Source organism: Pithys albifrons, chromosome 2 (assembly GCF_047495875.1).
Source record: "Pithys albifrons albifrons isolate INPA30051 chromosome 2, PitAlb_v1, whole genome shotgun sequence".
Taxonomy (NCBI): Eukaryota; Metazoa; Chordata; class Aves; order Passeriformes; family Thamnophilidae; genus Pithys; species Pithys albifrons.
The window spans coordinates 63,376,704-63,448,568 of NC_092459.1; the positions used below are offsets into that span (position 1 = coordinate 63,376,704).

General features: G+C 39.9%; 1 protein-coding gene across 2 annotated transcripts; it reads left to right on the plus strand.

Annotated features, from left to right (window-relative positions):
• Positions 1 to 1,375: 1,375 nt before the first annotated feature.
• On the plus strand, positions 1,376 to 59,904 carry CNKSR3 (CNKSR family member 3). Of its 2 annotated transcripts, none has more exons than XM_071549281.1 (13): positions 1,376 to 1,569; positions 30,662 to 30,825; positions 38,281 to 38,483; positions 39,783 to 39,870; positions 43,013 to 43,054; positions 44,918 to 45,037; positions 46,695 to 46,754; positions 49,369 to 49,437; positions 50,167 to 50,400; positions 52,016 to 52,140; positions 54,589 to 54,797; positions 55,274 to 55,363; positions 56,837 to 59,904. In XM_071549281.1, the coding sequence occupies exons 1-13, from the start codon at positions 1,518 to 1,520 to the stop codon at positions 57,133 to 57,135; spliced, it is 1,755 nt and encodes a 584-aa protein (XP_071405382.1). In that variant the 5' UTR covers positions 1,376 to 1,517; the 3' UTR covers positions 57,136 to 59,904. The 2 variants fall into 2 exon arrangements, with proteins under 2 accessions (XP_071405382.1, XP_071405383.1); XM_071549282.1 differs by having other exon boundaries at positions 1,377 to 1,569; positions 50,167 to 50,313.
• Positions 59,905 to 71,865: the final 11,961 nt, after the last annotated feature.

Below are 71,865 nucleotides of genomic sequence, written 5' to 3' on the forward strand. Positions count from 1 at the left end.
GCCTCTTTGATGCGGGGAGAGCTGCTGTTTTGTTGTTCTTTAAGAATGAAGGCACACGATTCAATGGGGAATCAGGAAACTTTTGGTTGTTGCGCCAATATTAAAGCTGAGAGGAACTGCATTTTAATCTTTCAAATAGGCAGAGAGGTTAAATGACAGGCTTAATATTCCACAAACTAAAAAGCAAATAAATAAATAAGCCAGAACAAGCTAACCATATAATGAACTAAAAATACACCTTCAACCACCATGTAACAAAAACAATAAATAACTTGTTATTTTCCAGGTATACACGCAAAGAGACTATTTTCTTAAATTACCGATTCTAAACTAAAACTCTTACTGACTCCGTGCAGGGCTCTGCAGCAGTGCGTGTCAGAAGGCAGCTGTTTGTGGCGTGGTGGGAAAGCTGGGCACTGCACAGCTGGGCACTGCACAGCCCCGCACAGAACTGACAGCCCCTGTCCCAAAGAGCTTACATTTCAAGTACATGACTAGGGATAACAGATGAATAGAGATGGGAGATGTTGAAAGCAGTGAGATCCTGAACAGTCTGAAATCCCAACTGCTTATTTGGTCTCTGATATTGCCAAGTTAAAAATTCACAGTCTTACTGTCACAGCAGAGTTTACTCTGCTCTTTTCCATTGAGGAAGAAGAGCAGTGAGACCTTCGTGCATGTTACAAAAAGGCTTCAGGCTGGAATTTGCTGCTGAACCAGATAGTATTGTGATAGACACAATAGAAACTGGTTTCTCCACATCTCCTTGCTGCTTTGTTAAAGTGGTTGTAGGCTCAGTTACGTGCTCAGTTGTACAGAACGGTGGAGGGCGGTGTGCTGGGCACACAGTTGTAGAAGTCAGACCTCTGACCTCTGAGCAGAGGCTGGCACTCGGCAGAGGTACATGGGCTTTGGGAGGCAGCCCGGACACAAGCGACGTATCCCCTTGAGGAAAGCGAGCCTGAGATACAGCTGATGGTTTAATGCAGCTCCCAAGCAAGAGCAGCAAGACAGAAGTAGTCTCTTAGGGTGAAACGGCCTCCACACCCAAGGGCGCTTTTAAGAGAGGGAATCAGAGAGAAAAGCACCGAACGCCAACACTGGGACGAGTGCGGCTAAAGGCAGCCTGCAGTGGCAGCTAGAAGCGCCACAGGGCTGTGACTCACACAGAGCCACCAGCGACGCGGGGCAAAACGCCCGGCGCGGCCGCGGGGCGGGATGCCGGGTGACTCCCGGACCACCGCCTCTCCGCACCCGTTGGAGCGGGAACCCCAGGAAGTTTCACTTCGGCACTTTCCCAAGCACCAGGCCGGCCCGGGCCAGGCGGGACGCGGCCCCTGGGGGCGGAGCGGCAGCGGGGCGGGCCCGGCCGTGGCGGCGGGAGGAGCCGGACCGGGGAGGGGGCGGCCCGGAGCGGCGCTGCTGGGATGGGAGCCTGAGAGGGGGCGAGTGCGCGGCCGGAGCAGCGTGGCTGCGGTTCTGTTGCGGGGGCTGTTGCTGGAGGGGCTGAGCCCGCCATGGAGCCGGTGACCAGGTGGAGCCCGAAGCAAGTGGTGGACTGGACTAAGGGTAAGAGGGCGCCACCCGTGCTGGGGTGGCGCCGGGGGAACTTTGCGACTGCGGGCTCGGCGTGCCCGCGGTGCGCTCCTGGAGGGGCGAGTGGGGTTGGGCCGGCTTCTTCGCGCCCTCCTGCCCTGGGTCCGTACCCGTCCGTGCGCTTGTGCGTGCTTCGCCTTGTGGATTTGTTGGTTTTTTGTTTGTTTTTCTTTTCTTTTTTTTTTTTTTGACGTGGAGAAAGAGGAGGATGAGCTTTGCAGTGAGGATGGCTGGCTCGGGGTGCGTGCCGTGGGGTCCCTGCTCGTGGCTCGGCCCCCTCCTCCCGTGGCCGCGCTGGCCAGCTTGCCTGCGCGGGGAGGGGGTAGCTGTGCTCCTTCGGGCAGGTAGGGTCGTGAATTTGGAGGGGTGTCCAGGTCGCAAAAGCCCCACGTAAATCAGCTTCTCAACTTCTCAAGCAAAACCCGTTCATAGTTCGAAAAATCTTCAGGTTTGTAAGTTAAGCAAAAAGTTTATAAACTAGCTCAAGTAAGCAGGAGTTCTTAATCCTGGCCAACGGTGATGGGATGAACGCGCTGGGCTCCCGCTCGGAGGGTCAAATAGCGGCCCCTTCGTCCGTCTGTCCGTCCATCCATCCCTCCCACTCCTCATTCTCTTGTGTACGCTTGTGTCTCTCCCTCCCCCGCCTACTAAAGCTTCTTCCTCCGCTTCGAGGTTTGTCCAGAGTGTTGACATAGCCGGGAAAGCCTCGGCGGGACCGCCGTGTGCAGCCTGCCCGCCCTGCGCCCCAGCCCCTGCGGCTCTGGGGGTCGGAGGCAGCGGGGCCAGGGATGTTCGCTCCTGCCGGGGGCATTTCGGCAGCGCGGGGTGTTATCGGTCTCTCTGTGAAGGCAGATTAAACCTCGCGTTGACAACTCTGGTTGGACCTTGCGGGTGCTTTCCGAATGCCGAGTGTCGCTGTCGCAATTCCCGCTCCACAGGGAATGAATCAAAAGGGGAATAGAGCTAGGCGTTAGATGAGGGATTTATGCCTTCTGAAGTGTATGCTTCTTTTTCTTGTAGGACTACGTTTTAGCCTGATCCTCTTTTGTTACATAAAGTATTTTCACAGGCTTTGCTGGAGTTGATGAGAAGTTAGGAATGTTTTCAGGGGTGAAAGTTTGCCTGGATTAGAAGCGGCATTACTTACAGCAGCCATTACTGCTCTGTGTCAGGACCATAATGCTGATTGGAGTGCGAGCCTGTGGTCAGCACTTGGCAGGAGTGCGGCTCAAAACTGAGGCAAATTTGGAAAGCAGACACATGTCTTCAGACAGCGAGAGATGGATACTCCCAGCCCTCCTGAGCGTGAACATGTGCGTGAAGGAGCCGGTGCCAGTGAGGGACGGTCCAAGCAGCCTTTGTGAGGAGGGAATTCCACACAAACGTGCTGTGAAGTTATGCGTTAACATATAAATAGCTTTCAGAGAAAGATCTTTTTTTTCCATGCTTCGTATTGGTTTAAACAGGAGTGCATTGTTCCAATGAAATAAGCCTTTTGCTCTGGCATGTGCAATATTTATATAAAGCTTTTCCCTCATTGTTTTTTTTCTCTTGGGTGCTGAAAGTTGGTTAGCTTGCCAGATTAAAGAGTAAACCTACTAATCACTTTAAGAGCCTTTCTTATGCTTAAGCATGCTTGGATTCCTTTCTTGCATAATTAATTTTACGCGCAGGTTCCTTGAACAGGTAACTCTTTAGTTGGACCCTCAATTAGAGTTATGCAGAATAATTTGAGGGCTGGCTGTAGTTGGGAGGTGGGTCTTCTGACTAATGCAAACAGGTGTCCTTTGAAATGTAAAGGAATAAATTAAAGACTAGTGGTGACTTTTGTTTGTGCTGTTGTTTTTCAGTTTCTAGGTAAGCTTTCACCCTCTTTGGTGCACAGAGTCATTTTATGGCCCTCCCTACATGACAAGACTGTAATAAAGAAATGAGATGTGGAAAATCTTTCTTTATGGTTATACTTTCATCTCTGCACATTGAAATAGCCACTTTAATAGCTAGCTAACAGCCTTATTAGCACAATGTTTCATAGTTTATTTTTAATCTGAAATAGCTTTTTACTGTGTAGTTCACAACCACTGGATTTCATGTTTGACCAAGACCAATGTTCTGTATTTTGCCTTATGAGTATTACACTTAATTCTCAAGGTTAGCTTTATAAAACAAGTGATTGAAGGGGAGCTTATGCCATTTGCTTTCTTGCACATGTCTTCTCTGGAGAGTGATACCGTGATCTTCACTAAACTGGCCAAACTTTAGGATAAAGTATTTGGCTGGTGTTATCTGCTGCAGGTAGTTAGTACCATGTAGATATATTCTAGGAGCATGACATAAATAACTATGATGGGAGATGCCAGCTCTCAGTGGGGAGATTGGTTTTGCAGATAACAAATCTTGCTTATCATACAACAATAAAAAATATCTTGGGTAAACGTAGAGAGTTGCAAAAATAAGTGGTCCCATTTAATCCATTTTAATGTTCAATGTGAAACTGAAAATATTTGTTCAGACCCTGTTTTTTCCCTGCCTTCCAAGTCTTTTTACAATCGAACTTCGATAAATTCTTTTTTAAATAACTTTTCCAAACCAGGAGAAGTATGGAAACTTCCCTCTGCTCATGAAACAAGCCCCTATAAGCAAAATCTTAAAGTAGGCTGTATGACCAATTCTGTGCAGCTTATTTGCTTTTGGTCAACTTACTTTTTTTTTTAAAGTTGTTTTTAACTAACTTTTTTATAAACAAGGTAACTCTTATTCTGAAAAGTTTTACTCTGTGATTTTGAGCTGTTCACTTCCAGGTAAATACTGTAAGTAACATTTATCTAAAATTTAAAATAAAACCCATCAAGAACTAATAAGCTGAACATAAATATTTTTAGGTATTTTTAGTCAGGTTTTAAATAAAAAGTGTTCTGTTCACTGTTATCAACAAAAGCTGATACAAAATGAAGTTGCTTGTCTTCTCTTGCTAACTCAGACTAGAATGCTGCTATTTTTTGTGAACAAGGGTATTTTTTCTGGCACAGTGCACTGTGCTGTCACTAGCAGGCTATCTAACTAATAAGAGCTGGTCTAGTTAAACTGAAGCTGCAGAGGAAGAGTTGTGCTTTTATTGCTAGTACTTTTCTGGTTACATGAAGCATTTATCAAGCTTTGACCAAGGATTTGACAACTTTTTAGCTACAGCATCAATGTTTGAAAACTGTGTCTGGTATTTTATTTTTTTATAAGCACCACCCAGTTTCTGTCTGGAAGAAGTGATGGTTCTCTCATAGTGTGACAAATTCAGATAGTGTTTAGGGGTCATATTCAAGCTTGAAAAGGTACATATTTGGCTAGGATGCACAAGTGGATTTACTTGTGGCTGAGTTTATGCTCTGAACAATGTCTGCAGTTTCCCTGACTATGCTGAGATGATGTGTTTGGGTTTTTGTTTTGTTGTTTTTTTTTTTTTTGAGTTGATCCTTGTTGTGGTATAAACTAACATCTGGATGGTGTTGCAGTTGACCTGTGGTCTTGCTTCTGTGCAGTCTAAGATGCTTGGGGGCTCAAAGTCCTCACCTGTGTCTTGCAGCACTCTCTTGTGTGCGCCCAAGCCTGATTTCCTCCAGAGCTCCTCAAGAGGAATTCCTGGAGTTATTCAGGTTGTTGTTGGGCAGGTGAGTAGCCATGGAGGCTGTAGCGCATCCACAGTACACTGCACGAAAGCAAGTTAATTCTACTGGGATAGGAACAATTTGAAGGAGACAGTGTGATCTCATGATGTGGAGAAACTTTTTCAGGTCTGAGTCCTCTGGCTACTGCAAACCCCTCAGCTAAGGTCATTCCTCAAAAGATGGGAGGAAGGGAAAGCTGCAGTTGGCATAGAGCTCCTGTGTGAGAAATGTCACTGTCTTATTAGGGAGCATCGCTGTGCCTCCTCTTTGTTTGCTCTAGCCTGATCTGTCTCTTCCCCCTACCCCCAGGCCTCACATACTTATGTGAGCTGTGACTTCAAGCCAACTTTTACACGGTAAAAACAGTTTGACGTGCTTGTGGTTAGAAGCCTCTGTTGTTGTGAGGCTCCATTACAGTCTGGCCTTTGTCGCTGTAGCTGTAGACTGGGCTGGCTGGGGATCACGCGTCTGCTTTGGCTGCTTATTGTGCTCCAGGTTCAGTTATTCCCTTTCTTAGTAGTTCACAGACATTACTTATTCCTGCATCTGTTATGTCATGAAATACTCAGATTTCCATTCCTGGTAAAGCCTTTGGACAACTACATTTATAGGTATGCCTGGGAGAAGAGGGAGAAATATACTAATTTATTAATAGCAATTAATCGTGAGGTCCTGGTGTTCTTTTTTTAGAGCTATCTTGCTTACTCAGAGAGATTTTAGCAAGGTCAGTCATGTTAACTGTGTATGCTGGGAGCTGCATAGAAACAATTAGGGGTGATGGTTAGCACTGGAGTTACTTTCTAGCCTACTTTTTCTTTTTAGACACTCTCAAATTAATTCTGTTGGATTCAAATTATTTGGGCAAATCTAACACTAAGAAACCCCTGGTTATTTTTTAAGACAGTATTTCGCTTTCAGTAAGGAACAGCAGGGAGAGTTGCCCATAAATGGAGCAACAGAAGAATCTTTCATCTATTTACTTGGCTACTTAAAAAATACTCTATGTGAGTATTTGTTAAATAGAACAGAAAATGGTAATAAACAGTTGCTCTGCCGATCTGAGCTGAAATTCTGAATCTAGCTGGTCCATAATGTTCTACTAACAAAAGGTGAATATACTACATACATCTATTTATGTTTATTTGTGGGCTGAAACAAAGTAAAAACTTGCACAACAAGTTTGTACTACTGCAGTCTTAAAAATATTCATGCATTGTTAAGATCAGTGAATACATATGAAAAAGTAAATCAAAGTTGGCCTCTGTGTTCATGTGTTTAGATCACGTTTTTGTGTTTTTTTGCTGTGTTGCACTTTCTTGAACTGCTTGTGGGTTGTGATTTTTTTTCCCCTCCCTTGATCTTTCCATGTTCACATTCAACTCTGTTTATTTGCCATTAAGTTGCTGTTCAAACTAGTTTAACCAAACACCAAAAGTCTAAAAGTTGAATGCTGTCAGCATAATGTCTGGAAAAGCAATATTTTAAATGTTAAAATCACAATGGGCACTAGTGGAAAATTGACTGCAACTTTTATCAGAATCTCACTATATTCTTCTATATAAATTTTAGGTATGCAAGGTTTATTTAGGTTGTACCTAAATATAGGTAGCAGTGTTCAGAGCAGAGATGCTTGCTCAGGATTAACCAGCAAAAGCTGTAAGGTGGTATGCTCATGAAGAGAAATTTCTTCTAACTGCTTAGTTAAAGGTGCAGAGTTTGGACAGTGGGTAGGTTGCTTTTTTCCTTCTTTCTCTAAAACTTTTCCTTGAGGGACAGGAAGTAACTTATATTTGCTTTTGGAGATTACTATAGGAAAAGACTAATTTTTGATGAAATATTGTGTGTATTGTTCCAGATTTTCAGAATTCTTGTTATGTGTGCATTCATTGCACTTCTGCCTGGGACCCTGTGTTTTCAGCATGTCAATCTTGAGAAAGAATCATGCCTCTCCCTGTTTTATGCTGTTTGGCACACTGCAGGAGCTAGGGGAAGATAAAGCACAGGGCACTGGATAAAAAGTATGTTGAAATTTGTCAGGATGCTTTCTTCTCTTAAGTAAAAGACCCAAACAAAATGCTGTTACCCAACACACAATACTGAGTGAATTGCAGTTATGAGTGATGCGTGCATATAGCCTGTTATCAAGTATTCAAAAGTATGTGGATTTTTTGGGGTGGTGTTTGTTTGTTCCTTTTGATTTCTTCAATCTCAGTTTCTGGATTGCCTGCTTTAAATCATGGAGCTCTTTGTAGGGATGTCAAACAGATGATGACTATTGAAAGTTAAGGAATTGCAGAAGAGGTAGCAAGAGTGCTCATTTTTCGGTTTGCTGTATCATCTTAGAAGATTTTCACTGATAGGGAAGCTTCACATAGAAGGCATGTTAATGAATAAGTCTAAACAGTGCCTCTGTGAATTAAGTGGAAAAAGTAGATTACCATTGTATTTTTTTTCCATAGAAGTGATGATAGTGGTTTGAATTTGTACCTTTTATTTTCCTAATGGTGTCACAGAGTCAGGTCTTGCCTTCCTTAGAGGGATGGTGTTTCTACAGTGTCTCCTTGCTCTGTCTTCCACCCCAAAAGGAGAAGTTAGCGGGGTACTGATGATTGCAAGGCACAGTTGCGAACAGGAAAAGAGGACAGGAGTTAATTGAACTGGTGCCTCTATAGCAACTTCTCGTGTATTTATGGTAGATCTTCAGCACTCAGCTGCTTGTGGTCATGGGATTGCTCAAGATTTTTGTGTGTTTCTTCACAGGGCAGCAGTAAGATATAGGAGATTAAAATAAATGCTGTTTGACTGTTTGTGGATCTCTGACTGATGTTAGGTGTGGTATTGTAGTCCTTTTGTCATTTGGGCTCTCATTACCAGATTGAGATGACTTTGGAGTCTATCATTCAGATCCTTGGCCATGCTTCCTCTGCATGAGGAAATTGCCTGTGGGTTTCCATATGCCTGCCTCCGTCTTTTCAGAGTACAAGCAATAACATTTCACAGCTTGGGGAATTTGTAGGGGGTACACTGAATCAGCCTGATCTATTTCACTGGCTTTAAATATTCATTATCTATTAAAATAGATATTTATTATATTATGAAAGGTAGCTATTTTTCATCAAACATCTCACACACTTGACAAAACCAAGCATCTGTGTTTGATTTGGTGAAATCAGATCACTGACCTGGAACTTTGGTCCACAGTCATGCATTCAGCATTTGGTTAAATTCTGTTATAATACTGCATCGGTATTGTGTCGAAGCAGTTTATAATATGTACTTCTCTGATATACCCTTTTATATGAAGAATGTTCTTTGTCACTGTAATGACAATCTTTTTTCTGGTCTGTTTCTTGTAGTTAGGTGTAGGTAAGCAAAGTGTATGCTGTGCTACTGCAGTCAAAGCTCTCTGGCATAAACGTGATCTTATCTTGCTCTTTGATCAAAGCGAAGAACTTAATTGGTGCTCATTAAGGGCTAAGGCTTCTGCTAAAGCAAGTGTTGGTACATGCTCCTGGGCTAATCATCCTGATGTCTCTGTCTTGTGTGTGCAAGATGAATGTTGCTTAGGTTGCCATCCTTTCATCATTATCTTAATTTCACTGTCTTGTTCATTTGAAATGAACATTGTTGGGTGAGCGCTTTATGAAAAGGTCTGCAATATGCCCATTTTTTCATTAAATAAAAGATATCTTGTCTGCTACAGGTGATTTCCAAGCCAGCAGAGAAGGGAAAGGCTCAAGATTTTGCCTCCTTTGGATATACTGCAAGTCTAGTGGACTGTGAGGCAGACTGGTTTAAGGGCTTCTGTTGGGCTTTCTATAGCTTTTGTAGCTTGTAAAAGACCCCACCTAATAAGAGAGTATTTCTGCCTTCTGTTGTGATATTACTGCTATTGCCTGTGCCAAAGATGCTTTATTCTGAGCTGCAGGTCTTGGCAGTATTTTTAACTCCTCCTGAACTACCATTGTGGAATAGCTGTGTCCTTGCTGTGTTGACCAAAAGGCAACCCTTTGGTGACAGGTACACATGTAAATAGAAGAATGAAAATCTACCAGTTTATTTCATTGGGACAGCAGTATCATAAATTCAATGCCTTGAAAATTTAATTTAGAGTTGGCTTCTGTCCCACTGTGTCAGGAGGCAGAACTCTTTACCTGGTCAGGTATATCGGCACTGCATTGCTGAGAAGACATATGCTTGGCCATGGGGGTGGGGAGGGAGAAGGGAAAAATAAGGGATCAAGAGTTATTTTCCTCTCCCTGCCCCCACTATGTAGGACTTGCCCTGAGTAAAGAGGGCTCTAAGACCAAGTTCAGACTTGTGTGAAGATTGTGGCCTGACAAGCATGTGTAGGGGACTAGGGGACAGAGATGTGCCTGGAGAGTATTGCAGAGGAAAAGTGGGAACCCAGTGAAATGCAGATACCTACTCTGACACGGCATTTTTATTTTTTTTCCTCCCCCAGTAGTTTTAGTCATGACGTGTATTCCCTGCTTCACTCACCCATCCTTTGCAAGGTGCAGGATTCTGTTTGTATTCTGTTAGTTTCACCAAACAGAATTTTAAGATATTATGACACAACATTACATTTAGTAATTGTTGGGATTCCTAAGGCAATCTATAATGAAAAATTTGGAAGAAAGAGGAGACAAAAGATAACTATGATATAAATTCTGTGTGTTTCCTTTTTTCTTTTCCTTCAAAGCTTGTGGTATTTAATGCAGTATTTGGACTTGGTCTGTATTTACCAGAGCATGTATATTTCACCTCTTGTGAAATATTTGTGTCAATATAAAAGTATTGTTGTGGTTTCTTTGTATTTCAAAACAATCCTTCATATTTTCTCTTAACTATACATACTTCACACTATTTCAGACAACAGCATTAGATAAATAAATGTGTGTGTGATTGAAACTAGAACTTGGAAATCAAACCTGCCAATAACATCTTTAGTTCTTGCTGGTTTTGGTTTCATCTCATTGTAATATGTTAGGCATCACTGCATTAAAAAAAAACCCATAAGAATGTATTTTACCCTCTGTTATGATTATAATTTAACGGTAATTTTGAAGGAACATGCAATATTGGCGTTTGACTGAGAATGAGTTTTCATTGCTTATTTCTGAGGGTAGATGTGGGTTTGATGCAGCAGTGTTAAAGCTGGAGTATTAGAATGGATTGAGATGGATGCTGTGCTTACATAGTAGATACTCGCTGGTAGTGGACACTCAGTAGTGGGGGGGGATCTGATTTTGTGCTTGCTCTTTATGATAGTTTCATGCTTACTAAATGTTTTATTCCTTACTGCTTTGAGAGTATGTGTACCAGAGCAATAGGGACTGAGGATTCTGGCTAACTGTACTTGTGTTTGTATTTTAAAACATCAAGAGAAGATGACTGGCATAGCGCCTTGAGAAACAAAGCTTCCAGAGGTTGATGAAGTGTTCATTTGGTGCCCTATGCAGTTTGTGTCTTGATTTAACTTAATGCATCATTATTACAGGGTCCCTGGTATTACACAGTCTTTATTCTTTCAGCACACCTCTCAGTAAAGTATTTTAAAATTAAAGATAGGGAGTTAGCATTGTGAGACACTTGGGGTGTATCTACCTTACTCAATACAGGTCCAACTAGCATGAAGTTGGTTATCTGTGTAGTAGGAACTCTTCTAAGTGTGATTGTCTTGGCTATTTTCATCCTCTAATGCAGTTGCATTGCTTATAAAGTCCCAAAATGTCTGTTTGGACTATTTCAAGTGTGCATTTAAGGTTGTTGGAATACTGTTGGTCGATAGGCTTCTGGTATGCAAGAGTTGTTGAATGTAATCAGTGTGATCTGTATGTTGCAGAGCTGTAACTACATCTTGTGCTGTTCATCATCTGATGAAAAATTTGCTATATTTTAGCACATACTTCTTACAATATTGCATACAAGTAGTAACAGATGCCAGCATGATAATAACTGATGACTTCTGTCCTCTCTATTTTGTACATTTCCAGTGCAGTGTCTTCCATCAGTGTGCTACATCTTGTAATACTATGTAGAAAGATGAGCAGCACCACCTATTATTACATGAAAAGGCAGCATCTAACAACTAGAGTAGAATTAGAGGTAGCTGATACTTTTTAGATCTTGTTGGTATATTTGGAAACACTTGATGCAGTCTTCTGGGTCTACTTTGGTTTCTTTTTGCAACAGAAACCCTCCTGCCTTATGGTGCTAGCCATGGTTGGAAAACAAGCGGAAAATTATCTTTTGATGTTGCCGCAAACTTTTGGTGAAGTAGCTAGTTTTTAGTATTTTGGGAGCCTGTTTAGTATTTTGCCTTCTTTTATGACACAGTTATGCCTAGTTTCCTAGCTAATTAGCATCTTTGGTGTATAAAACTGTCTCTTAAAATAAGGCAATTGAGAATTGGACAATGCGATGTGGCTGTGGGACCCCTAACAACACTGTGTGTCAGCTTTTAATGTAGTATGATTAGTACTGTATTCTCAAGGTGATGTATTTGGAGAGGAATTCTAGGTCTCACTAGAGGCAGTCTTGTGCTAGGCATGCCTGGAGCCTTTTTTTTGAGCTGTCATTCACAGAAATACTGATTTCCAAGATTTTCAAGTTGTATGTACATTTACATGAGGTTTACTCAAATTAATATGTCTTGGTTACTACAGAGTACTGAATGGACTGTGTGGTTTCTAACATGTATAACTGAGCAAAATGCATGTAATTTTATTGTCCAAGATCCTCAGTTTTCCAAGGGTTAAGAGACTATTGAAATGATAGTTGGAAACTTAATTATCTCTTGTCGCTTTACTGAAATATATCCTGCTCTTTAATATTTTAATATTTGTCCTTGTTATTGGGTGGTTTTAAAAAAATCTATTAACTTCTGAAAACTAGTTTTCTGCTTAGATTTAAACAGTTTTCCTTCTGCCTACAGCATCTTCCTGACAGCTTTATTAGCCATGTATACATGGCACTTAGAAATTATACAGTTTTTAGAAGCTGCAACAAAAAATTGCATTTGGTAACAAATCTTTAAAAAAACCCAAAAAAGCAAAAAGTAAACCAAACAATTTCTGATGGTGCTTTGTTGTGGCTTAAAAGTATCAGGGAGCTTCCACAAAGGGTCAGAAATATCTTGATGCCACCCTATTAGGAGGGTAGATTATCTGTCACACTTTTGCCTCTTCATCAGCACAAACAATGAGGATGTCAGATGGAGTGGCTGAGGTACATGTAGAGCTCTTCCCTGCCCTCTTCTGTTCTGTTTTATGTCTAGGAAGAAGGTAGGGCTCCTGGTCAGGTTGATGGTATTTTGGACTTGTGTATAATTCAGATGGAGCCCTTGGTCAGCTTTGCCTCTGATGATCTTAAGATGCCTTTGGCTTGTTATGGTTGGAGATTGCACTTGAACTTCTGATGAGGTCTCTGCTATTTTAGGAAGTAGCATCATAGCTAGGGATGAAAGATGATGTGGAATAATGAAAATGTGTCAGACAGCTAATTGTTGGAAGCTATTGCTTTGGATGTTTAAAGTGATAATAAAATTATGGTGAAGTTGAAAGATTTAGTGTTTGACTGCTCAGCTGACAAACCTTGTTTTTTGACTCGTTTGTGATGTGCCTTAAAATACCTATTGTATTGAGTGCCTCAAGGCCGCTGTCTCCTGTCACTGTGACATTATCAGTGTGATTTGTTTTTTTTCCTAGCTCAGTACGTTAATATTATCAGTCTTTTGTTCCCCACCTCTCTGCTGCCACCTTTATTACCTCAAATGTATGCTGACTCCTTTTGTTTTCAGAAATCTTTATGGCTAGGCCTTTTCCTAGCCTTGCCCTGCACATCCTCCCTCTCCAGGTATTCAGAACCCAAAGGCTACTTTACTTGAACACCTTTAAGCTTAATCCTTTTCACGTTGCTGTGAAACTCTCCAGAGCAGTCAGCTGTGATGGCATCAGCCTCTGTAGCCCTTTTCAGGTGAAGGGCACTGGCTGGTGCAGTGAAATGGTTGCCTGACTGATAGGGTACAGTGTCATTCGTTCTCTTATGTTCTTTCTGTTTTGAGCTCCTTTTGGACAGGAGTTGGGATTTCTGTTGTTTGGTCTTGAGGCTCCTTATACATCCCAGCTCATGGAAGGGACTCTGATTGGTATATAAACCAATGTAAACAGTAACCCGTAAGAAGATAGAATTCCTGATGCAGGTATTGTGAGCCTTGTTAACTTGAAGTAATGTATACATTACATCCAAGTAATGGCAGTGTCTCCTAGGAGAATCCAGTAATGACTCCTGGTGATCTGCCCATGATAGAAAGAGGTATGCACCATCAGCACTTTTCTGTTAATATCATTCAGCTTACTGTGACATATTAATGTCATTAGCAGGTGCTGATGGCTGGTGATTCTCATGTATTCCTCCCTGGTGACTGTCAGACTGTAAGGTGCTAGGCATCCATGTTTCATAACAGTGTAGGAGGTTGTCATCCAAAAGCTTGGCTATCTGGCACCTACATCAGCTGTTGCCTTACAGCAGACTCTTCGCTGACTAGCTCATGGGTGTAACAGTAATCACAGAGTTTGCAAGGGTGCATACACAAAGGAGAGGCAACTGTGAGTAATGGACCTTGCTGCAATCAGCCAGAACAGTTCCACATGGTGGTGCGAGAAGGCAGCCAAACCAGATTAAAGGGATCACCCCACTGCTTCTTGGGAGCCAAGTGGTGGGCAGTTTTGCAATGTTTCTTCTTGTTTCCACTGTGGGAACAGTCAAGACAGTGTTAATTGCCAGAGTTCAAGAAAAGGAGCTCTTGTGACTAACGAACTGGTCTTTCAACCACAGAAACCTTGTAACTTTTAAAAGGCAAGTCTTAATTGCATTTGGCCCTGGGGCAGGAGGTTGTTGCTTTGTATTAAGCACATAAAGTTATCAGGCGCACAGGCTTCATGTGCTAGACACACAAACAAGTAACGTAGGGTGTACTGTTACTGCTTTTGGAAAATGAAATAACTTTGTGCTTGACCTGTTGAAGGAAGGTATTTACTTTTAGGGTCAGAAAAGACCAATAATGAGTATAAATATTACTCTTGCTGCCAAGATATTGACCTATTTTCTTCATGGAAACACCATAACCTATTATAGTTGACAGGCCATGGAGACAGTCACCTTAGGAGGCATGCATTGAAGGGGACAGTGCTTTTGTGTTGCCTGTAGTCATTGTGTAAATACTGTGATTAATATTAATATTGCATGTGATTGAATTCTGTGCTCCTACTTACTTCCATTTTATTCATTTGTAAAACTAATTATCTGTGCTGCTGTGAGGAAGTTTTTTTTAACAGTAAAGCAGATGGGCAGAGACTTGCTGATGAGATATATGGGCTAATGGGAAGATCCAGGTCTGGATAAAATGGGCTAAAGGTTTGCTTTTTGCCTCCAAGTGGGAGTGGTTGGGGTTTTTTTTAAGTTGAATTTTACTTTGCCATGAAGTTTTGCCACGCAGTCATCTCTAAAGGCTTCCCATGCTGGACATTTCAGTGTCGAGGTGGGTTGGGGTCTGCCCTATCCCCTTTGTCCAACAGCTCCCCAGTCCTGAACAGTTTCCCCTCTAGGAAGAGGGGTTGAGCTGCTGCTGTCAACTTTGGTTTGTAAGTAAATACTTGGTTTTGGTTTCTATGGCTCTCATTCCAGCATCTTTTCAGCAGGATTAGTGTGTGCGCTTGAGAGGGGGAAATAGTAGTCAAAGTTTAGTGTCTGCAGACAAAGAAGTTGATGACAGTTTTATATCTGTCCAAATTGAAAACATTAGGCATAAAATAAATGCCTGTCATATTTCACAGGAATGGAATATCTAGAGAGAGTAACTTCGGAATAACAAGACTTCTATGTTGCCCTGTTTATTATATGCTCATAATGCCCTTCTGTGGATTGTTTGCTTTGACATACTGCTACTTCTGTCAATTTCAAATAAACACCAAGAGAAGAAAATAATGCAAAAAAAGTTTTATACTAGCTGCAGTTGAAGCAGCCTGACTATTTAAAGATCAGTTAAATGGTCTCTGTTGGGTAAATGTCTCCAATGAATAGTAATTTCTCATAGTCTTTCCTCTTGTGGCTGTATTTCCCTTTATTCCTGGTATTTTTCTGCTAATGTGGTTTTTCTCAGGTGGTATTCTGTCACATTGCTCTTACTTACTTGGCCTTGCTGTCTCCTGGCATCTTGCTTTTGCCCTTTTTTTAAGTTGCATGAGGCCTTGGGTGGGGAGCCCACCTTCTTTTTCAGCTAATGGTAAGCAGAAGACAAGGAGTCCCTGATGGCTTTTGTGGGCACAGTTTGCAAATAAGTTGTTACTTCACAATTTTCTTCTTACAGGTCTCCGTTATTTGCACAGAGGGCACTGCTGGAGTTGGTGGGTTTTCTGGAAATTTTACTAGAGAGAACATGGCAAAGGTGGCAGTCTGGGTTTGGGAATGTGAAGCTAAGTCTGAGTAAAGAGAGGTTATCTGTGTGAGACACTTTCTTTGCTGTTTCAATGACTTCTAAATATCACTAATGCCTTTAATTTAGCAAAGAAACTCCCCTTCTTCCTCCTCCACACCCTTTCCCTTCGCACACCATTCCCAGCCCTCTGTAAGACCTAATGATTAACTTGGGTGTAAATAAGGTCAGTACAGTGCCTGTAAGAGAAGAACAAAGATGAAGAGTGATCAAACAAGCTTCCATAAATCAGCATCTTAAAAGTCTACCTCCGCATGATTAACAAATAGGGTACTCTCAGGGGTTAAAGAGGATCAACCTGGTTTTATGTTCACTCTTCCCTTGCAAAATATCACACGAAAGTATTACTTCCAAATTTGTTTCCAAATTTTAAGTGCAGTCATTCCTTCCCTGCTCTTGCACTTTCTCTCATATGCCTTCATAACCCAGGCTGGTGACATTACATTGAAGAGTTAGTTATCTCTTGTTGCTAGTGTTCAACTAAATAGACATATCCTTGTGATTAAGTACTTGGGGGAAGCTAAAGCAGGTTCTGCATTCATATGTTCTGAATCATCAACATAAGTGTACAAGAAGTATCTATGGCAGTTGTTTATTTATAAAGAGAGCAACCAAGAAGAATGGGGAAGAACAATTGGATTTGCTGGGAAGCAGGAACTACAAAGCTGTCAGGGTGATGCAAAAGTTAATAGGTGACATTTTGGTCACTGCTCTTAATACAGGGTCATGGATTATTTTGGTGTTTAAAGTAATGTTACAGGTTCAGGATTGGAGCCTTATTGTGAAAAATTGCCTGCAGTATTCCGCATACACGCACGTACACATGTAGTGAGTTCCCAAAGGACTAAAGTGTGTCAGACATTAGGAATGCAAACCATTTATGGGATTTTCATCCTTTTGTGCATCTGTTTTGCAAATACATAACTCAAAGCCTTAAGGGGAGATTGTCCACTTTATACTCTCTTAGAATTAGAGCTGTTAAATGGTTATGTACCACTTTCTCAAATGTTATCCATTCAGCCTTATGTAAAATCCAGTTTAGAGACTCTTTCCCGTTAGCTACTGTACAGCTGGAGGTTGACTAGTGTAAAGTTTGATATAAATGAAATATATATCCTGGGATGCAGGAAAAATATAGTGCTTTCAAGGTGGAATAGCCCCTGGGCTAACACTTTTTCTCCATGAATGGCTTGCTGGGTTTTTGAAGGTATTTGCTGGGTTGTGCCTCTTGTAAGGGTTTCCTTTATCTACTGGTTCTTGTCCTTTCTATTCAATTTGTGTGAACTGAGACAAGCATGGGAATAGTGATTGTTTTATAAATTGATTAATTTTTTTTGTATGAAAGCCAACCCTAATAAAAAAGTTACCATAGAGAGAAGATGATATTTTGCTAAAACAAGCTTTAAAAGTAAGATTGTTCTTAAAAACAAAAAAGCCCATACAAAATCACACCAATCAAACAAACCCCTCCCACTCAAACTGTATAGTGGCATAGAAAAATCTCAGTACAAGGAAAAATTGATTATTCATTAGAAATCAGTGATGCCATGTAGACAAAGAGAATAGTTAAATGCATGAAAATAATAAGCTGAAGAAGCATTGCTTTGAAGTGTCAGTAGTAATGTAGGTGGAAATACAGGTGTCTATTTTACTGAGGTTAACTCGCTGTGAATCAGAAACACTTCCTCTTTCAGACACCTTTGAATTTTTGACACCTTGACGTTTCATCTTGTGATGGCGCTGGTGTAAACTGCATGTTACTGTGAATGCATTAACATTACAATTGAAATTCCAAGACTTTATAAGGGAAATGGCTCATTAAGTTGTCCATGACTGCTCCTCTGTCTAGTACTGTTGTGAAAGTTGTTTAAATTTGGTTGTGAATTACTTTAAAGTGTAGCAGTAATGAAGTTAGATAAACTGGGAAAGTACAGTGGTAGGGATCTGCCTCTTGGTAGGTTTAACTTCCATATGTCTGCTGCTTAGAAAACTGGAGCAAGGAGAGGTGAGAGTTGGAGTGAAACCTGCTGAAGGACATACCCCTCGGTAAGAATGAAATGTCTTTTCACATTTTATGTGTATTATGTCACATATTATCCAAAATTAATGATAATAGCATCTGGGTACCAGAAGACCTCTCTGACCACAGCATAGCCAGTTTTGAACACTTAGGCAGTAAATGAATGCACTTGTTGTGTCTTGAATATTTTGTATCAGAGGAGATGACAAGAGCAGTGTCATGAAGAAAGGATTTTATGTTTATGTCAAGTATTGACATTGCAGAGACCTTCTTTGTCTATGTCATGTGTCATTCCCTCCAAACAAATATTTAGAGAGTCAAATAGGATTGTTCAGCTAACCTGTCCATGTAGGACTATGTATTAGCATGCTAGCTGTGCAACCCTCAGTCCCACACCACACTATGTTACTCTCTGGCCTCTGTTTTGTGGCATTCACTATCTTTTGTCCAATGTCCCATCAGTCATTAAAGCGCTTTCTTATATTCATTAAGTCTATGGTGCCAAATGCAATCCTGTGACTGGTCCTCATATATGGCACCTCCGATATATATCCCAGAACCTGTGGCTAAACCTGTGCCTTGCAGGGTGTCATTTGCTGCCAGGTGCTTCATGGGTGTGTCAGGGATGGTGTACGTTGGCCCAGAACATGGAGCTTGTCTAGTTTGCTATTTGTAGTGTTTCTCTGGTGCCTTGACATGCCTCCCGGAATATGTTCAGACACAGCCAGAGCACGTGATGGGGCCCCCTCACCACCTGTAGTTGTGCCCTTTTTTGCTATGTCACTACTTGTGCTAAGGACCTGGAAGGTTTTCTGGCAAGGTACAGGTAGTATGGTGCAGGTGCAGGGAGGTTGGAGCAGGACACCCCAATGTGGTCCCTTCCAACCTTACCCCTTCTGTGATTCTGAGGTGAATAAGAAGGGCATCAGGGATGTTGGAGAGGGAAGTGGGATTGATAGTGGAAAGAATGAGACTAAAGAGGTGGTCTTCAGCTATGCATCATGATTTAAAGACTGTCCAAATTCCATAACTTCCAGTGCTTCCAGAGTTTTTGCCTCTGGGAACTAAAACAATTACATAGTCCTGCTATAGATTAAGGAACGATATGTATTTCACCTAAACAATAAAACAAAATTAAATTATTTCCCTAAAAAAAAAATCTGGTTCCTGTAATCTTGTGAATGACTCCACAGCCTGGCACTGGGACTATTTTATGTTCAGTGCTATTATACTTCTGAAAGCAAAATGGTAAAGTGTTTTAGAAGCTTGTTTTGTAAAGGTTCTCCGTGTGTGTTAGAATAGTAGTATAAAAAAGAAACCACACAACAAATTCAGCATGGTTGTGTGAGTTGGAAAATTCTGGGAAATGCGTTTCCTCTGTGGTTGCAATAATTTAGTGAAAACATCTGTGTCTGTTAGTAGCAGCAATAAGATTTCTTTTGGTCTTCTCTTTGGAGCTGTTAATGGGTGTGAGGAAACACACATCTCTCAGTGGGGTCTGCAGCCAATATAGGGAGGAACCATGTGGGGATTCTCCCAAGGTACAAGTCTGGTCTCAGACAGAGGAGATCTGCTGGCCATAGTTGTGCCATTTTCTGCTATTTATTCCCTACCCTTTTGCATCTTTCTGCCCTAGCCTTCTGCAGTAATTCCACAGCAGAGATGGCAGACCAGTTTGTGTTCTCCCACATATTTTCCTAATATACAGCCAGTTTTACTAACTGAAGCTGCTGCTGCTGTTGAGCTTCTAAAGGTCTTGTTGCCGTGGTTGAGGGAGGCACAGGGGCATCTGTGTGGGGTCTGCCTTCTGCTGTCAAGATGTTGATACTAAGTGGCTGGAGCAAATTTCTCTCTGGTGTCAGGGAGCTTTACCTCAGTTTTAGTAAAAGTGAGTTGACAGTAACCAACTATGCATCTCCTTGTGCCATCTGGGATCCAGTGGAGTGAATGTTTAGAGGTCATGTTGTCCTCTTGCATGTGGCCTCCTTCCTAAGACACTGAATCAGGGTGCTGGACCAGCCCTGAAGATGAAATGGTGACTGTTCTCCCACCTCAGTTCCTGTTGCCACCTAGCTGCAGAAGAGACAAATGCTGTGGTTCACTTCTGAAGTAGTCATCCCATGTGCTCGTGGTGAAGTGGATTGATTGCCTACAAAGCCTAGCACTGTATGAAGGGAGGGACAAAGGTCTTGTGTGTGGATTCTTCTCATCTGCAGCTTTCTGTGGCCAGATACCACTATGCTTTCATTCCTGCCCAAACCCTGCTGTGCCTAGGCAAAGCTGTTATTTGCACCAATGAAACAAACAGTTTTTCAGTGAGGAGCCCTATTGTGACTACAGAAGCTGCAAATTCCTGTTTCAATATAATTTAAAATATATTGGCCAGCATGTCTTTGAGTGTACTTAGTGTGAAGAAAAGCCATAGGAGGCTGAGAAAAATGAATACTGGAATCATCTGGTTTTTTCCACTTTTTGGTTTTGATTTTAGCACTTCCTTTTTTTTAATGCTACAGAAAGATTTAGGGGTTCTTCGAGCTTTTGAGAAACAACTTGTGAGTATCCCAGAGGAGTGTAGTTTTCAAGGCCAACATGAAACAGGTTCCTCACATTGAAACTTGGGTCAAAGTTTCACTGTCAGAATTTTGACACTAGCACATGAGGACAATGCATTATGTCACTAGTAGCCTGCAGGACATGTTAATACATCCTGATGGATGTGGAACCCTTGTGCACTGATTGCTTGGGTGGAATTAATGAACTCACTCCACAGTGGTGTAATAAAGTAACTAACTTTTGTTGATGTTCTGTGTAAGCAACATCTTTAAATTAGTCATGGTATCAGCTGTAAGCAACTAAAGATGAGAGTTTTTTAGGGTGTAGAAAGGAGCTGGCAGTGTTTCTAGACCTTTTAAGTCCTGTAGTATCTATTTCTCAGCACAGCCATTTAGCTGTGTTTCTTGCCTCCCATAATGCATGTCTGTGACTTAAAAGTCACATGGAGTGACTATTCTTTTACTGTGCTAAAGGTTTTGTATTTGCTGACACTGTCAGTTATGTCTTGACCAGCCAAATTGTTTTATTAGGTTGTGACAGACACTGGGTTATGTTCACTGGACATGATAACTGTCAAAAGAGTTTGCATGAATTAGTTCAAGAACAATACTTAAAAAAATAATAAAAATGTGCAATTTTTTTACTGCTGTTACTGTAGGCTACTACAATATGCTGTGCCAAGCTCTGTGGGTTTAAAATATTTTTTTAGTGGGGTAAGTTGATTGCTAAATATAATAGTAAAAAAATAGGGCGAGAAAAAATAACAAGATCTGGGTCATGCTTGCTGAGGTACTGTTGTGTCAGTTGAGAGCCATTATAAACCCATTTAATTACCACTTTTTAAAATGCAACCAACACACAAATAGACACACCTCTGCACATATTAGTATATTGGGCAAAGAGATGTTTTCTTGTTTCAGTTTGGAGTTTATAGTCATTCTGAAGTGACACTGGAGCAATAAGTGTTGACTAAATAGAAGTGCCTCATTACAGCTGCAACACACTGCTGTTTTGTTTGGCTCATATTGCCTTGCTTATGCTGCACACAGCAGATGAACACAAGTTGCACCGTGAGACAGGTAGGATGTTGTTTTTACTGTGAAGATGGGGAGGATGTTGTCAGAAGTGTCCCTGAAGATATTCTGTGGTATTGGCTAGGAAGCTATTTGGGTTTTACTGCCTACAGCAGGTGTGTTCTCTATTTTAATAATGTGCTGAATGTTGACTTTCACAGCATATTCTGTTGAAACTTAGAGTGCCAGGTCTATCTGCACAAAACATATGGATATGCTTTGCTTCCATCTCATTCATTTAATTTGCCAAACAAAATCTGTTAAAGCATGGAAAGATGGGTTTTGCAAAGCATAACTGGTCAATGAGTGATGTAGTTGATTCTTAAAAGAGAAAACTGAAGCCTGAGTTTTACATTATGTGAAGCTACTTCATCATGTGGAACTTAATCCTTGATGTGTACAGAGAATGTACACCAAAGTCAGCAGGAAAAATTGATGTGCATCAGTTTTCTTCTTTTTTCATCCTTAATCTTTTTCTGTTCAGCAGTCCTGTTATGATGGTGGCTGGGATTAGCAAAGAGTTACAGCTGAAATGCTGCCAGCAAGATATCATGCTGCCAGGTGTTCGAGGTCTTGAATATGAGCCCATCTTTGTGGCTCCTATTCTTCCTTCTTGGAAACCTATTTTTCTCAAGATGAGAGTCTGGGGGTAGCACTGTGGAATATGGCTGCCTGGGGCTGAGTGATGGCTTCTGAACAAGGCAGTGTTTCATATCATCCCATTTTCCCAAGTGAGTAAAAATTTCAACCCTAGAAGCCAAATGATACTTAATGGGCTGAATATTTACAGGCGGAGTCTGTCATGTTCTCTCAGGGAAGTGGGTGATACCAGTGAGTGTGATGGCAGCCAAACCACATGGGATTATGGCCTTGGATGTGCTGCAGGGCCCCAGAGTTTTACACAGATGTCCGATCCAGTTCTGATGGTGAAGGACATCACTGCATGTGTATTCTGACAGCTTTCTTCAAATCAGTGAGAATGTAATGAAAGAGATTGTTTTGTTTCCTGGTATACTTTACTTTTCATGTCTAGGAGGAATGCCCTGTCAAATTGGAAAAGGTTTTAATTTCTGTCTGGTTCTGGCACAGTGGTCTATTTTCCAGTATAGTGAAGTGTATTTGACCTACTGTCTTCATGTTCATATCTCTCTTATAAAGGGAGATTTTTTTTTTCCTTAAATCTGTACATGGCCTGGCTATTTTTTCTCCTTTTTTTTTTCTAGATACATAACATCCATCATAACTCACTTTTCTGAAACATTACATTTTAATTTTGCCTTTTAATTTGAACGCTTAAAGGTATGTCATAGTAAGAACCCCCATATGGAAAAAGGTAGAAATAAGTTTTTCTTCCTCCATCCCAATGTTTTCATGAATTCCCTGAAAAAGAGCTATTAAAATGAAAGAAGAATCAACTTTGAGTTTTAGCTGAAAATTTGGAATTAAATACCATTACCTTTTCAGCTATTGCAGTATTGCTTTTATCCCAGTTTACTGTATGCTACCATTCATTCATGTTAGATGAATTTTTGGAGTTCTGATGCAAATTCACTCATTGTCAACTGAAGGTACAATTTCTAAATTAATTCACTCTTGCAATTTTTCTATTTGATGTTAATATCTCAAACTGGATTACTAAGCCCCTGGGAACAGCTGTGTGATTCACTGTGGTCTGTTTTCTAGTATTACTAGGGTCTATTTTTTGCTGCATTTTTTTTAACCAGTCTGTCAAAGCTTTCGTTGTATCTTTGGATTAAATTAGTCCCACAATTCAATATCAGTGTACAGCTTTTTGTTCTTTCCCCCTACCCTTCCAACTCCAGTTACTCTATGTAGAGTTTTGCTTTTTTAAAAATTTTAAATCTTGTCACTATCTCAGGAAATAAACAGTAAGTACAGTAAAACCAATAGTAGTTTTCACTACCTATGAGATAAGAATTTTCTTAAGTCTTAGGATAAGGTACCACCCTTACTGTGAAGATGGTAGAACAGGTTGCCCAGAGAAGCTGTGGATACCCCATCCCTGGAATTGTTCTGGGCCTGGTTGGATGGGGCTTTGAGCAACCTGATCTAGTGGTGGGGAGGGGATGAGGAGAGATATGGAAATAAATGACCTCTAAGGTCCCTTCCAACCCAAACCCTTTTGTGATTCTAAGGGTAATTAAAGGGAAGCTGCCATCTACATTTTGGTGCTGTGTATGGCACAGCAGTGGAAGTCCTGTGTTCTGTGCTACCTAGCTACATGTCCCATCCCGAATGTTTGCCAAAAAGGAGTAAGTTAAGCAGTCTCATAGGAAAGATGACACACTGTGTTTTGTTCTGTAGGCCTCCTCAAGCCTTTAGTAATTCTTGAGTCCTTCAGAGTGCAACATGATTTCAGTGGCACTTTCTTTCAAAAACCTATTCACTTTTTCCTGAACCTGTATGGATGTTGAACATTGATTGCATACTGCAGTATGAAGAATCACTCCTTTATTGCTTGTTTGGACCTGTTACATGCTCTCTTCATTGGCTTTCCTTAATTCCTGTATTGGGAGAGGTGATGTACAATTGTTCTTTTTGGTTTTAATGTGCCACTTCTTACTTTATAGGCCTTTGTTGTGTACTTCTTCTCCCCAAAATATTTGCTTCTCTTATTCCATATCTACTTAATTTCATGAAAATATTTTGTGAGGAAAGTATGAGTGGGTTTTCCTGGTTTTTGTAGAGAGAGGTTTTGCTTTACAAAACTTTTAGAGTATTGGAAGGATTCAGCAAACTCTTTTGACTGTTTCTGTACATACTTAATAACTGTCAAGTGCTAAAGCTTATAATTGTCCTCAGATTTACTGTCTGGACCAAGATAATGAGTAGTGCCAGAATCCCAATCAATAGAGTTGTAGGGAGGACTGATAAAAAGTGTAGCATAAACACAAGGCCTGTCAGTCTGAGGTTAAACACAGTTCCTGTAGCCCTTTTGGTCAGGATAGTTTACAACACAAATTTACTCATGAGTTCTTTTATTACAAGGCAAAGCTTTCAGTTTTGTGTTTGGAAAAGGGAAAAAAAAAAGCTAGGGGATTTATGGCTGGATTTGAATGGAATGAATAGATTTATTTTGAGGTAACATGAATGCATGCGTATGTAGTCTGTTATTCCTGGCTAAATATATTAGTTGGAAATACTGAAAATAGAAACATTGCAAAAGCCTTTCTGTGCAACTGTCAGTCAGAGGGGATTACAGAGGGGACAGTAAAGCACTCATTATCAAGGTTGAAGGCTTCACCATTTCCCTCTGTCCTGCTGTGACCTTAATGAGACAGCTGCCCTTCACATCCCTGCTGGCAGGCAGAGCCCAGCAATTTGTCTGGTACCATCCCTGTGTGATGGGGAGACAAACAAGAAACTTCTGTACCATTTTGGCTGTTCTAGGCAATGCCTGTCCTGAGCAAAGCTATACCTAATGTCTGGTGAGACAACACATTGTGCCTGCTTTATTAGGATACAGATGCTTAGACAAAAAGGTAGAAGAGTTGCTTACAGTTGACTACATGACTTTATAAATAATGGAGATTTTTTGATGTTGATAATAAGCAGCTCTTTCTCTTCAACTTTTTTTTTTTTAAGTGATTGGTGCTTCAAATGGTGTCAGTGTTACGAGTGACTATGAAATTACTTGGGAGTAAAAAAATGGAATGGGAAAGTTTTTTTTTTTACTTTTGCACTAGATGATAATACAAAGTTCTCTTGAAGGCTTTTTCTTTTCTTGGCAAACTTAAGACCTTCGAGCTCTTTCTTGGCTCCTAAAAGTGGCTCACACCAATTGATAACTAAACTTTTTTCTTTGCAACTCTGGGACAGATAAATGCTAAAACAAAACATTCATGATGGCTAAGAAACAATCAGGCATGTTGATCCTAAAAGTCAGTTCCTACCTAGGCTCAAATTATTACTGAAATAAGTTTCCACTGATGGCTCTAGATGTATTTTTATATTATCATTTAAAGAACCTTGAATTCCTTTGTTAAAGTCATCCCTGGTTCTGTTTGTCAGTAATACTACAGGGGGAGAATGGCATCTGAGGTGTCACAGTGTAATGACCTTCCCACTGCATTCTATATTAAAGAAAACTGTGTATTTGTTTTCTTCTCCTTGAACTCTTCAATTTTTTTTTTCACCCTGCACCTCTCCTACTGAGCTGCTTCAGCCTTTCACAGCTGCCTTGCAGACTCTTTTTCCTTAATTTTCCTTCTGAGGGGCAGGTTCATCTGCTAATGGAATTATTTTCTCTTTCTAGTGTTCATTTGCTGCTTTGATTCCCATCCTGCTTTTATTTTGATTAATTTTTTCCAGTTCTGGAAACAGAGGAAATGATAGAAGGAAGCTAATACAGTAACAGTTATAAAAGGATATGAAATAGAAATGATAGTATAATGGCATACACTGTGGGGTATGTCAAAGATTCTCATCGAACTGATGATCTTTCAAAGCTTGGGAGGAATGGATTGAAGTTGATGTGGGCAAGGAGTCTTTGAAGACTGAAAGTGGCTACTGAATAGACCCTGAAGAGTAGAACAGAATAAGTGAGATTTTGTTAGGTGGGAAGATCAGTTTTAAGGTGAGGAGGCAAAAAAAGACTTTGGCAGTTCCACCTAACCAGCTCTCTAAGGTCCTAGGGAGCCCCTCAGTTGCATGAGAGTTGTTGTTGAACCTTGGTTCTGCCCTGAGACACCAAGTGCTGCCTGTTTTTTAGTCACCCAACAGAGAGGAGAGTACGTGCTCATAATCATAAGGCTTTATTTCTTTGACAGTGAGCAATGATCCACATGGTAGTGCTGTGTGAAGGAAGAGGCATTGTACTTAAGAGTTCTTCCTTTGTTCAAGTGGTTTGTGTTCCTTCTGCTTCCTTGAGTAAACTTCTGGCATTTTATGAGCTATCCTGAGAATCTGTTCAAGTTCCTGAACAAATAGAAAGTAATCCTGTCCCATTGCCGTTTGCCCTCTCCAACCCTTCCTCAGTTCCTTACCCTATCTATCTTCCCTGCTTTCTGCCTCCTCTGCACTGCCCCCCTGCCCCTCCATGTTGGAGTATATGAATTCTTTGTAGACTCTGTGGTATCACAAGAGAAGCGAGTGACGAAGAATGGGATGGTGGGAGGGAAGAAAGAGGTGGTGAGTCAGCTGGGGTTTTTTGACCTGTGGTTGGAATACATTAGTTAACTGTTGCTTTATGGCAGCTAAATTATTTGGTAGTGTCCAACACAGAAGTAGAGCCAAAAAACATGAAACAACAACTCTACTCATGAAACACATCTCTAGTTCTTGAGGTGTCAGATATGTCATTGCTGAATGGCTGACATCTCTCAACAACAGAAATGTTAATTCTCTTTGAATAGTAAACTGATAGGTATGGCTTAGACCCAAGCCTTCCCCTTAATTCCCCTTAAGTTGTTTCTTTTTTGCCCTCAATTCTTATACAAAGTAACTTTCTCAATCTTGGAAACAGACTGAGATTGGTATCAGTGCAAATCTGTAAGCGTATGGTCTGTCCTAATGTTTTTGTATGAATGCAAGGTATTGAATGTCTTCTGGGGTGCTTTGCGTGGTGGTTATTTTAGACAGAAAAGTCTAGACAGTTCTTAGGATCTATTGCACATCTCTACTCCTGCCAAAATTTAGAAAGAGTTTTCTTCAGGTTACACTGAGTTTCCTCGGAAGGGTTTTCACAATAGGAGTAACACTAACTAGACTAGTCTCTCCCTCACTCTCCCTCTCCCCAGAAATCACTGCTACTAGAGTTGTAAAACATATTGCTATTGCCATTTCCACTGTTCCTCATTCTCTAACAATTTTGCAAGTAGGAAGGACCTTCTTTCATGCATGGTTTTGATGTAGGTGCAAGAAATAATATTATAAAGATTTTGCATGTACAATTAAAAAGCATTTGTCTTAAACACACTTTGATATAAAATGAACAGTTTAGCTTTCAGAAAGGCTCTTCAGTCAGTAAAGGAGATAAATATATTTATCTTTTCCAGTGTTAGAGTCCTGACTGTATTTTTTTCAAAAATAGAGAAAATTTTCTTGCTTAAACTTGCTAATATTGCACTGTTGAAAATGACCTGGCAAGTAAGAAAGCGCCTTTCTAAGTAATGTAGACTTGCTTTTTATAGTCTTTAATTAATCTAAGTTTCTCAAAAATATCCAGACCTCCATGAGATTATGAATTTCATGAAGAAAACATGTGGAAGAACACAAGTGCCTGGAAGAAGGAAAAAATGAGCAGTTCATTTCGATTACTAATGACATTTGAATGCTGACTTTTAAAACTTAACTATTTTAAAGTTTCTTGAACTGGATTGTGAGTTCTTTTTCCTCCTTTCTCCCTTCCCTCTTGGAAGTTTGATTTGCATATGATGTTTAAACACTTCATTCATGTGATGGAAAATTAAACAATAGGCTATAAATGTGGTTGCAATCTCAATTAAAATGTTTAATATTTTACCATGTGTTTCTCAGTAAAAATAATAGCAACACTAATGATAGTAAGCTCATCTTAAACCATCAGCAAACACGAGTTTGTGGGTCTGTCTTCACTTCCTGCTTTGCATAGTTTTGGTCCCTTAAATAAATGTCTGAGTAGCTGTACCACTGTGTTGACTGTTTGAGTCAATGTTTTGTGCAATTTTGTAATATTTTATTTTGTGAAATATAGTCCTATGATGTGAATGTAAAAGTATTGCTTATAAAGACCCTTATTTAAAAAAATATTTTAGACGTAGCTCTTCAAGTTGTAATAGACCTTCAAGTATAGGCAAACATGAACTGAAAAAGCACAGGCAAGCTGAAAACCATAGTTGTATTTCTAGGGGAGAATATATACATTTGGTTCTTAATGTTTTAGCAGAGAATGAAGTTTTAGAAAGTTGAGTCAACACATGAAGGATAGTAGGCAAAAGACACACTGCATCAAAAAATCCTTAAAAAAATAGAAACTTCACTGCATGCTGAATGAAGTATTTTATTTTAGGTGTTTGTATACTTTGTAATGGAAACTATGGTCTTACAAGGGAAAATGATGGGAAATGTGGTCTGCAAAGCAGCAGTAAAAATTAGGAATGCCAAATATGTGGACTGTATATAGCATTGGTTGAGAATCGGTTTTGAAAAAATAAATTGTTAAACAATGAAGGCCAGATATTTTTTTATTATTTTTCCTGGGAAAAGAGTTTGTATAGCCTAAGGGAGAGTTTTGTGTCTGTGGGAAAGAGAACAGTGGACTCAGTTTTCAAAATTTATGTAGCTTTGCCAGGACAGATTGGAAGAAACAAGAGTGCACCCCAAACAGCTGTAGCCCTGGGAAACTGCTAATCTTGCAAGAAGGTTTTCCTTCTCTGGGCAACCTGTTCCACCACCCTCACAGTAAGGGTGAAGTCTTATCCTAAGACTTAAGAAAATTGTTATCTCTTAGCTAGTGAAAACGACTATTTGTTTTACTGTATTTACTATTTATTTGCTGTAATGGCGACAAGATTAAAAAAAAAGGCAAAACTCTGTAATAGAGTAAGTGGGGTTGGAAGGATAGGTGGAAAGAAGAAAAAGCTATACACTGATACTGAACTGTGATACTAGTTTAAGCCAAAGATACAACCAATTTTATTTTATTTTTTTTTTTTTTTGCATAATTGTACTTTAAAATCAAGCTGGGTGCACTGGAGTCAAGCTTGCCCAGCCAGATGGTGATTTACTGTAGTAATTAAGCTTGTCCAAGTCATGTAAAGGGTTGTCTTTCTTTAGTAACTTCTGGGTGAGCATTGAAAAGGCAAAGGATGTGCATTAAGTCAGCCTGTGCCCTCAGGAGTCCACAGTGTGCAGATCTGCTGTGACCAGGCACTGAAAGGGAGCAGCGACTGCTCGTGCTGCTGTTATGGAGTGAATGTTTCACGGGACTCCTAGAATCCTCCTTGTGATCTGCATCAGATATTCTCTTGGTGGTAGAGTGCTTGTTTTCCAGGCTGCTGCTGCAGCTCCATAAGTGGAACCGAGTGCTGGTCTTTTGGCTCTCATTTCTTTGTGGTTCAGGATGCTGTTCATGTTTCGCAGCTGCCGCATTGGATATCCTGTCCATCTCAATGGTTTCCTTTTGAAACTGTGTAGTGGATAAACATCCTTCATACAGCTAAAGGTTCAAACTTTTTTTAAAAAACAGAATGGTGAAACAGTGTAGCTGTTCTGGATGATACAAAGTAGATGTCAAATGCGTTATCGGAATTTTTGCTCATGTCAACTGTTTTCAATGAACATGGTTTATTTCTCTAAAATGTAATTGGGTCTGTTCCTTTTGCTCTAGCCAATATGTTGAAGGGGAACAGAACATCAAGAGCACCGCATCATCTTAAAAATAACATATCCATTCAGATTTTCCTCCCAGAGTGTTGCTAATCACAGGATCTTTAGCAACAGAGGAAATGAGCAGAATGCACAAGAAAACAGGATTAACACATGAAGTTTAGTTAAATAAGATGAAAATCAGAAACCTGTTATGTAATCACTGGGGGAAACCTACTGTAGAGAACAGGATTATAGAATCACATTTTAAAGTGAGGATTTGGGATATTGCTGGGACAAAATACTCTAAGCTGTTTTAAAAATACTTCTAGATAGAAAAATGAATTAGATCTCTGGTTGATATTTGTTGTTGATTCTTAGCAAGGGGAAGGAGTGGCTGCTTCAGGAAGCTGCAGGGTCTCATAAATCAATGGAATAATGAGACTTGAGCCAAACATAGTTTTGATTGCTTTGCCTTTGATTTTTTTTTTTTAATTTGGCTTCTCATCAGTTTGTACTTTTGTTGCTTTGCTTGTTTAACTATGTTTTGGGCAAGATTTCTGTTCTTGTTGTATTTTTTTTTTGTTTTGGCCAGTTATTTTTTGTTGTTGTTGCTTTGGATGCCCTTCAAGGGTTTTGGGTTACACTGATAGCTGACTCTGCTCATGCCCTTTGGTTGCTTTGCCTGTGCAAACACCAAAGGCACATTCTTAACTGCTGATCATGCAGACTGTGCATTGACTTAGGTGACCCAAAGATCCATAGAACTTATTTTCTCAGTTTCTATGCCCCTGTGGTACAATCTTAATCATACCACAGGTTTCTTTCATAAGTTCCCATTGTCTGTTGTGTGAACTTGCTGTTTCTGACTTTTGGCAGGGTGGTAGGGATTTTTTCTCTTTTTGGTTTGTTTGTTTGTTTTTGATGTCCATTTCTCTTTTTTGTGTTTTGGTAGGGCTGGATGATTGCCTGCAGCAGTATGTCCATAAGTTTGAACGGGAGAAGATAAATGGTGAACAGCTGTTACAGATTTCTCACCAGGACCTTGAAGACTTGGGTATCTCACGAATTGGACACCAAGAACTGGTTCTAGAGGCTGTGGATCTTCTGTGTGCACTGGTTAGTTAAGTGGTGAACAGACATGCAAAGAATTTCTTAAAGTGCATTTTTGGGTGAATAACCAAGACAAGACAGATAAAACCAGAATACTTTTGTCCTCTTCTTTCTGTTACACTTCACAATAAAGAAAACAGTAAGAATTTGTTTAATTCTTGAAAGTTTTATATTAACGGCTCTTAAACTTTTTCCAGATAAGAGGCAACTTTACCTCATTTGGTTGTACTTCAAAAGGAAAAAGTTGCCTGAGTGGCATTGTTAGGTCTTGTGGCTCCTGTTAGTGAACAAAGTGATTAAAATTGCTAGAGTAGAGTGAGTTTGTCTTAGAAGGCACAGTGTTGAAATGACAGGAGCTAAAAGTTCCATGCATCAGTTGAAATAGGTTTAGGGCAATTCTGTAGCAAGCCTATGACGTGAAAAAAAATTAATTCTTGAAATGAGGGATGTTTTGCCACCTTAGTTACAGTCTAGTACTAGTCTATACTCATTGGACTTGGAACTTAAGCTGTTCCTATGTTTTACTCCTGATATATAACTGCATATACTTTTAAAACAAACACACTCTTTAAAGAATAAGTGTATTTTGGATTATTTTGCTAGTTCAGGCTTTCTTTAAAAGCTGTAGTTTGGACACACTCATGAAAGCATGTTTGATGTAATGCAGTCAATGAGCACCAGAGGTATATATAATTACATCAGGGAGAAGAATGGGAAAGCCTGCCCAGTGATTTCTTGGCCAGCAGTGGCCCATCTTCCCTTCATTAGGCTATGCTTGCAGCACCGAGCATACTCTTCTTAAAATGGAGAGTCTTTATTTCCTGTGTGATATGTGCTTTATTTGCTGCAGAGAGGTGCTACAGGGATTGTTCTTAATCCATGCCCAGGAACCAATTGGATAGCCTGTACTGAAAGAAGCATGTTTAATGAAATCTCTTCATACCAGCTGAAATGTTTCTCAAATATTTGGTCTTATATTTGAAAAACATTTTATGTCCTTCACATATTTGATCTGTCAAAAATTTTTTAAAATCCAGCTTGAAAATCTTATAGAAGAATGTAATAAGGCTGAAATGCAGTTTATGGTGTGTGAAGGGATAGTCTGTTGGACAAGTGAAGGGGTCTGGTGAGTTAGGAAATGTACTGTGGGCTGCTGACTGAAGTAATCTATGTGGAAGTCCCTGAAGGCACCTCTTTCTTCTTTTAAAAATATTAGAATAAAGTGAACAAAGCTGGACAACTGCCAGAACTTAAAGCTGGGTTTTATCTCCTACAATTTCCTTCTAATTTCCTTCGTAGACAAAAGTTTTGACCTCAGACCCATTTCTGGAAATCCTTTGTGAAATTCAACTCAAGTTAATGTGTTAGACAGGTATTGCATATTACAGCTGAAATGTCCTTGTTCTCTTTTTAGAGGTAGAGGAAGAATTCCCATGTTTTAGGTTACCCTTTGTCACCTTCTTGATGTCCTTTCCCTTGAGTTTTTTTTAATTGTATAAAATCACAGTTGATTCTCTTTTCAAGGGGACACTAGATTCTAGTGACAGCCAGTTTTTTATTTTGCCCCCCCTTTTGTTTTTGCATGAGAATAAATGTTTCCTGATTCCACCTCTGTTAGTTGACAGTGGGAATGTATATCCTTTAGGGGATGTTTTGTGTTTACATATGGTGACATTTCCGTAACTTCTGGGGCCTTAAAAACAAAGGAACTATTTTTTTGATTTTATTCTTTTAATTTTCCCTTTTGTCCCCCAGCACCCCCACTATGGTATTAACATACACTGTGGAAATGTGGCATTGGCTGGTCCAGTCTGAGGTCACACTTTGAAAGTTGTTGTTCTTGGTGGGGAAAGGCTGAGAATGGGTATTGGTGGTTTCCCAGACCTGGAGTTCTCAAGAAGAATATCCCTTTTTATCTAGTTTTGCCTTGGCAGTTTCCCAGACGAGTTTTCTTCAGATCAGTTCCCTCACACTAGAAGAGCATATGTGGCTCTAAAAACAGTGAGGCAGCTGTCTTTGGAACATCTTCCTCCTGCAATAACACTTTTCAAGCATTCACCATTCAGACCTTTGTTCCAGCCTCAGTAATTAGTCACAATAATACATTGTGAAGCTACTCCTTTCCTTGAGAAAGGACACCAAATACATCTGCTTTTTTATTTATTTATTTTTTAATAGGAATTGAGTACCCTTTAGCAGTGCCAAGCTGAAAATATGTCTGGAAGTTTCGATGTGAAAGAGAAATTATTGCATCTTTCTCTGCTGCTTTGGTGATGAAGCAGTGTTCCCTCATCTCATGGCAGTGGTCCCATGCACAACATCCTAAAGAGGTGGCAAGGGACTGTGGACTTGGATCAAAAAAATGAAGGTTTCCTCTGAGCATGCATTTCTGTTGCTCTCGAGCTAGTCTAACAGAGTTCTCTGAACAGGTGTTGAAGACTTATTTGAGGAATTTAGAGGATATATCAGGACCTGAAATTCCCCAGAGCAGGGACAAAACTATCAACTTGAGTGCCTCCACCTTTCATTGACACTATTTGCTTGGGGGTAAAAGGATGGAAGAAAGACATTTCTTAGTTGTCTGAAGTATTTGGGGAAGGGGGAGAAGAAACATGCATAACTATGCTTTCCAAACCATAAAAGCAGGGAGAGAAATCAGAAAACAAGTTTTTGAGGGCTTAATGCTTGCATTGTTCTATATTCATTAATAGGAAATTATGCAAGTATTTTCACTTTTAATGTCCTCTTTGGATTCAGTTTCTGAGTCTTTACCTACACTGTATGATGAAGTTTCAAAGCAAAAAAGCAGTGACTTTTTCTTGAGGGTATAATTAAGAGATATCAGTTTTATACAGTCAAAAAAATGTTAAAAACAGAAACCAAAAAACCACATAATTGTCCCTCTGATAATTTCTCTGGTACTAATATTCTGCCAGCATATTTGCAGTGTAACAAAATATAATATCATAACATAAAATATGAATACATGATGACTCATCCTTTAGTGCCTAATCCTTGTCAAAGCATATCTGTGCACTGCCTCACAAGACTTCAGTTTCCTAGAGGCTTCAAATTTAGTGGTACTTATTAGGAAATTTGTTATTGCAAAAGATTCTTTAGGATGCATTCTTGTTAAAGGGAAAAGAGCAGGGTGACTGTGACAGTACCTTGCCTTAACTCTGGTGTTTATATAGGCATGCAGTGAGTTGGATCAGCTTCTGAGCAGGCATTCAGTCTGTTTTCATTAGTTTTTTTTCACAGAACAGGTTTTCAGTTGGATCAGCTGGCAGATCCACCTCATCACATTGTGGCACGTGAATATGGCTGTGAAAGGGCAGGGGATGCTGTCTCTTGGCAGTAGCAGGGCTCTGCATCAGCCCAAATCAGCTCTGACACAACTACTGTGCTCTTTAACCTTGGTTAGCTACGTTGTGGGTTTGGTTTTTTTTTTTGTGTTGGCTGCCTGACCTTGAGCAATTACTTGGTCAGATTACTTTTTCTCATTAAATGTTGTGGAGTTTAGAAAGTGTGCTCTTGTACACGTGTTCTCTGCCATGCACGTGTGGGTGCTGCCTCTAGCTCCAGCCCTGTGTGTGGCTCCCCAGGTTAATGAGCAATAACCTGGGAATGTTTGACATCAAGTGCTCTTGACCGCTGGCTTCAACTTGTGTTTTGATTAAAGCAGGTTTCATATTTTAAAGCAGGAGTGATAGGAAAACATAACCTGCTCTTTGGTTCATGGACAATATCTAAAACCTTTAGGTTGCTTAAATAAGAATTTGTTGACTATTGTAGACTCAATCCTATAGAAATATTTGAAGGAAAGCCTGCTAAGCTTTGCACTTCAATTGTGTGTCACTGTGCAGGCTGTTTGGTGTGCTGCCACGATATCAGCATTCCTATCTGTCCTGAACTGGGGCTACAGTTCCATGAAAAGTTAAATGAATCCAAATCACCTGCTGCCTCCACCCCCTCCTGTTCTCTGATTAGTAATCTTTTGTGCTTGTACTCACCTGACCCTGAAGTGAGGTACCTCAGGAAGCTAAGCCAGCTGAGAGCATGTGACAGTAAAAAGGGATGATGCTTCTTTGAATGGTTTAGATCCCCAAACCAGGGTTCCCAACAGACTGGACACTGCAAGTGAAGGAGCAGAAAAAGAGCAGAAATAGCTGGTGATGTGTGAGGTGGTCAAGACAGCATCAGTTTGGAAAGAAGGATGGCTATATTGTGAAGGGGCAGAATTCTTTAGGTATTAGAACAGACAAATAGTGAGGAGACTGGCTTTTCCCTGGAGCAAAGGTGGCTTGAGTGGTTGTTCTGGGGGAGTTCATCCATCAAAGCTGATCCATAGTTGGATAATTTGGTATCCCAGTACTGAAGAGCTGCATGCTCCCTGTTGTACTGGATAGGCATAGTCCTTAGCCAGGACCTTTTCTAGAGCACAAACTGTTGGTTTAGATGCCTCTGGTGTGCTCTGTAGACTCTTTGGTGGAAGTTATAGAAGTGCTTAGAGCAGTGACTGTTAGAACTTGGCTGTGATATGGAGTTTTGATAGTCTGTTGGGGAGACCAGTTGCAGTTATGAGCTTCAGCCCCTGCTTCTCTAGAGGTAACACCTGTGTTGATGAAGTCTAGTTCAAATTAGCTCAAAACTAGTAACTACCTGACAGATTTATTTAAAAACTACCTGATCTGGAAATGTGCCAAACTCACACACTGTGTAAATAAGGAATTTGAAGAAGAGGAGTGATAAAGAGTATATGAATGTTTTAGGGCCAAAACCAAGATCTTAGATGGTATATCAACACATATCCTCTTAAATGTCACCTCTAATCTCAAATACCTCTAGATGGTTGACACAATTTCTGCATCTAAATGACAGAAAGACTTTAATTATATGAAGCTCTCTCTAGTTCTGATCAGAGTTATTAGGTAGCTGTACCACTGTACAGAAAAAGTATTTTCTGTCCATTTAAGGAAGGAGTGGGCCAGCATCCTCTTTGAGATGGGGATTTCTGATATGTGACTACTTTTTTGTGGTCATAGGTACTTGTCCCACATCCAGATCTGTTTGTGAAAAAGTATTCCCTCAACAGTAGACTAATACTCAGTGTTCTGTGAGGAGAAAACTAACTCCAAGAAATGCATCAGAATGATGCCCTTCTGTTTTGTTTTTTTCCCTGTTTTTTGTTTTGTATGGGTGTGTGGGGTTTTTTTTGTTTTTTTTTTTGTTAAAAGGTGGTAAGTTCACACATGACACTGTGCAAGTACTTTAAAGTTGTTTAGGAATCCAGATCTTTCCCTTTCTGTGATCCTAAAAAAATTAAGGATATCCTTTGCTGTTGCAACAGTGGCATTTTTTTAAATTGCATATATCCTTTCAACCCCTACTCCTGGCTGCACTTTAAGGATACTTCCTTGCCAAGAGCCCTAGGGTGGAGGAGGGAGGCACTTGTGTAACTTACACCCACTGGGATCTTATCCATAAGACCTAGTAGTATTTTAAAGGTAGCCATGTAGCTGAAACCTCTGCATGCACTGATGTGTTTCTTTGGGTCAAAGAGTCTGTCTCATCTTTTGTAAATTACTTAATCTAAAATATTCCAGAGTGTTTTACAGGTGCTTGATCATGGAGGGAATGGAGCCACAAGCCAGAAGTGTACCCTAGCAGCATCCTGGCCTACATTAATGGGAGAGGGAGGGAAGTGATTATTGCCATTTACTAGTCACACATTAGTGTGAATGTGGCCCCTGCCCCTAAGTACAGGAAAGATAAAGAGAAACCTGAGCACGCTCTGTGGAGGGCTATCAGGTTGGTCAGGACTGGACTACTTGCCCATGATGAGAGGCTGGAGAGACTGGGACTTCTTCAGCCTGGGAAGAAGACTGTTCCAAGGAGGCCAAACAGCATATCCCCAGCACCTACCATGGTGGAGAACACAGTTGTCAGAATGACAGAGTTGGGCTTGCAGGGCCGGAAGATAAGAGACTTTGGGCAGAAGTTGGAAGAGATTCAGGCTAGATATAAGGAAACATTTGCTTACTCTGAGGGCAGTCAGATGCTGGATCAGGTTGCCCAGAAAAGTTGTACAATCTCTGTCCTTGGAGGTTTTCAAGATCTGACAGGATAAAATCCTGAACAAGCTGGTTGGAACTCTCAGCTGAGCATGCTGTGAGCAGTAGGTTGGTCTGAGACTTTAGAGCTCCCCTCCAGCCTGGGTAGTGCTGTGATCCTGAGTGGAGGTATTTGGAACTCCTGGAAATTAAGAAGTGCATGGAATTAAAATTTGCTTTAGTTGTTTCAGTTTTTTGAGTGGGAAAGGAGAAAGAGTGGATAGTACAGCTGCCTAAACTATGGGATTTGGAGGTTAGTTGGAAGAATTTGCAGCAGCAAAAGAACAGAGGAAGACAGAACTTCTTTGTATTTTGGGTGTTTGCTTGGTTCTGGTTGGGGTGGTTTTTGTTATAGTATTTGCTTTTGTTTTTCTGCCTTTTCTGAAGAAAAGTAGGAATTTTCATTCTGAAAGAGCTAAGCCTTGCCTGGAACTTAACTTTCAGAAGATGCCCACAGAAGTTTTACAGGGTGGAATAACTCTACATATTGCTACGTAATTCACACACTTGCACACTAGCAGTGAAAAGAAGAAAGTCTTGGTTACAATACTGAGTTGCCTTCAGAAGAGAGAACCATTTCTGGCATGTTTGGAATGAGATGGTCAATGTGTTGCTTAAAACAATAGGGTTTTAGTGTTACGGAACATGACTTGTTTGTATTTGAATTTATAAAGTTGAAGTTATAGGCAAGACTTACAGAATTTTTAGGTTCTGTGAATTTTTGTAAAGATGCTGTTGAATGAAAAATATGATGTCTAAAAAGGGGTTTAATTACTATATCTATTGTTGACGCAATCCTTAAACTTGCAAGTAATTGCATTGCTGTAGTCAAAGAGCACAGTTACTGAAAACTTGTGATCCAAATTTTTATTCAATCTTGTGATTGCAAAATTGCATTTGCTTCCTGTTGGTGTTTTCATCTCTTACCAGATATAACTTATCTTTAGTTGTGAATGAAATGTTACTTCAGTGTTTATGTACCACAGTATAGAAAACATTTTAAGAAAGAAACAGTGTTTGTTTTCCTTAAACAAAAAGAAAAATGACACAATCCTGTTATTTACAAGTAAAGGGCATCTGTTAGGACACTAAGACTTCATTCTGACTGAAAAGTGTCCTCAAATTTCAATGTCAGAAACTGAGGGGATTTGGCACCCACAAAAATATTCTTTAGTGTCTATAGTGTAGAACAAATCTCAGAAGATATATTTGCAAAAAAAAAAAAAACACCAGAAGAAAATTGTGCAAATCCTCAGAATTTTCATCTCATATAAGCTTGTAACTTCTGATGTAATAAATAGGAGAACTCAACAGGAATGTTTATCAAGCTTAATAATATTCCTTGCAGAACTATGGTCTTGAAACAGACAATATGAAGAACCTGGTCCTCAAGCTGCGAGCGTCATCCAACAATCTGCAAAATTACATCAGCAGCCATAGGAAAAGTTCAAATTATGATGGAAATACCTCTCGCAAGCCCCCCAATGAATTCCTTACTTCTGTGGTAGAGCTTATTGGTGCTGCTAAAGCTTTGCTTGCATGGTTGGACAGGTAAGAATAAAATCATTATATTTTTATTTGTTGCTCTAACAAATTGCATCTCCTTGTAGGTCAATTCCTAGATGTTTGGGTGTAAAGATCTTGATCTCAATCAGCCTTTTTTTTGGTGTTGCCAGAAGGCCTCTAGTGAACATGTTTAATCTAGGGTATCCGCTCTTGTGCTCCCACTCTTGCTAAACCCAGCAAAACTATTAATATTGCACACAGACTGGTATTTATAAAAGTAGTCATCTTCCCTTTTAGGTCAGTTTCTCATATATATGACTTCCTCTTTTCTCCTTCCACCTTCAAAATTACTAGACATTGACAGGTCCCTTTCCAAAAGAATTCTTAATGTTCTGCTAAAATTGTGGCTTTAGCTATGTGATTTGAAAACTGGGCAGTGGGAGAGATTCTCCTTTTGCCTGTCTTGTTGTCTGTTCTGTGGATTTTTTTCCCCTTTCCCCCTCTTATTTAAATATTTTTTTTTTTGCCTGGAAAGAGCCAGAGCTGTTTGTGACAGCTGCAGCAGGTCAGGTGCTGGCATGATAACAGATGAACATAAATTCTCAAACCCCTTGCTAGCTTTCCTGAGAAGGAGAAGAACCTCACAGGGGTGGCAGCAAGGAGCACTTTTATCCTTCAGTATTCCTGCTCTCAAGCAAGGCATTGGTCTGTGTGAGACTGTGATGTTAACAGCTTGTGCTTCTCACCTGGTCCTCTCCTTTCACACTGTTGCTGGCAGCTCACCCTAATTTTTTTTCTGTAACTCACCATCAGGAAAATTGCTGGCTTGCCCTTTTCCAAACCTGCTGTGATTACTTCTCGACCCCTCTTGTAGCTTTTGCAGCTGCCTGAAGTGTGTGAAGTAGTACTCTACAGACTCTATAGATGCCCAACCTATAATAATTCTTCTTCAAGTCTCACTGTATCTCTGTGTGTAAAACGTGAAAATCCATTTTTCTTCTTTTACAGAATTTTTTTCCTTGTCCAGTCAGAAAGTTAGAGGTCTGCTCATTGGCAAACCCAAGTGTGTGATTTTTACAACACTTGAACTTGCAAGTAGAGAGAACTGTAGTTTAGAAAACTGACCATTTCTTCTGGTTCTGCTGTCTGAACTTGGTTACCACTTCTGGTGCAGGAATGGTGCAGGACTATGCAGTCAGGAATACTTACGTTGTAAAACTGTATCCTTACACCTTTGAATGCCAAGAGTTGCAGTGTGTAGTTTCAAATGCTTTTCCTCAGTGATAAGGTAGGATAGGAGAACGCTGATCCCTTCTATCTAAGGGGAATTTTCTCTTGTTGCAGGACCCCATTTACAGGTATTGCTGACTTTTCATCAATGAAGAACAGAATCATTCAGCTCTGCTTGGACCTCACTACTACTGTTCAGAAGGTCAGCTGATTTCTTTTCCTCTTAGCTTTCCAAAAGGGAAGCAAAGGGGGTGTTTGGGGAAGTAAGGTTCTCACTGTGTGCTGAGTGCTAATGAAAGGCAGATCTGGGAATTAAAGCTTACCTTAAACTTTGAAGGTCTGTGAAGATCAGTTTCAGTTGTGCACTTTTGAGAGTGCTGGGTGTTTGTTGTTGTTCCCCTCCCCAGTTTAGTTGCTGGCTGTATCTGAAGTAACTGCAGTTTAAAGGCTACTTATATTTTCTTGAGCTTTACTGGAAATAGGGTTAGTTTTTGAAATAGTTGGTCTGCATTTGAAGATTTTCATGTTCCAAACAACACATTGATAAACAGTTACCAGTGCTAACTAAACAAAAATATGGCTCCATTGAATATATATATATATTTTTTTTTTAATCCATAATCAAAGGCTTCATAGGTTTGGTCCACAGAGGGTTTTAGCCATCATATGGAAAATGCCACATGTAAAGAAAGGAGCTGCCACCTTTGTGATACAAATTGCACTAGCTAGGCTGCTTCTGCCGCTACTGCAAGACCACAGTATTTTTCAGAGCTTTAATTTATCAGCTGTGTGATGAGTACTTGTACAGATAATAGCTTAAAGGATGCATAGCAGCATGTACCATCTTAGCAAATGGCATGATTTTGCTCTCTGAATAATACTGCCTGTCTTTGAAACTGTTCTGAGAGCATGCCACTGCTTGGGCTGTGAAGCACTGTGTGCACGCTTCAGTTATTGCCAGACTTGCTATAACCACTACTCTTTGGCCATATATTGTTAGAACCCTGAAGGACCATGTCCTGTGTTGTGTGTGATTCTCTCCCTGTGTTGGAGGGATGATGCTAAAGGACAGAAACATTCTATGAGTTGTCAGGCTATGATGACACCAGTTATGCCAGTTGTATTGTTGGGAAGATAGTATTCTGGGTACCGTAAGTTCTGAAGTCCATATGTTTGTCCTGCTGCTTGATGCCCTTCTTGTTTGGGTGTAGCACATACAATTTCACAAAGTCAGTGATTTACAGCTACAGATTTGTGGACTGTGGAGCAGAACAATAAATGTTTCTAGCAGCAGATGGTATTCACCCAGAAGTGCTACAGGAACTGAGATATGCGACTGCTGAATTTATTAATAAAACTGCTAAAAAGGGTGTCTAATCTTTCAATTAAATCAGTCTTTGATGGCAGGGTAATGGAAGTTGGTGAATAAAACTCTAGCCTTTTAAAAAGTGTCAAACTACTGCCCTACCACTTTGATATGAGCTATAATAAAGAATGGGATTGATGCAGATGAGAAATAGCATTGATGGGGGAAGAACCACACTGTTTTGTACTGGGACACTACAGATATGTTGGAACAGTCTGAAGGATTTCACTGATGTGGAAAAGAGTTACAATTGAAAAATGTTTAGACAGGTTTTTAGACTTTAATAGTCTTTCTTATTACAGTATAGATTATAGGAATAAACGGTCAGTGCTATTAGTGGAGAAAAGACCCAGGTTGCTCCCGTGGAACCAATGCTGCTCTACATAATCATAAATGATGTATAAAAGTGGGTGAATAATAAAACAAGGCAAGAATGCAAGAGGATTTTAGTTGACTTTAATGATAGCTGTATAGAGTCAAGGACCAGAGTTTACTCCACTTAAAGCTCTATGGTGAACTTAGATGTTAAAATTAGTAGGAGCAGTAGGACTTTGCAATATGGAGTGATTGGACTGCATGATGATAGGTGACATTTGCTATTGATCCATGCAGATGTATGTAGCAGAGAAAAGCAGGAAATAGTCCTCCACAAACTTCTCAAACATGAGTCCTTCCTATGGGCTGCGGTTCTTCTTGAATGGTGCCAGCATAGATCCCTCTGACAGAGTGCAATCCTTCAGGAACAAACTTATCTGGGGTGGGTCCTTCATGGGGTCACAAGTTATACTAGCAACCCTGCTGCAGTGTGGGCTTCCCATGGGATCACAGCATCCTTTGGGCATCCACCTGCTTTAGTGTGGGGTCTTCCATGGGCTGCAGGTGGATTTCTGCTCCACTGCAGACCTCCGTGTGGTGCAGAGGGACATCCTGGTGCACCAAGGCTGCAGAGGAATTTCTGTATTAGTGCCTGGAACATCTCCTGCCCCTCCTCCTTCACTGACCTTAGTGTTTGGAGGGTTGTTTCTCTCATACACTTTCACTCCTCTCTCTGGCTACAGTTACACAGGGCTTTTTTTCCCTCCTCTTAAATCTATTATCTCAGAGGTGCTGCCACCATTCCTTATGGGCTCAGCCTTGGCTAGCAGCAGGTCTGTCTTGGAGGCTGCTGGCACTGGCTCCGTCAGACACAGGGGACGCTTCTAGAAGCTTCTTTCAGAAGCCACACCTGTTGCATCCCTGTTACCAAAATCTTTCCATACAAACCCAATACAAAGGTCAAACGCAAATATACTGGTATTTCAGTTTGTTGAAATGCATGAGATTTGGGGGGTTTCTCCCTGTAGATACTGTAAATCTTATTTTATCATTTTAACTTTTTAATCTGAGAATAATATTATTCTCCAGCTCAGCTGTTCTTGAAGAAAACAATGATGACTTCTGTAGTTTGTTACATGAACTTGTTTCATTGCAAAGACTTTTGTACTCAGGCTGTGTAAATAATGCTCTGTGTGGAGTACTCTGTCCTTCAGGAATGTCATCAATAGGATATTTTTGTAAAAAAATCACTTCCCATTCTGTTTCTAACAATATGTTTTAGATACATTTTGATGCTTGGGACAGGGGATTATCTGAGTTGGGGTTTATCAGTGTAAGGCAAACTCATCTGCCTGGCCTTCTGGAAGTCTAATTTTATTGTGCAGTGTTCTGCTTCTCTGGAAATGTTGACTGCTGTAATTGAATCCCACGTTCTCTTAGTTCTCATGGTTTATTATTGCTTTTCTACCAGAGCCAGAAAATAGTTTCTTAACAGTCCATTTAAGCCCTACTGGGTGAAACTAATCTGATTAATCCCTGCAGCATGAATGACTGTATTTCTATTCAACGTTAAATTGGCACTTTTGCAATGTTTTCAGAGATAATTTGTTTACATGTTTCTTGGTTAATGTAGAGCTTTTGTTCTTGACTTTTTTTTTTTTAGGATTGCACTGTGGCTGACATGGAAGATAAAGTCCAGACTGTGGTAAGTTTATGTTTCTGTTAAAACTCAGTTGTTTGCATTCACATTTATTTCAGTTGCTTCTATGCTGACTGTATTGACAACAGCTTTGCAATTCCCAATATACAAGCATATCATGCAAGTAAACATTACCGTGGTTTGCTTTGTGAATATTCTTCACTGTAGAGGAAATCAATGAAATTTAAACAAATAGGTAGTGTGTGTAATAGCATGGAGTCAAGTATTCCTTGAAATTTCATTGCACAGCTGTTCTTCCAGGAGAATGTAGACCTTAAATTTTCAAGGGAGGAGTGGTACTGTTGAATGGTCTTAGACTAAATCAGCCAATTACACCTTTGAAGTGCACTTAGTACCTTAATAAGCAAACGCTATGCGTTATTATGCTGCTTCTTGTAAAAGAGCTGCCCTGCCACAGAACTGAAGTTCAGTTTCTGTTTGCACTTGAGCTTGAGTTTTCAGGGTTGTTTGAAGCAGCCTTGTGACCGAATGTGGAGTGTAATGGAATGCTTTTTATATTTTGTAACAGTTAATCATCGCTTCCTGCTTTTGACATGAACCAGGCTGTGCTCTTTGATAAGGCCTTCCGGTAGATCATAGATGCTTAGGAATTTAGTAGCAAAATAACTAAAAATAATTTTGTCCATAAATAATGAGGCCACATAAAAGGGAGTTTTCTGCATCTTTCTTTTTCCATTTGTGCACACCCACTCTGGAAGTAGGTATTGTTATTTGAAATTCCCTTGTTTGAGCAGTTCCTCCCATTCACACTTAAACACTGTTTTGATATATTTTATTGCTACTCTAAATTTCTGACGTAAAACAAAACAGAAAACGTTGGAACTATTGTTTCCAGGGAATACTGTAATCCAAACCAATGTCTTCCTATGACATAGCTCCCCCCATCCTGTAATTACATGTGTCTACTTTGACTGAAGAATTCAAACCCTTTTAGAAAGGTGACTTGCTCATTCCCAAACTGTTTATAACTAACTACTGTACTGTACTAATGCTCTATCCTGTCTGCTTTAAGCTTTTGTAACTAACTTTGAGTTTCAGCACTGCTTCAGTTAATGTCAAGGCAGACACCACACCATGAGACGTAATGAAATTTGTGAGTGTAGAGAGGGCACAGTTTTTTGACTTTTTTCTCCCTTTTTCCCCCCCACCATGTTTAATTACCCCTTCTGACAGTTAAATGTTCTACAAGACAAAGCCATTGTGCCTCTAGCTTTACTGACATGTACTCCAAGGTCAGAATTAGCCTTTAGTTATAATGTTGGCTTAGGATCAGTTATGTTTCGGTTAAAAGGAAATATGAACCTTGCCTGTGTAAGCATTCCAAAAGAGGTCAGTTCAGAGGCACAGTGGAAAGAAGTACTGCTGAAACACTTAAGTGCTAGCTGTCCTACCTTATACTGTAAAGCTTTGTGTAGATAAATCAGTGGCCAGCACATTGCTTTTTGTGACATATGGCAAATTATGTTTTTGTAGCAAAAATAAAGATCAATGTGAAAAACTGTCAATTTTTCCCACAAAGAATCATCAAAATCTTTCAATATTTTAATGAGTTGTATTTTGGTTAAAGTAAACAAGCCCTGTACCCAATTTTTGCTATATTTTGTGTTTATATTTTTAGACAGAGGATGTGTCAGCATCTATTAACGATGGTGAGATGGCACTAATGGAAACAAGTTGTTTGTACTATGTTACAGTAAGAATATAAACGCATTGTAGAATAGATCTGTACAAATGAACCTGGTATTTCAATGGTTTTCAAACTCCTTTCCTTTACTTCTCTTGAAAACTGAAAGAGGAAGAAGGCAGGAGAGAATTTTCCTAACTATTTTTTGTACATACTCATTGTAGGCGAAGACTTTAAATGGCATTTGTGATAAAGCCATTCGATCAACTACAGATCCATTGATGAGCCAGTGTGCGTGTCTGGAGGAGGTTCATTTAACCAACATTAAACCTGGGGAAGGCCTGGTAAGATCTGATTCTAGTGTCCTCATGTGCCCAGTGTTTAATAGGTAGTCTTGTGAGCCAATGCAAGTGGGTAGGCATAGTAAGATATTTCAAACCCAATAATAACCTATGAAGAAAAGAAAGTCATGGGGTGGAACTCTAAAGGTGAGTTGTCAGGTGGTATGCTGGAATGCTTGTGAATTTAGTAGTTTTATTTTTGCAGGTTACCCTAACTGGTTGTTTTTCTAGGGGAGCTGGGGGAAGGAGAAGATAATGAGAAATGATGTTTGTGTTTTGAAAGATGCATTTTTTAATGTGTTTCTATAGCAAGATTGAGAAGAATATGAGAATTTTTGATGTTGAATGTTAGAAGGAATATGAAAATTTTTTAAATGTTCAGTGGCCATGTAACTTTACTGATTCTTGTTCATTCACTGGATTCTACTTAGCTGGTGCTGGTTATGAGAAACTTAATTTGAAATCTTAGTGGATTGTCTATCTAGGGAACAGACATGTTAGAATGAGTTGGAGGGAATTTCAATTCTTAAGTGCATTTGAATTCAACCCCTGACCCCAAAGGTGGAAAGGATGAACACTTACAGAGAAAGCTGCACAGTCTTACTGTTCTATACAGTTTTACCTAGACCAGTGGATTTGACTGAGTCAGTCATGCATTCTTGAAATTATGGGGACTTCTTTATTAATGCATAAGCTGCAGCACAGCAAAGTCAGTCTAGCTTGGACTAAGTAAGAAACAAGGAGGTAGGTGCACAGAATTGGAAACTGACAGGCAAACAGAGAAGGAATTGGCTGGAAAGGAAGGATCAAAAAATGTTCTGTTTTTCCTTGTACTTTTAAGCAAGTGTGGTAACTTCAGGCAGCTAAGCTGCTTTCAGCTTCTGAAGAGCATCCAGTTCTGTACTGCTCAGTGTGAATGTCTTTAGCAACATATGTAGATAGAAAAAGTAGATATGTCTTTGTTCATAAATGATGAAACAGATGTACTGGTCACCTCTTTGCGGGGAAATCTATGTAATTATTGTTAATAGTCTGTTTGTGATTTTTAATTTGGTGTTCTTGGGGTCAACACCCACTTCATCTGAGTTTGTCATCGTATTCACACTCAGCATTAACATAGAGGCACAGATACTCTGTTAGAAGCTTTCATTGCTCCTGGAAGCATTGGGGTTGTGGGGCAGTCTGTGTATTGACTTGCCAAGAGAAGCTGTAGAAAGAACATGTCGGCAATATTTGTAGCCTACCTGTATAAGTGAGCTTTGTATGGAGAGTGCTAGAGGCCACCTTGTGAAACCTGTAATACTCTAGTGCAGACAGACTGAGGAGTAACAAAATAAACTTTTTTGTTTGAGGCCAAAGACCAACAAGACAGCAAAACCATCAGTGTTTGGTGTTACCAACCAGACACTGTTTCTAAATCGCATTCCATATATTTGATGTTTTAAGTATTTATAAATATTATAATTAATTACAGTAAAAGTGATCTGTGAAAAAGTTTAGAGTAATATAATATTAGACCACACACTTTTCTAGAAAAATATGTGACTTGTTAACTGGTTTTAATAATGTTTTGAGTCTGTTGCCAACAGTTGTTTAATCAGATAAGTTATGTGGTTTGTTTTGCCTTTAAACTTGTTTTTCATTTTTCTCTTATATTTAGGGAATGTACATAAAATCAACTTATGATGGATTGCATGTAATTACTGGAACTACAGAAAATGTAAGTGAAATAAATATAGATTAACTCAGGCTATATGGACAGTAGCTTTGACTGAGTTAGTTTGACTTACTACTTTTTATTGGTTTATGTATGACTTGCATGGTATTGCTGCTTTGAATAGTGTGTGATGCATCATTTGTTTATCCACAATTTGTAAAATATTTTGTGTCTGCATGTTTCAGTGTTAGGCAAATTAAACCAGTTTCTGCAAGTAAATGAGTTAGTTCAAATACTTGGCATTAAAATAATTACTTTAATAAGTTACTGTATCTGCTGTTTTGAGCCCTTGTGGTATCTTGCTTAACAAAGTCTTGAATGTATTTGCTCTCTGCTGGTAAAGGCAATCTGCCCTAATGTGAACAATTAGTTGGTAGTGTGCTAAATTCAGTAATGAGTAATGAAATCAATGAGCTGTCCTGGGACAAAATTACCTTGCAGAGTAAAAAGACTAGGAACAAGTAAGACTTTAAGAGTAGTCAGCTGAAAGGAAATAGTTTTGCTGCAAGTGGTTGTTGTACACTGTGAGTCTTTTGTAGCAGAGACTTAATTGAAGGGTTCTGGGCAGCCATTGAAGGAGTGGCTCTCTAACCAGCAGCCGACGCTGGCAGGTGATGCTGTGCTGTTGTCAAACATGCTGCTGTATAGGAGCAGTGACTGAAAGAACAAACAGTGGAGAAACTTGGCTTTTGCAGTGGGTTTTTTTTTTGTGAATAGGAAAGAACCAGTGGTTCTAGTTGTTACCCTTGCCAAGTCAGGGGGCCAGGAGGAGAGGGTGAAAATCTGTGCCTGCAGTTCAGAGTGCAGAGTGAAAGCTTTTATAGCTTTTATGCTATTGTCATGGCATAACTGTGTACGGGATGTGCCACAAAGACCAAGCCCACTCTGACAGCAATTTCAACATCTGATAGATGTGAAAGAATGTAATGTTGACTGCTGACAAGCTGCCTCTGCATGTAGACCTTATTTTGGGGCCTATATTCCTTCTGTAGCTTTGAGTGTTGACCTAAGTGTCTGCTTTTTTTATCAACACTGGTTCTTCCCTTGGAGCAACAGAACTTGAAAAGTGACTAAGATCCCCCAAAACTGATTTCTTTATGGTGCTGTGGTATTGTTTAGATGACCCAGGCTGGGTCTTTACTCAATTTTCTGCATAGGTTTGGAATGATATTTTAGTAGCTATCCTTAGAAGCTACTGTGTGGGAATGCAGTGGAATTGCACTCTGAAATTGACAATACTGAACAGTGAAAAGACTGGGAAAGTCTGTTTGGTACCAGTCAGCCAAAAGGATTCCTAAGTTGTGCCATACTGCTTGTGACTTCCTATGTCACATTGATGTAGATCATCTAAACTTTGCTGTTTTCTCTGTTTTCACCATGTGATCACAGTGTCTGCACTGTGCCCTGTCACTTCTAGGAGTTCTCTGTGCAAGGGGCCCCCATCCTCCCTCAGATGAGCTGTTGATCACCCAAAGGACAGCTTGAAGTGACCTCTGTATTTTCACAAACTTGACTTTGACCCAGGATTTTTTTCATGATCTTGCTTGACTCATATATGCAGCCTTCCACAGAGGCATTTCCTCTCAGAGGAAGCAAGAAGACAATGAAGAAATAGGGTTGGTCATGGTAGCTGGAGCCTCCCATAAATCCCCCCACGTTTTCTTTCCTTGTTGCACTGTTTATTCTTAGGTCTTTCTCATAAGAAAGTTACTTCAACTCTAAAGGTATGATGAGGTGTGCAAAAGGGAGTCGTTAAACCCAGTGCTTGGTGTTGGAGTCCCTAGGAACAGCTGGCGTGCTGCCATGGTTACTCATGGGATGGAGGGGGAATGAGAGGAGTTGTCCTGTGACCAAGGTGCAATATGTACCAAAGTAGTATGCCTGGGTGTTGTCAAGGCTGGTCAGAGTTGGTGTGTTATAGCAGTGAGACTGTTTGCAGTAACTGCAGCAATTGCTGCTGTGTTGCACTAGCTCTTGATAAATGTAAATATTGACACATTTAGCTCTTCCTTGCTAATGGTTCCCCAGAACTTAGGGTTTGTTCCAAGAAACTGGTATTTTGAGGTGTATTATTATTAGATAGATACTTCAAAAATACCTATCTATGCACACCTGATGTGTGCAAACCTGTTTTTATCTGTTGACCTTGATGATGCAGGTAGGCAGTTTTACAGTAAAGTTGGAAGGTTTTATTTACATTAGGAAACAAAAAAGGAAAGTGCAATGGATATATCTTGTGGATTGGAGGGTTTTTGGTCCTTTGTTCTGTACATTCAAAGTCTTAATGTATTTTTTTTAAAATCAATATACATTTATTTGAAAGCTGTTTAAGATAGTTGCTGTGTTAAGGCAGAAACCTTCTTCAATCCTCTCCCACTAGTGTCTAAAACAATAGTACAAACTGCAGGCAAAAGGACAGTGAAGACTTAAGTGCAATTTAGCCTGTAAATGAGTAATATGATGAATTCATTTGCGTTTCTCAAGTCATCAATAGATGTGAAAATTATCTATATTGGTGAGCATTTCTCATGCAACCTTTGAATTAGCCTGATGGGGCGTTGTTATGGGAGGGAAGAAAACCTGCTGAAGCACATGACTCTTGTTTTCCTTTTTGCAGTCCCCAGCTGATCGCTCCCAGAAGATTCATGCTGGTGATGAAGTGATCCAGGTTAATCAGCAAACTGTGGTTAGTAACTAACAGTGTTACCAGCCTTCCCTTATACTTGCTCTCCAAAGGTTGCTCCCGACAGATACTGAAGGGATTGGCTCAGGAGGTGGTTCTGGTATTTTCTGGATGAAATATCTGAGGCTTTTTAACATTTTATTTTCAAGACAAATTTAATTCTTTGCAATATTTTGTAAAAAAAAATGCAGTATTTCATGTTTAAATGCCATACGCATCATATTAAAATACTTTATGTTGTATTTAAGGCCTATTTTAAAGTGCCACTTTACAGACCACTGAAATGCAGATAAAAACAGCTTTAAAAACCCCCTTATTTGCATGTGGAAACTTGGATATAATGATTACTTTTTTGCTTAGCACCGGTAAGCAATGCCTTTAAATGGGAGAAAGAAATATAACAAAAGTAGTTCACTGTGAATTCCTGTCTTAGTCAATTTGAGTACATCCATGCATCCTTCTAGGACTAGAACTGAGATATAAAGAATATTGCTTGATATCTCAGTTTAGTTTACAGCTTAAGTAGAGAACTTTGTTGGAAACAAAACAAATAATCATGCAGAAAAGAAGCTTTCCAATTTATTTTTCTAAACTATGGCTTTTTTGAATCCCTCTTATCTCTTCTAGGTTCATGTTAAAACAAGCAGTCTGACTTGGGGGATTTGGGTTTTTCTCATTTGTTTCCTTTCAGAAGAGGAATGCTAAATAAAGGATGTCTTTATTCTCTTCCAGGTTGGATGGCAGCTAAAAAATCTGGTGGCCAAGTTGCGAGAGAATCCTACTGGAGTTAGACTGTTGCTTAAGAAACGCCCTACTGGCTCTTTCCATTTCACTCCTGCTCCATTAAAGAACCTGCGCTGGAAACCACCCTTGGTGCAGGTGAGACGCTGCCAGCTCCACTGTGATCTCAGGATGGGAATGCCTTGGTTGCAGCTTGAAAAAGAGAAATTCCAGAAATGCTCTCAGGTACACAAGTTTATGTATAGGTCACGGTAGGTTAGGTGAAATGGCTGTCCTCTTCTGCTTCCTAGATAAAAGGGAATATGTTCTTGCCATTTTTTTTCCCCTATCCCTTTTCCTTAGAACCAGATTATGCCCTCTTGGTACACAATGGGGACTAGGTGTGCTCAACACTTTAATCAGTCTGTGTGTCACTGGGAGATCTTATCTCAGGAAAAACTGCTGAAGCTGCTGATATGCATGGAATTCATCAGCATGGGGCAATAAGTGTTTTCTCTATTTCACACAATAATACATTTTTGCAGAAATAACTTAGATTATTCCATATTTTTATCCTGTTTTTAGTTTGGTATTTTTCAAGAGTCAAAGAGCGTTTTTCAAGAAGTCATTTAAACTACTTCTTTAAGTAAGATTTGGTTGTTGGACAATTCACAGATTGAGTACTGAGCAGACAAAGTGATTTTAATAATTCTTAAATAACCATGTTGAGGAATGCTTTGTTGCATTAGGAAACTTAGGGCTCAATGCTTACAGGAGGAAAGAACCAAAGTGAATTTAATGTGATTACCTAAAATGAAAAAATCAGGGAGAGTTCCCATTCCTACTCCTGTTCTGATACTGGTCTCCCTATAGCTGAGAGGGTAATTTATCATCCTGTGAAGTGCCAGTGGTTATCACAGGTCTTGATGAAGGAACATTTCTCTCAAATTGGGTAGAAGATTCATACTTGACTGCTTCTTTCATTCTTCCTTTTACCAGTGCCAGTGTCTTGTTTTTCTGTCTTCATGCCTGATGGGTACTGCCAGGTGCGAAGAGCTGAGGTGGGCTGGCATATAGACTATGCCAAGTAGTGTTTCCTTAGAGGAATGAGTGATTGGAGAAGCCTGTTGACAGTTCTAGGTTGCTGCACACTGATCAGTAAAAGGCAGATGCTTATGCAGGGTTGCCGTTAACTAAGTGGGCAGAGTGAAAGCGTAGACATGTCCTTGACAAAAAGGGAAGAGTACAGTTCTCTCCCCTGACAAAGGTGAAAGGGTCTTTGAAGCCTTTTCTCTCCTAGAGGCAGGCAGAATCCTGGCAAGATGCTGAGAATATAGAAGTGAGCCACAAAGATGACCAGTGTCAAATCTATTTTCTTCTTTGGTTCCCTGATGGTAGTTATATCTGTTGATCCAATTTATGGTGAACTTTACTGTATTCTTGTTTATGCCCCAGGCATTGGACTGTGGAATAAAGGTAGCATGAGCTGGCTTTGCAAGGGCTGCCAATCATATCTTTTTTTAATAGATTGGATTTTTCTAATTCATCTAAAAATAGAACAAGGGGTTTTGTCTCAGTTGCTTTTTTTGTCTATGGAATTTACAGGAAAAATAGAACTGGAAAGAGCAAAATATTGTTGAGCAAAGCATTACCCATGATAGGACTAATGTAGGAGGGACTGCAAAGCTAGCCAAAACTGGGGGTGGAGGAAAATGTGACTTCTAAGAGGTTTTAGTGTGTTCATACAGCATAGAGATAATAGTTCACTAGGGGATTAACATGGTACTACTGATTATTAAATTATCTTTTTGTGAGTGATAAATGAATGCTCAAGTGTTTGATAGGTATCTTAACATTTCAGACCAGTCCTCCACCAACTTCAGCTCAGTCACCAGAAAGCACCGTGGATACCTCACTGAAGAAAGAGAAGCCAGCCATTTTGGATCTGTATATACCCCCTCCTCCAGCTGTTCCATATTCTCCTCGGTATGTGAATAAACATGCAGTACTGAACAAAAAGCTCCTTCATTACGGTTGTTTCTGAGCTGTCTTGCTGGTAGAGCTCTGTGCAGATTAGCTTGAGAAAACTGTAAATATCAAATGTTCTTCTAGCTGCCTGAATGAATTGGATTGCTTCAACTTATGCTTAAATGCATACACTACCAGGATTGTAACAGATTTTATTACTAAAAGATTGTGTGCCCCATTGATCTGAATTGTTCCCAAGACATGAACTGATGTAATTTCTGGTATTGTTTAAATCCAGCGTAGCAAGTAGTAATTTTTGCCTGTAACCTTTTTCACTGTTCATTTTTAGTAGCAGGTTGAGTAAGTGGTGTGAAATTTTAGTATAGGAAAGAACGTCACGTTAAATGACTCCTATCATGTTAAATCATTAAATTTGGAAGTTGCTTAAAACAGGAATGTTCCCACTGAAGGAAAGGGAGAGTCAGTACATCAACTTTTATTTTTTTTATGCTGTGCTGTAAGCTATAAAAATGCAGACCTGCGTACACAGCAGGTGGGGGGTGGTGTGTATGGTAAGGTTTACTGTTGTTCGTTCTCAAGTCCATGTTGACTCATGCCAGAACCCTGCCAGCTGATATGGGGAGGAGATTGGAAAAAGAGTTTTCAGGCAAGACATAAAAGGCAGGCATGCCTTCTGGCCTGCCCTGACACTTCAGGTTATGTGTGGGTAGCCCAGCACAGAAACTCTGACCTTTTGCTGCAGGACAGGTGGGAGAGTGCTTGCCTCCTGTAACTTAAGGGCTGCAGCAGAGACAAAGGTTGTATCACTGCAGTCTTTGGGAAGAACTGGGAGGGTCTCTTTACTGAAGCTGGACCTACCTTGACCTGCTCTCTCACTAGTTTTATGGCTACACATTCTCTCTTCTTATAAAAAAAACCCCAAAACCTCAAATCTTTTGGCATAATAACAAGCATATAGATTTAGCAGATGAATGTTGTTTCTTTAAATTTCAAGCACACTGAAATTTAGGTGCATTTGCTCAATTTGTTTATCTTTCCTAAAGAAGCACAAAATTATATCAAGCTTCAGATGCCTTTAGGCCTGAATCCCTGTTGGCAAGGAAGGAAGTAACAGGGCAAACTGTAAAACTTGTACTGGACAATGTGTGGAAAGGGGATTTGACTTTGACTTTTAAAGAAAGCAAATGTAGGAAGTTGTGGCAGGCAGGAAAAGGAGAAGGGGAAATTCTTTTGTCTTTTGCTTGGCTATTTGTTTTTACCTCCGACTGTTTTGCTTTTCTCTTTAAACTGTGGTGCATTTGTGCAGTTATTCCTTTTTTTTTTTCCCCACTATCATCCTGTTCCCTTCACTTCCTGGCAGAGATTTTCTCTGGTCCACACTGGGAGGCAAAGAGCAGTGCTTTGTTTCCCTCCCTGTGGTGCAGTCTTCACATGGTGGTGGTGTGGGAGAAGCTCTCCACACACATACAGTTGTGGGGTAACACTTCAGTCCACTTTTTGCTCTCTGAATTTCCATAAATTGTTCCTTCCCATTCACCGAACTGTAGCATTGTTCTTGGTGGAGGGCTGGAAAAGTGGTATGTGCTGGCTGGGGCCTGCTGTGAATACTAGGTATATATATGTGTTTAGCTGTGTACTTTTACACATGTCTTGGCTAATGGTTGTTTCAAACAGTAAGATTATAGCATGCACAGGGAAGGGGGGGGAGGGAGGGGGAAGAAACCCAGGCAAATCTTAATTTGGAGGGTAGCTTCTCTTCCAAAAGTCCTTGTAAGGATAGGTTCTAAAAATGTCTGTCCCTGGACTTTGGAATGGGAGATCGCTCTGGGAAAGGAGTTCCTGCAGAAGTTCATCAAAATCATATATACACACCTATATGTATGTATAGGGGTGTGTGTGTGTGTATACATATATATATATATATGTATGTATATACACATCCCTCTTCCCCCCATGAACCTATTATTGAAACTCTCAAGGAGAGAGAGAAGGTGTAAATATTCAGTGACATTTATTGGACTCCTACAGTGACCGAAAACATAGTTCCTTAGATGGAGGCAATAGGTGTTGCCATTACAACAGAGATGGATACTTTTATGTACTATCCCAATTCACACCTGCATACTAGGCAGGCTTTGTTGCTCTCGAGGCAGAAAGGTCTCATTTATCAAAATCTTTTGCAGAAGTGGAACCTCTAAACTGCTCTGTGTGTTAAATTCCTGGCTCATTAACAGTGAATTAGCACGAGGCAGGTAGCCTTCTTTTCTCCTCAGTAAATATAATGAAGTCTTCCATCACCTGACTTGCCTTTTTTTTTTGAGCTTGTTTGCAGCACAATACCAGTTGTCATGAGCATGACTGGGTGCTAGAAATATGTTTCAGACCTACTCATGTCTGTAGCATTAAACTCTTTAAGCTACTAACTGAAATGACATGTCCTTTCAGAGATGAAAAGGGGAGTTTTGTGTATGGAGGAGGCAACAAACGCAGTCAGCCATTACCTGGTTCCAAGGGGGCCGAGTCTCCCAATTCTTTTCTGGATCAGGAGAGTCGAAGGCGAAGGTTTACTATTGCCGATTCAGATCAGTTGCCTGGCTATCCTCTGGAAGTAAACGTCCTACCAGCCAAGATGAGGGAAAAAACACAGTCCTATGGTGAGTTAATTGCTCTCTCATTATTGCTGTTATCATAAGCACCTTGGTCAGTTTGATGTGATTAGTGTTAGAAAACTGCTCATTAGACTTGATGGTTATTAAGGGCCTTCTGTGCAAATGGTAGATGTAAATGAAATTCCACATCTGAAATAAGGTCACTTAAATGATGTTATTTCTTTAATGAGTGTCATTCTTCTGGGCTCTGCTGCTACAGGTGGCCATTTCCATGGGTGTTTTGGTTATAACTTTGGTTCACTGCTGCTGTAAATGAGCAAGCATGTTCAATCAAAGCTATACAGTCTCAGCACATTGATTTCTTATACATCACCAGTGAAAGTATCTTCAAATATTTTTTCCCACAATTTGGACTTCTTATTGATGTATCTCTTCCTTTGTTTAATTGTGAAAAGTATCATTCTAAAATTTGGTCTCCTTGACCTTCTGTAATTCCTCATAACCTTGTACGTTGCCTCTAGGAAAACCTCGTCCGTTGTCGATGCCTGCTGATGGAAGCTGGATAGGAGCTGCAGAACCCTTCTCTAGGCCACGAGGACTAGGGAGAAAAGGCAAGGTTTTAGGTTTCATCCCTCCCTCTCTTCCCTTCCTCTCAATTTTCTTGGGGTGAACTGTGTGAAAGTGTTTAAATTAGGAACAGAGTATTATAGTTTGCATATTGCCGGACGGATCTGAGGTGACAGTTGTTGGTTTTAGCAGGAATGCCAGAGGGTAGTTATGAAATTTTTGAGGATATGCAGTGCTGGGGCTCAAACTTTTTCCTGCCTTGGAATTCTTATGAGCATTATAAAAGTAAGCTAGAATGACTAGGGCAGATCGATACTTGTCTCTTTATAGTCAAGTATTGCTCTTACATGCACCTCTTTCCCTTTCTTCTGAATTTAATATTGATTGTAAAACTACTTTTTTGGCAAGTTTTTCTGTTTGTGTAGCTCACTGTGGAGGTTGTTGTAGAAGCAATCTTGTTATGAAAATGTAAAATGTAGGGCTTTTATAAGTTGTTTTTTGCGGCAACCGCTGTTAGAAAACATGTTCTGCAGACATCACTGAATGGGAGAGAGACAGAAGCTCATAACATTGCCTGTTATGTCGGATGGCTTTTTTTACTTGTTCTCTTCCCACTCCCTTTTGCATCTGGAAGGCTATTTGAGAGTGGGAAATAAGTATGACTAGTTTCTTCTTGAAGTCAGTAATGAAATCTACTGTGTAATTCTAGATAACATAGAAGCTGAATTCTTTTATTTTAATGCAAAACTAGAATTCAATAAGAATTATAAACCTAAAGGGATATTAGAAGCAAGCTAAGGAATCTAACAGAGCGATCACCAGGTGGCAGGGCTGGTTGTTGTGTGTATGATTTTAGTTTGATTTTGTTTTTGTGTTGACTTTCTAATACTGGAAATGTCCTTGAGTGCTACAGGCTTGTATGTAAGCTGTATTGAATCACAACCAAAGACCTGTCTAGTCCAGTAGGATGTCTTCAGCAGCAGCTGCCATGGTCAGCTGTCTAGGGAAGAGTGAAAACAGAGAAAGAATCACAAATCACTGGTCAAAACCAGGCAGGGAAGTGTTTACATCTTCACCTTCAAAATTAATTTCTTTTGTCCAGAGTAATATTTGTAGCTTTTAAATTACTCATGAGTTACATTGAGAAAAATATGAATTCAACTCTGGTCTCTTCAGCGTTTTGAATAACATGTTACAAGATGTTTTGTTAGGTCTCACTCCTGAGAATAATTTGCATGAAGGTAGCCTGTAGTAGGATTTTGGTGTGCGTGAATCTGTAATTTAGCAGTCAAAAGGTATCTTGCCTGTGTATAGATTTATTTTGTTGTTATTTGTGTTAAGAAAATATGTGAAAAGCCATGAATCTATTGATAGCTGCTTATGTCCAAGTGTGTTGTGAAAAATAACCAAAATCTAGGTAATTTGGAGTGTAACCAGAATATTTTAAATAAAAATAAAGTGTTAATGGAGGCTTTTGATGTCATCAATAACTGGTTTTCCTCCTCCTTGTTTTACAGGTGAAGATGCCCTCTGCAGGTACTTCAGTAATGAAAGGATACCCCCAATCATTGAAGAAAGCCCCTCCACACAGTACCCCCTCTCCAGGCCAGTGTCTGACAAGCAGTTAGTGAGGGGAACGGATTATATTCGTGGTAGCAGGTGTTTTATGAATACAGACCTACACAACAGTGCAACAATTCCTTTTCAAGAGGAAGGTGCTAAAAAATCGTCAGTTACATCATCTACAAAACCCTCCTCTGCAGAGCCCTCACTGCTAGTCAGTTGGATCACAAGACTGAAATTGTTGACTCATTGACTATTGTCTACAGCACTGTTACCAAGTGCCTTTGCTTGTTGGTCAGACTTCTCTACTTTTCAGCTTAACTGACACATAGTGACTAATGCGGTATTCTTTTCCTGGAGAACTTTACATTTTTGCCTTTTTGTTTGTGATTTTTGGTGGATCAAGAGTTTCATAGTGCAAGAGAGAAGAAAGATAAAGATCAAGTTCCTCTTCCTGGCCTAAAGCTGAAGGCATTTATTCCTGTGGAAATAAGTAAAATTTCAGTGAGATAGAGACCACACGTGACCTGGAATGTGCATAATGACTCAGAGGAAAGACTTGCATTACCATGAAGTCCAGTGACACTTTAGTTGTTTGAATGCTTAGAGGCTAGTGTGACTGGCTGGGTGTCAGAGTATGCAGAGCTCAGCACAAGTTGACTTACTCTCCTAACTGGGAAAGATAAGCAGAAAAACAGTGGTTTTGTGCAACTTAGTGATGCTGTTGCAAATACTGCATGAGATCAACCTTGTGAGGAAGAAGTAATAGTATGGCCATTCTTTCTCTGATATCCAGAGATTCTATCTATGAAGTCTTAGGAAGAGAGTTCTCTTATTCACAGATTTTAGGAAGTTGGACTAATTTAATTATAATCAATCCAACCTGATATATAATCTATTTTATTGAAATCATAGTAGAAATAAAGAGCACTGAACAGCTGCAGTGCTTGTCTATAAAGGTATATGGATTGCTACAATGTGCCAAGGAAATGCATCTGTAGAGGTGGTAAAAGAATATATATTTTTTCCTTAATTGTTTAAGAATGATTTGCTGTTAACCAAAGTAACCTTTTAAAGACAGTCCTGTTGGACTTGAGAACTTTTACAATGGTTCAGTTTCTGAATGATGTGTTGTTTTTATGGAAAGTATGTGCTGTCATACACTACAATTGTAAGACATCCTGCTATTTTCTATATAGCTCAAATCTTTACCCCTCCAGAATTTTAAAGTAGCATTGGGTATTTTGGGAGGAAAATAAAACTTGTTTAACGAAAGAGGAGGATATTAAAGAGGTATTGCTTAAAACTGAATGTACATAAGATTGTTCGTATGCAAACAATTGTGTTTAAAGTAATTTAAATGTTAAATATAGTTGTATATATTTTTTACACTTCAAGAGATACTGTTTGACCCTTTCTGTATTGCAGTACTGGGCACAGCTTAGTCAAATGAAAAGTTTTTGTATTCCCTGCTAATTATAAGACTATTTCTGTAGATTATACATTGCCAACAGCCTTTACTCCTTTGGTCTTGCTGAAAAGAAGGATTTATATTTAATTATTGGTGAGGAAAGAGGGGAGATAAATACTAGTTTGCACTTTGGACTGGGGCAGGATTCCAATATGATAACACAGTTGTTAAAAACACACTAAAATTCTGGCTATGAAGATGTGACTGTTCCGCTGCCACAAGCTTCTGAAGTTGTGCTACAGCCCCACAGAGAGAGACAGGGTGTTTAATTCAGTTCTCAATTAATTATATATTTGATTGTGAAAGGTGATTTAGGTGGGGGCATTGTTTGGACTTTTCTGATCAAAGCAGATTATGTCTGTCTTGTGCCACTCTTCTCCACTCCCTGAGATGGCAGTCTGCGAGAGGCATGACCAAACCCTGCTGCTGTGCAGTTGAACCTGAGAACTGTTTGGTCCTGCCTCCCAGAAGAGGGCTGAAACTGCCACGTTGTAGGCACTGTGATGTAGTATAGTCCAACCTTAAACTGAGTGAACTCTTTTACAGTAAATCCCTGTTACTGAACTAATCAAAGATGATTTATAAACAAGACTTCTAAAATGGAAATTTTTCTCATCTTTAGTGTCCTGTTTTCCATAGTTTAAAAATTAATGGGAAAGCATCATGCTTAACTTCTTACTGTGTATAGTGAATGTAGAGAGTACATTAGAAGTAAAAAAAAGTCCAACAGGTCTAGGAATAAAATCATAGCCCATATCTTTCTGACTTAATCTGAGAAAAATGTAGGTAACAAGTTAGAAACTGCTATTATGCAGAAACTTGGCTCATCCCTTTGTATTGAAGGTACATGTATCTGTTTTATCAAAAACTATGCGTAAGTTGACTTCCCTAATTAGTACAACATGCTTATCCAGATATCCTGCCATGTTACAGTACCCCACAGTACTCTGAATACTCTGTCACAGTGGCAAAACAACACAGTTAAATGGAAAAGATTATAAACTCCACATAATTGGAAAAGAATATTTAGTATTCTTGCATATATGTGTAGTGAGGAATGTGCACTTCAGAAGTAGTGAGCAGGCTACTGTTTTAGTCTGTAGGGTATTTGCAAGCCAATACCTTGGTTGTTCCCTTACATAACCATTGCAAGAAAATACTATTTTAGATAGTAATGTGCAAGAGGAAGTAAGACATAAAAGTGAATACTAATGGCTTTTAGAGACAGAGTTCAGGGCAATTCTTCAAGCAATGTGTTTCCTCTATTATTATGGATAATTAAATTAATCAGTGTTTGAATTCTGGATGACCAACAGAGGTGGACAGAGTACTGTGAGTATTATACTAATTTTATGCTAATCAAGGAATTGATAACCTTTTCTTCCTTATAAGCAGGGTTGTTTTAAAAACAATATATTCCATAAGCTGGGTGCTCTTTGAACAGGAAGAGGGGAAAAAATTTAAAAATCCAAAACTTAGCTAAATGAGGAAACAGATGGTAAAGACTAGTTTTATAGCTGGAAAGAATAAAGAATTTTCTTCTTGCATAAATCTTTTTTTGGTCCAAATCTTATGTCCTGTTTTATTACATTGCCAGCAGGCAGCTTCACAAACTGCTCTATACCTGAAGCCACATTCTGAATAGACCAAATTAAACCCTTCATCAGGCTTTAACTTGTACCTTGATGATGAATTCAGCTCAAACAGTTTTTTACTTCCCTAGGAGGTTTTACTTCCCTAGGAGTTGTTCTGCATTTATCAATCAGTTTTGGAAATATCATACCCATGATGGGCAGCAAAGCTCTTATATGTATGCATGCTCAGAAATGCCTTTGCCAGCAGGATTGGTGTCTTGGAGGAGGGTGGGTGCTGGCTTGTGCTTGTGTTTTCTGCACTTAAATAAGTACTTCTTCCTCCAGCTTCCAGTGTACATCTTAGTGCACCATCTCAGCCAGTGAGTTAGAAATGCTCATGTACAATTGAAAAGAAGTGTTGGGTCCTTTGGAATAATCTAATTTTGTCCTGCTGTCCAGCTGTAGATTTTTTCTTCTCTGAAGCCTGAGTTTTTCTTTGCACAAGCTGTGGTGATGGAGTATGTGCTCTTTGTGGCCATCACATGCGAATCGTTATGTCACTTTGCAGGATGTAAGGTTTTTCTAGTGGACAAGTGCTCTCAAGAAAGCCCTTGACTTACACTAAAATGTAGAAAGAGCACCTCAAAAAGACTCAGCTTTGGCAGAATGAAGAAAGAGAGGCTGGGCTAAACTAAATGTATGGATCTGTCTTGTGTGTTGAACAGTGTTTCAACTGCATGGCAGCAACTCTGCAGAGAAAGCAATCCACAGAAGTGCTTCATGCACACTGCTACATTTGTATAATGCTAGAATTTGAAATAAGGGCAGCCATTCAAGGTAGTTATATATAGTTCCACACGTGGCTGTTGAGCTGTACGTATGACAAAAGCAGTCAAGAGCTGTTGTCAACATGTAATTTCACCAACTTCTGCTGCCTACGCTGCTGCTGCTGCATCAGTTTAAAATAGTAACCCCTGCACAATGCAGACCCAGCTCTGGCAAGTCCCTAAATTTAAGTTTTGTCTTCCTTTGTGACAGTCAGTAGCTGCTGGTAAAATTATCATTCCCACTTGGCCTCATGCAGTGTCTAAAGGCTTAGTTTGGGTTTCTCTGGACTCAGTCCAAAAATGGGAGGTCAAACTTTAAAACAATATTACTGAACCAGTATGACTTAAAGATGAGATTTTTTTTATACATACTAAATATAAAACAGGCAGAAGTTGTCTGTGGCACTTACTTTGCTAGTAGGAGGAAAAAGGAGGATTGAATATTTAGTGGAGGAAAAAACTTCAGATCTTTGGGTGTCTTCCAGTTCTTACCAGTGTGAGAAATGTGTTTGTTTTAGTGTGACATAGAATAGATGTAAACATTTAAACTTTTTAAACCTCCCTGTGTGGCCACCTCAGTTGTTTAGGATGATGTAAGCCACTGACTTTCTCCCTTAAGTGTTTATGGAGTTAACCCAATTATTTTTTTGGGAGAGGACAAAGATATATTTTCTTAGGCAATTACATGATTAACTAAATATGGAGACAGAGGAATTAAGCACAAAACAAATACTGGAGAGTGCTGATTTATTGTGAGAATCCTTGCAATCTGTTTAAGATTGTGGTTTGTGTTTGTTCCCTGGACTCTGGCAAGGATGAATGTTCTCTATTCATCTATGCATAGGGACAGTTTGGCAGCTAGGCTGCAGACAAGGAATCAGAGGACACCACAGTCCAGTTTACTATGCCATCTTCACCAAAGTGGGTTAGTTGTTAGAGCTTTTTTGATTTGGGTTGGTTTGTTTTTATCCCTTCCTCCCTCTGTGTAAGTGTAGCCCTCCTTCAATAAAAGTGGGCCAAATTAGGATCTGTTGAAATGTACCTGTGGAGCAAACCTGACTAGGTCCTGATGAAGCAGTGGGCTGTGCTTGCTGACTGGGGCCCAGCTGCCATGTGTTTTCGTGTACTCTGGGAGTGCCTTTGCAGGTATTGAGCCTCAGACCCTTGTGACCTTTGCTTAGACTTTTTTGTTCAGTCAGTATTTATTGAGAGGTATAGAAAATGCTGCAGTCTAAACCGATACGTGTATTGAATGTTTTTTTTATCCAAGTAATCACATCTCAGTGCTACTTATTAATGTTTTCCATCACCCGTTAACTGTTTTCAGTACAAATGTTTCTAATGAGATCCTCCTGTATTTCCAGAGAAAATGTTAATAATTCCAAATAGTCTTAAATCAGCCATAACATTTTAATCTCTCAACTGCAAAAAACAAAACCCAAACAAACCAACCCCCAAAACAGAAGAAGGAACACTTTTCTACCTTGTGAATAACAACTGTATGAATTAGAATGAATAACAATGAAATTAAGGATTTTCACACAGGTGAAAGATCAGCCCAACTTTAGTGGCTGCATCTTGGGTGTTTTGTTTAATTTTATTACATGATAGTAGAAGGTGAGGGCTGTAGTTCAGGTATTGTAGATTCTTGCAGAGCAGCTGTGGTGTATAAATGTGTCCTTGCAGATCCTGAACAAAGGCTTTCTTAGGTGTAATGCAGCTTGTGCTATGACTGTTCCTCAAGCCTAGTGAATGTCCCATTGAACATGCAGAAGTTTTAATATTATCTGGCATAGTTCTTGACCATTTGTTTCTGGTGGGAAGTTGGTATAATTTGCTGTGAGTGAGTAGGATGAGAACAAAATACCATGTCCAAAATTAATTATTTCCCTTTTACTATCTTCTTCTTCCTCTTTGACCTTCTTTTCCCTACCCTAAGGTCAGGGGACTTTCCAGGAATTTATTGCACAAACAGCTATAAAGCCTTTAATATTTATAGCATAATCTACTTTGTTTTGATGTCTGAGATAGTTTTGGCCAAAGCTTTTCAGTAAAAATAGCGCTGCCCACAAGACAGTATTTCTAAGCTCTTGATCCTTATAAGAATTCCTCTCTGCTTAGTAAACTGTTGGCTTAGACTCTGCTGCTTAGACCATCCCAAGCAGTCCTTGGCCTTTTAGGTCCAGACACATTGGCTTCTTTTCACTGGATAGGCAGAAAGGTCTATTTTTTCTCCTCACTCTGAGTTTTGTAACTCTGAATCTGCTGGTCGCAATTGAAAGGTGAATGTAGACCTACCACAGAGGCCTCCTGCCCTTCCCTGCCTGCCAACTCCTGCTGTCTGTGCAGTGGCTAGGTGGGATGGAGGAACACAAAGACAAGGAGGAACCCAGCAGCTAAAGCAGCAGCCCCTCTCTTCCCTTCTTCCTGCTCAGGAGATGAGAAACAGGCCTCTGAATCAGCTCTCAAAATGCATGTTTAGAAAGGTTTTGTTTGCAGAAGAGATGAGTAATTGTTCAGGTATGTTTTTAGAAGTAATAAAGACAGGAAGTACAAATGTTTAGGATCAAGTGGACCTAATTGTTTCCCACAGGATACTCCTCATGGGGCCGGGCATTAACCCTGGAAGCAGCTGGCCACGGCTGAGCTCCACGGCCCCTCTGCTGCTGTCACTTGGGCAGCTCTGTGACTTTCTCTCAGGCTGGATTTTTACTGATGACTTTCTACTGCCCTATAGTCAAGTAAGGGATTTCCTTTCTCCCCCAGTGTGGCTTTTTTGTGAGCTGGGAGGCAAGTGAGACTTGCTCTGCATTAGCAGAGAGAGAGGGAAGAGCCTGATGTGATGTGTTGGGTCATACACCTGGGGTACATCTGTTGCCATGGCTGTGGTCCCAGTGAGCTGTAGGTTAGAACTAACTTAAGGGTATACTTGAATAGCAAATCAGCCTGGGACTGGAAACCTAAAAAAAAGCCAAACAACAGAATAAAAGGCTAATGTACAGGATGTACAAGTTGTTCTTTGATTTGCAAACTGTCTTCCTCTAGAAGTGTGGGAACGTTGTGGAGATGATGTGTCTCACAGTGTTAGTGCAGAGGTAATGTGAGGGATCCATTAATTAAAAACCAAAAAGGCTTGGCAGCACATGGACTCCTGGTATGGCACAGGCAAGTTTCACCTAGTGCTGTATGGAAAGGCCTTTATTAAAGTGAAGTGGACAAGTAAGCTGGTGCTGTCTGGGAGAGGCAGCGAGGCAGAAACCCCGGGGTGCTCACACATGGGTGAACCTGGCCACAAGAAGTGCCTTTGACCTACTGCCTGGAGCTGGCTGCTGTGCTTGGAATGGCTGTAGTCTGTATGTGGGGAATAAGGCCTTTAGCAGGATGTGGAAGAGTCTCAGGTTTCGGTATCATGACTCATTTTCCTGGTGGCTGACCAGAGAGGAGGGCTGTGATGAGCAGCTGTGAGAAGTACTGTTGCTGTCAAGAAATGGCAGGGGATGAAAACAATCACCAGAAATTTGCAGTTCAGAAAACCTGAACCACCCATGGTAACCAAAGCACATGACATCTCCCACAGGTCATTCCTGCGAATCTGAATTTTTCACCTAGTTTGCAATGAAGTATTTGATGTGTTTTCAAAATGCAGAAGATTTGGGCATCCTCTGGTCTCACGCAGTGTTTGCTTCTCACACAACTGGCTGTGAGAGGAGACATCTTTGTGAGGGTGGCTGACTCTGGCAGTGTTGACTTAGGGCAGGAGCTGTAAGGTGAGAGCTGCATCAATCTGACTAGTTTCATACAAGCCCTTCAGGTTGGATCTGCATAACATGTCTACATCCTAACATGAAGTGGAAGTCAGTTATAAAGTCACAAAAAACGCCATACAAAAGCCATTATTGGAAGAAGAGGTGCTACCAAAACATGTTTCTCTGGTGGCTTTCCAGTGCTCTTGCCTAGCTGGCATCTCTAAGACCAAGTCCCAGGTGTTGGAAATCGGCACACTAGGTGACCTCAAAGGCTTACTTCTGTTGTTCAAAGCACCAGGGCAAGCAACGTTTGTGTTATTTTTCTCTAGGTCTTGAGTGACTTCCAGTCCATTCGTTCAGTCTGTTGCCATTTTTCCTTTTGCTCAATGTGCTCTTGCTGAGAACCTTGGAGCAGTTTGTGCTTGTGTGCTTGCAGAAGGCAGTGTTGTGTTCAATATGCTTGTGCTACTTATGTACTCAAGGATAAATATTTCTCCTGCTAAGGGGACATCAGGGGTTGTCTGTCAAGAGGTTCAGTCTATTGCAGAACAAGGTCTGATCCTTCTTTCTATTTCTGTGTCAAATCTGACTGGTTTATTAGACTGAAGGGGTGAAATGAAAATAGGATCTTGTTGATGAAGAGGTTTCAAGTGAACATTTGAACAAATGAATAAAGGCCAAAGAAATAGAGAAGTAAATCCAGGCACTAATTCTTTATCTTTGAGCAGTGTTAGACATTTACTTGGTGTATTTTATATTTATGACCTTTGCATTTGTGTGAGGTTTTTTTTATCTCAGTCTCCTGTCTGGATACTTTTAATATTATTCTCCTACAAGTTTCCAGACTAAGCTGCAAGTAACTGTGATACATTTATGATCAAGCTGATGCTTCTTCTGCTGTTGTATTTTGGGAGAGCAGACTTCTTGCAACATCTGGCTTTTCTGTTCCTTCCCAGCCCTCCCACTCTAAAACCAGGGCACATCATGTCAGGTGGCTTTCAAAATTATGAACTTGTCACTAGATCCTCTTTTCACTGCCCTGTTTGGTGCAACTTTTGAGAACAATATGAAAGGATTTTTAAAAGCTGGAGATGCTGCTGTACATGGGCAGAGGTAGATGTAATTATCAATAGGTTTGAGAACTGGACCTGTTGTAAGGCAACAGATGCACTGCTGTATTTAAGAGGAAAAGTTGTTCCTCATGTAGAAATTGTGTTATGCACACATTTGATTCAGAAATGCACAAAGCACCATTTGTGTGCTACTTAGTAAAGTTCACGTGGAAAAGCTGAATCATCCAAGCCATGTGAATGATGCACACTATTTGGTAGTTGTTTTCTTCAGCAGGCAGCTGGTGATCTCTCTTCCTGTATTCAGGGCTTGGGTGGGGGAGAAAAAGGAAGATAGAAAGGAGTCTCCATGGGGGGAGACCTATTGGTTCATATATGCAAACTTTATGATTTTCCTGAGAGATCTCTAAATTCATGGTAAGTTAAAACTATATTCAGAGAATTCAAAAGGTAATATATATTGCAACTAGGTTATAAAGTGTTTTTATTTTAAAGCAGCAATGCTTTATAAATTTATTAGGCATGATTTACTTGTTTTAAGCTGTATGTGAAGCAGTGCTTCATGGGGAAGACATGGAAGTTGTACTAGGGCTGGAGATCCTTCAGACTGGATGGCTTCTGTGTCTCCTGCTCCCCTCTTGAAATTGGGAGGTGAACTGTGAGATTTGGTGCCTCAGTCATGAGCCAAAAAATGGTAACTCAATTCTTATCTTGTGCTGCCCACGTTATAAACTCAATACCCAGTTTACATGTTTACGAACTGAAGCTCAATGGTAGTGAAGGGCTCTTTAATGCTGGAAAAACTCCCAGCTAATGAGTGGACAGACAGGTGACAGGGTTGGGGGGCAACAGTAGTTTTGCAGAGACCACCACACATGCTCCCTGCAGCTACATATTTAGTTTTCCACGTATAGGATGTATCTATTTTTTGGTGGGATATTTTGTTTATATTGACGCTGGTGAAGAAGTGGTTTTTTAATGATCTATCCCTTTTTTACAGTCTGTCTTACCAATTTAGATTGTAAGTTTGGGGGTTTTTTTGGTGGCAAGCTATGTTTTGCAGTTTTGAACCCTGAGCATGCTGGTTCAGGGACTTAATTGGCCTCTATTGTACTTAATAGTACTGCTCAAAGGGTCTAAAGAGCAGCAGAATGGAAAAAGCAATGTAGAAAGGCTTTGCTCAGATCTTGTTGGCCTGACTTTTCTTTCTTTGTGTTTTTGTTTGTGTTTTTTTTTTAATTTGGTGTTTTGGGGTTTTGTGTTTTGGTTTTTTTTTTTCCCTCTGAAGCTGATGACACAACTAGCAGACATTCAAATCTATTGAGTCTATACCACACTCTGTGACTGTCAGTATGAGAAATGAACTGCCTGGGAACTGATTGCAAATTACTTGTATTTTTAACCAACACAAAACAGAAAAAAAAAGGGTTCAAACTCTTGTTCTCAGTAGATTCTTCAAGAGGGCCTCTCATTGACTGTGCTGGGGGGCACTTCCATTCCTTTTGGTGACTGTCGGTTTAGGGCTGACAGTGTCTTCAATAACCTGAAGTAGTAGTAGTTCTAATGAGGGGGAAACAGCTCCCTGCTTAGAAAACATTGGCCTTTGAGGAAAGATGAAATCAAATTATGTTGCATAGCCTTAAGAAAAGGTGACTGTGTTGGTGTCATAGGAACAAACTAAATATTTATGTAAGAACAGTACAGTTTTTTAATAGGACAAGAGACAATAGGCTTGAATTTGGTAAAAAAAACATAATAAAGGAGTGTTAAGCACTGGTTTAAAATGCTGAAGGGAGCTGTGGAACTTCCATTATTTGATGTCTTCAAGAACAGGTTAGGCAGCCTCTGTCAGTAATAGCCCAAGTATAATAGATCCTGCTGGGAAGGACAGACTTAATGATCTCTTGATGTCTCTTTACAACCTTATGAATTTGCTGACAGGTGAGTAGGCTGTATGTAATTGCATCCTAGTAGAGTTCATCAAGGGCTCTCAGGCCCTTCTGGATAAAAGCCACCATACACACTTCACCATAACTGCAGTGAAGTTTTGATGCTTAAAGGAGGCTGAAGTAATCCAGTGAATGCATGAGATTGAGTTCCGTGTCACCACACAGTAAAAAAGGACAGGGAGCAGTAACATACAGAATCATTAATTTTGCAATTTTGTAGTTATCTAGAAAAAAAAATCTTCTGCAATTACAATTGTCATTCCTTCAGCGGAGGTACTTGCAGAACACTGGGAAAACATAGCTATTTATTGTGAAGAAATGTGAGGGGTTTCCCCTTAATAAATAGAAAACATTAGGGATGTAACTACACTTCTGAGTCTTTAAGGGAAAGCACTTTGATAGATCTAAAAGATAGTTTAGCCTTTGAAAATGAAAACAACAGACCTATTAAACCTGCTCTTTATACTGCATCTTTTGAGATAATAGAGTTGAAAGACACCTTCCCACACCCCTGCCATTTCTAATATAATTTTTAGAAGGAAAGTAACTTGCAGACAGGCAAGTTAGCTCTGTGCTTATGGAAGTAGCTTGTGTCTCTACATAAGTTTCCTGTTAAAACAAACTGCAAAGAAAAAAGTACCCACCTTCATGTTCTTTCAAGCAATGGGTGGCCCAGGGATATGAACTTTGTGGGGAGGTACACAGATGGCATTATACTGAGAAAATAATTTCTCACACAGTGAAAATCATCAGTGGCCCAACTCTCCAGAAAGCAGCACCAGATGCCCAGAATATTTTGGTATTCAAGTCTGTAGAATGCTCCAAAAAGAAGGAAGTGAAAGAATAGTAGCAAGTATCTTGCAAGCAATTTTGGGGATGTGGGACTTCATTTGCACATGAGTGCGACAGCTCTAAGCAGCAAAGAGCATGGTGGGAAGTGGGATAGTCCTTTTCTAATGCTCAAAGGACTGAGCAGCTGCTTTTCCACGTCATCATGGAACAGTGTCTGGTCTGCTGTCTTTATCTCTTTTGTGGAATATTCTTTCCAAAAGTAACACATAGCCTTCTTCAGAACTCTCGCTATTACCCTTGCTGTGATTCAGTGCACATGTAAAGTCAGTAGTTATTTTAGGAAGCAATAGATGAATCTGTGCATCAGATTTCAAGATACATTCTTGGGCAAGTTTTTGGATAATCCATTTATATGCAGTTAAAGTGCTTTGAAGATACAAAGTGCCACGTTACTGATAAGTACTGATTAGTCATGCAAATAAATGGTAATATTTTAATTAGGTCAATTTCAACATGACTCGTACTGTGGAAAAGAACCTATATAAACATATTAAATAGGTAATTATTACTGTGAACAACCTGTGATTAAGGGTGTTGTGTTTTAATTTTTTGAGAGGGAATAATATACATAGCAAAGTAACAATGCAAGAGAGTAACAGCCTTATAAGCTAAAAAACAATCACTAATAACCTATGTTTTTCAAAGTACACATAAAATTACAACTGAGATGTTTGTCTCTCTTCATGTCTGCTTGAGCCACAGTATAACTCTGGGTAAGTTGGGGATGCTCAAATATGTAGTGCCTGAAATGTGGCAGGCTTTCCAGTGGGTCATTCCTTGAATCTACCTATATGTCCTAGAATTGTCCTAGAAATTGCCATCACTTTTCTGCCAAGACCCTTTCATTCTTGCAGTAATTTTTTTTTCTTCTTTTTTTTTTTGGGGGGGGGGGGCGGGGGGGCGGGGGGGGGGAGGAGTGTTCTGTTATCTGTCAGCATTCTGACTGGGAGTAACAGCAAGTGACTGGGTTGTTTGCCATGAGGCCTTCTGCTCTTGTGTAGGATGTGTGTGAAGTATCGCGAGATCATTCTGTATCTACTGCATAGTCACTTCACAGTATGTGTGTGCAATTATATGTAAGGTGAACAGAAATGGAGCCCAGGATCAAGGCAGAGTGTTATGCTATATTTGTTCAGGAAGGCTTCTGAGAATTATAGCCAGATCTTTCATGTTCTTGAATACAGTTGCATACTTTTCTATGCTCTTACTTCCCTTGGAAAGCAGTATTGAGAACTTCTGTGATGAGGAATGAAGCAGACTATCAGAGTATTTTTATTGATATATCTGTGTTTATCACCTTTGACAATATATTTGTGCAATGTAGGTAATGAATGTTTTGATGGACTATGGGAATACACCTATGAAATTATTCCTTGTCTCTTTGTTTTCAGTGCCAGTACTTGTTTAGAGTCGAGTGTGCCAAAGTTAACCTTCAATTAAAAAGCAGAAGCAGCAACAGTTTACCCCATGGTAAACATTACTGTCTGCCAGTTAGTCACAATACCCAATACCCACAGTCTTTTTAATTTATGAATAAAATGCAAAGGTGTAATGTAAGTGGATTTTCCAGTCTGATTTCCTAGTTTCAGTGGAATTTACATGAGCTTTATATAAGTATTTACATGTGTATATGTCTATAGGTATACGCATACACCCATGTACTGAATTCTGTTTAAACTATTCATATAATATTTATCAGAGATGGAATGACATGGCTTGTCAACTCTGTCTTCGGAATGACTTTTCACCTTTGCTGAAAACCTTCTCAAAGAGCTTAGACTTACAAACTCTAGTCAAGGCACATGAGTCTGCTGTTGCCATATTTTCCTGTCCACACAGAGAGTCCTCTTATTTACAAAGAAGGTAAAATCAGGATCAAGTGAAAGATTTAGTGATGCAGCTCATATGTATCTTGTCACTTTAAGCTTATATGAGAGCTGTATTTCCCTTGGATTTTTTTTTTTTTGCTTTAAACTAAGAATATAAAACAATAAATTTTCAGAATCACTGAGGTTATGATACCTACTGAGTAGGTATTAAATTTTTTTCATGTCTGTCTGCACAAAGTTCAGTGCAAAACCTGTTATTAATCACTGCTGTTCTCTTTCTAGTATAAGGGTTATACTCCAATTGCAGCTTTGTCTGTCTCTGCCTTTTTAAAAAGAGGTCAAATTGACATTTAGAGTTGTGCTTTGAAAAAACCTGCTGTGACTTCATGACCTTTCTAAAACTGGTATTCTCTGCCTTTTAAATAGGGACTTTCACTTGAGGAATTTACAACAGATTTTCCTCTCAATCCTTCACACTTAGATTCTGGCTTGATTCCAGAGTGTAGAAACTAGATTTGTAATTGCCTTATTTACAAGGTAGGATTTCCCCTGTCTTTGTTTGCTTAATTTGACAGACTGTAGACTATCAGACACCACTTAACATTCTTTTAAAAATTTTTTATTTCAATTCTTTTCTAATAAAGATCAATTTATTCTTCTTAGAAACTATCATCAGAATGAACAGAAAAAGTGGATTATTCTGAATTAAATTTCTAATACCAGAGTCTGTGTTAAATTGTGGGTGTCTCAGAATGGAAGAAACTAGATAAAGTTGTGCTTAATTTGATTAGCAGAGAATTGACTTAAAATTCTTTTTTATTTTTCCCCAGGAAATTGAAGATTTGGATAAAGTTTGGGTAAAACAGTGGTCTGAGTTTCTATTCCAGGCTTTAAACAGGACTAAACCACGGTAAATATTTTAGGGAACAAACCTCTTAGCCCAAATGGCTTATGGCTTGAGACTGTGCACTAATTATTTATTTTTACCTTCAGTCTCTGCCTCTTTGATGTCTGATTGGCTCTAGAACACACACAGCCAGCACAGGGACCTTTGTCAGAAACACTTGTGCTTTCAGGGCATGTTCAAGCTTTTCTCTCCCAAACACACCACTGTGTGTCCTTCTGGATCTTGCTGTCCAAACCAGGTCCTTCCCAGTACTTCACTTTTCTCAGTCATCCTATCAGCAGGTCCTGGGCCCAGCATTCTCTTCCGGATGAGACAACTAATGGATGAGAGGGTGTAGTCTAGAGTGTTTGGGGATCAACAGGCTGTAAGAGAGATCCTGAGTGAACTGCTTGTCCTCGTATTGTCTGCAGTTATCCACAGAACATCTACCACTACAGGAAAGGGCTGCAGCAGCTCCAGGTCCTTCTCACAAGGGTGATGGTGGAGGACGAGGAGGAGGAACGATGCCTCCTCTTTGCCATGGTAAAGACTGGACCATGGCTGTAGGAGCTAGGGTGTCTGTCTTGATTATCAGGCTGTGCCAGGAGCCCTGAGTGTTGCTGAAGATCCCTGAGGAGGGTTGTAGTTCACAGCAAAGAGAAAGATACCCCAAACCAGAGGAAGTTTGATGTCTGCAGGGTCCATGCACACAGCACTATTGTCATGTGAGGTGAAAGCAGACACAGTGTGGTACCACCACTGAACCTCACCCCTACAAG

What these genes read in the sequence shown, in the direction of transcription:
- CNKSR3 (XM_071549281.1), top strand. Translation starts at nt 1,518, where the DNA reads ATGGAGCCGGTGACCAGGTGGAGCCCGAAGCAAGTGGTGGACTGGACT. An exon ending in TTAAACCTGGGGAAGGCCTG is followed by an intron (nt 45,038 to 46,694) that starts GTAAGATCTGAT and finishes TCTTATATTTAG; the next exon opens with GGAATGTACATAAAATCAAC. An exon ending in GGAAAAAACACAGTCCTATG is followed by an intron (nt 54,798 to 55,273) that starts GTGAGTTAATTG and finishes CGTTGCCTCTAG; the next exon opens with GAAAACCTCGTCCGTTGTCG.